Here is a 72,089-nt window from a genome sequence, read left to right as displayed (position 1 = left end):
GCGCATTTCCATTCACAGCCTGCAGAGCGCACATTTATTACCAGTGTGCATTTCCATTCACAGCCTGCAGAGTGCACATCTATTACCAGTGCGCATTTCCATTTACAGCCTGCAGAGCGCACATCTGTTACCAGTGCGCATTTCCATTCACAGCCTGCAGAGCGCACATTTATTACCAGTGTGCATTTCCATTCACAGCCTGCAGAGCGCACATCTATTACCAGTGTGCATTTCCATTCACAGCCTGCAGAGCGCACATCTGTTACCAGTGTGCATTTCCATTCACAGCTTGCAGAGCGCACATCTATTTCCAGTGTACATTTCCATTCACAGCCTGCAGAGCGCACATCTATTACCAGAGTGCATTTCCATTTACAGCCTGCAGAGCGCACATCTATTACCAGTGTGCATTTCCATTCACTGCTTGCAGAGCGCACATCTGTTACCAGTGTGCATTTCCATTCACAGCCTGCAGAGCGCACATCTGTTATCTGTGCGCGTTTCCATTCACAGCCTGCAGAGCGCACATCTGTTACCAGTGCGCGTTTCCATTCACAGCCTGCAGAGCGCACATCTGTTACCAGTGTGCATTTCCATTCACAGCCTGCAGAGCGCACATCTGTTACCAGTGTGCATTTCCATTCACAACCTGCAGAGCGCACATCTGTTACCAGTGTGCATTTCCATTCACAGCCTGCAGAGCGCACATCTATTACCAGTGTGCATTTCCATTCAAAGCCTACAGAGCGCACATCTGTTACCAGTGTGCATTTCCATTCACAGCCTGCAGAGCGCACATCTATTACCAGTGTGCATTTCCATTCACAGCCTGCAGAGCGCACATCTATTACCAGTGTGCATTTCCATTCACAGCCGGCAGAGCGCACATCTGTTACCAGTGTGCATTTCCATTCACAGCTTGCAGAGCGCACATCTATTTCCAGTGTGCATTTCCAATCACAGGCTGCAGAGCGCACATCTATTACCAGTGTGCATTTCCATTCACTGCTTACAGAGCACACATCTATTACCAGTGTGCGTTTCCATTCACAGCCTGCAGAGCGCACATCTGTTATCAGTGCGCGTTTCCATTCACAGCCTGCAGAGCGCACATCTGTTACCAGTGCGCATTTCAATTCACAGCCTGCAGAGCGCACATCTCTTACCAATGTGCATTTCCATTCACAGCCTGCAGAGCGCACATTTATTACCTGTGTGCATTTCCATTCACAGCCTGCAGAGTGCACATCTATTACCAGTGCGCATTTCCATTCACAGCCTGCAGAGCGCACATCTGTTACCAATGTGCATTTCCATTCACAGCCTGCAGAGCGCACATCTATTACCAGTGTGCATTTCCATTCACAGCCTGCAGAGAGCACATCTAATACCAGTGTGCATTTCCATTCACAACCTGCAGAGCGAACTTCTCTCACCAGTGTGCATTTCCATTCACAGCATTCAGAGCGCACATCTATTACCAGTGTGCATTTCCATTCACAGCCTGCAGAGAGCACATCTAATACCAGTGTGCATTTCCATTCACCGCCTGCAGAGCGCACATCTGTTATCAATGTGCATTTCCATTCACAGCCTACAGAGCGCACATCTGTTATCAGTGTGCATTTCCATTCACAGCCTGCAGAGCGCACATCTATCACCAGTGTGCATTTCCATTCACAGCCTGCAGAGCGCACATCTATTACCAGTGTGCATTCCCATTCACAGCCTGCAGAGCGCACATCTGTTATCAATGTGCATTTCCATTCACAGCCTGCAGAGCGCACATCTATTACCAGTGTGCGTTTCCATTCAAAGCCTACAGAGCGCACATCTGTTACCAGTGTGCATTTCCATTCACAGCCTGCAGAGCGCACATCTATTACCAGTGTGCATTTCCATTCACAGCCTGCAGAGCGCACATCTATTACCAGTGTGCATTTCCATTCACAGCCTGCAGAGCGCACATCTATTACCAGTGTGCATTTCCATTCACAGCCTGCAGAGCGCACATCTATTACCAGTGTGCATTTCCATTCACAGACTGCAGAGCGCACATCTATTACCAGTGTGCATTTCCATTCACTGCCTGCAGAGCGCACATCTGTTACCAGTGTGCATTTCCTTTCACAGCTTGCAGAGCGCACATCTATTTCCAGTGTGCATTTCCATTCACAGGCTGCAGAGCGCACATCTATTACCAGTGTGCATTTCCATTCACAGACTGCAGAGCGCACATCTATTACCAGTGTGCATTTCCATTCACAGCCTGCAGAGCGCACATCTGTTACCAGTGTGCATTTCCTTTCACAGCTTGCAGAGCGCACATCTATTTCCAGTGTGCATTTCCATTCACAGGCTGCAGAGCGCACATCTATTACCAGTGTGCATATCCATTCACTGCTTGCAGAGCACACATCTGTTACCAGTGTGCGTTTCCATTCACAGCCTGCAGAGCGCACATCTGTTATCAGTGCGCGTTTCCATTCACAGCCTGCAGAGCGCACATCTGTTACCAGTGCGCATTTCAATTCACAGCCTGCAGAGCGCACATCTTTTACCAATGTGCATTTCCATTCACAGCCTGCAGAGCGCACATTTATTACCAGTGCGCATTTCCATTCACAGCCTGCAGAGTGCACATCTATTACCAGTGCGCATTTCCATTCACAGCCTGCAGAGCGCACATCTGTTACCAATGTGCATTTCCATTCACAGCCTGCAGAGCGCACATCTATCACCAGTGTGCATTTCCATTCACAGCCTGCAGAGCGCACATCTATTACCAGTGTGCATTTCCATTCACAGCCTGCAGAACGCACATCTATTACCAGTGCGCATTTCCATTCACAGCCTGCAGAGCGCACATCTGTTATCAGTGCGCGTTTCCATTCACAGCCTGCAGAGCGCACATCTGTTACCAGTGCGCATTTCCATTCACAGCCTGCAGAGCGCACATTTATTACCAGTGTTCATTTCCATTCACAGCCTGCAGAGTGCACATCTATTACCATTGCGCATTTCCATTTACAGCCTGCAGAGCGCACATCTGTTACCAGTGCGCATTTCCATTCACAGCCTGCAGAGCGCACATTTATTACCAGTGTGCATTTCCATTCACAGCCTGCAGAGCGCACATCTATTACCAGTGTGCATTTCCATTCACAGCCTGCAGAGCGCACATCTGTTACCAGTGTGCATTTCCATTCACAGCTTGCAGAGCGCACATCTTTTTCCAGTGTACATTTCCATTCACAGCCTGCAGAGCGCACATCTATTACCAGTGTGCATTTCCATTTACAGCCTGCAGAGCGCACATCTATTACCAGTGTGCATTTCCATTCACTGCTTGCAGAGCGCACATCTGTTACCAGTGTGCATTTCCATTCACAGCCTGCAGAGCGCACATCTGTTATCTGTGCGCGTTTCCATTCACAGCCTGCAGAGCGCACATCTGTTACCAGTGCGCGTTTCCATTCACAGCCTGCAGAGCGCACATCTGTTACCAGTGTGCATTTCCATTCACAGCCTGCAGAGCGCACATCTGTTACCAGTGTGCATTTCCATTCACAACCTGCAGAGCGCACATCTGTTACCAGTGTGCATTTCCATTCACAGCCTGCAGAGCGCACATCTATTACCAGTGTGCATTTCCATTCAAAGCCTACAGAGCGCACATCTGTTACCAGTGTGCATTTCCATTCACAGCCTGCAGAGCGCACATCTATTACCAGTGTGCATTTCCATTCACAGCCTGCAGAGCGCACATCTATTACCAGTGTGCATTTCCATTCACAGCCGGCAGAGCGCACATCTGTTACCAGTGTGCATTTCCATTCACAGCTTGCAGAGCGCACATCTATTTCCAGTGTGCATTTCCAATCACAGGCTGCAGAGCGCACATCTATTACCAGTGTGCATTTCCATTCACTGCTTACAGAGCACACATCTGTTACCAGTGTGCGTTTCCATTCACAGCCTGCAGAGCGCACATCTGTTATCAGTGCGCGTTTCCATTCACAGCCTGCAGAGCGCACATCTGTTACCAGTGCGCATTTCAATTCACAGCCTGCAGAGCGCACATCTCTTACCAATGTGCATTTCCATTCACAGCCTGCAGAGCGCACATTTATTACCTGTGTGCATTTCCATTCACAGCCTGCAGAGTGCACATCTATTACCAGTGCGCATTTCCATTCACAGCCTGCAGAGCGCACATCTGTTACCAATGTGCATTTCCATTCACAGCCTGCAGAGCGCACATCTATTACCAGTGTGCATTTCCATTCACAGCCTGCAGAGAGCACATCTAATACCAGTGTGCATTTCCATTCACAACCTGCAGAGCGAACTTCTCTCACCAGTGTGCATTTCCATTCACAGCATTCAGAGCGCACATCTATTACCAGTGTGCATTTCCATTCACAGCCTGCAGAGAGCACATCTAATACCAGTGTGCATTTCCATTCACCGCCTGCAGAGCGCACATCTGTTATCAATGTGCATTTCCATTCACAGCCTACAGAGCGCACATCTGTTATCAGTGTGCATTTCCATTCACAGCCTGCAGAGCGCACATCTATCACCAGTGTGCATTTCCATTCACAGCCTGCAGAGCGCACATCTATTACCAGTGTGCATTCCCATTCACAGCCTGCAGAGCGCACATCTGTTATCAATGTGCATTTCCATTCACAGCCTGCAGAGCGCACATCTATTACCAGTGTGCGTTTCCATTCAAAGCCTACAGAGCGCACATCTGTTACCAGTGTGCATTTCCATTCACAGCCTGCAGAGCGCACATCTATTACCAGTGTGCATTTCCATTCACAGCCTGCAGAGCGCACATCTATTACCAGTGTGCATTTCCATTCACAGCCTGCAGAGCGCACATCTATTACCAGTGTGCATTTCCATTCACAGCCTGCAGAGCGCACATCTATTACCAGTGTGCATTTCCATTCACAGACTGCAGAGCGCACATCTATTACCAGTGTGCATTTCCATTCACAGCCTGCAGAGCGCACATCTGTTACCAGTGTGCATTTCCTTTCACAGCTTGCAGAGCGCACATCTATTTCCAGTGTGCATTTCCATTCACAGGCTGCAGAGCGCACATCTATTACCAGTGTGCATATCCATTCACTGCTTGCAGAGCACACATCTGTTACCAGTGTGCGTTTCCATTCACAGCCTGCAGAGCGCACATCTGTTATCAGTGCGCGTTTCCATTCACAGCCTGCAGAGCGCACATCTGTTACCAGTGCGCATTTCAATTCACAGCCTGCAGAGCGCACATCTTTTACCAATGTGCATTTCCATTCACAGCCTGCAGAGCGCACATTTATTACCAGTGCGCATTTCCATTCACAGCCTGCAGAGTGCACATCTATTACCAGTGCGCATTTCCATTCACAGCCTGCAGAGCGCACATCTGTTACCAATGTGCATTTCCATTCACAGCCTGCAGAGCGCACATCTATCACCAGTGTGCATTTCCATTCACAGCCTGCAGAGCGCACATCTATTACCAGTGTGCATTTCCATTCACAGCCTGCAGAACGCACATCTATTACCAGTGCGCATTTCCATTCACAGCCTGCAGAGCGCACATCTGTTATCAGTGCGCGTTTCCATTCACAGCCTGCAGAGCGCACATCTGTTACCAGTGCGCATTTCCATTCACAGCCTGCAGAGCGCACATTTATTACCAGTGTTCATTTCCATTCACAGCCTGCAGAGTGCACATCTATTACCATTGCGCATTTCCATTTACAGCCTGCAGAGCGCACATCTGTTACCAGTGCGCATTTCCATTCACAGCCTGCAGAGCGCACATTTATTACCAGTGTGCATTTCCATTCACAGCCTGCAGAGCGCACATCTATTACCAGTGTGCATTTCCATTCACAGCCTGCAGAGCGCACATCTGTTACCAGTGTGCATTTCCATTCACAGCTTGCAGAGCGCACATCTATTTCCAGTGTACATTTCCATTCACAGCCTGCAGAGCGCACATCTATTACCAGTGTGCATTTCCATTTACAGCCTGCAGAGCGCACATCTATTACCAGTGTGCATTTCCATTCACTGCTTGCAGAGCGCACATCTGTTACCAGTGTGCATTTCCATTCACAGCCTGCAGAGCGCACATCTGTTATCTGTGCGCGTTTCCATTCACAGCCTGCAGAGTGCACATCTGTTACCAGTGCGCGTTTCCATTCACAGCCTGCAGAGCGCACATCTGTTACCAGTGTGCATTTCCATTCACAGCCTGCAGAGCGCACATCTGTTACCAGTGTGCATTTCCATTCACAACCTGCAGAGCGCACATCTGTTACCAGTGTGCATTTCCATTCACAGCCTGCAGAGCGCACATCTGTTACCAGTGTGCATTTCCATTCACTGCCTGCAGAGCGCACATCTATCACCAGTGTGCATTTCCATTCACAGCCTGCAGAGCGCACATCTATTACCAGTGGTGCGTTCTGCAGGCTGTGAATGGAAATGCAATCTATTACCAGTGCGCATTTCCATTCACAGCCTGCAGAGCGCACATCTATTACCAGTGTGCATTTCCATTCACAGCCTGCAGAGCGCACATCTGTTACCAGTGTGCATTTCCATTCACTGCTTGCAGAGCGCACATCTGTTACCAGTGTGCATTTCCATTCACAGCCTGCAGAGCGCACATCTATCACCAGTGTGCATATCCATTCACAGCCTGCAGAGCGCACATCTATTACCAGTGGTGCGTTCTGCAGGCTGTGAATGGAAATGCAATCTATTACCAGTGCGCATTTCCATTCACAGCCTGCAGAGCGCACATCTGTTACCAGTGTGCATTTCCATTCACAACCTGCAGAGCGCACATCTGTTACCAGTGTGCATTTCCATTCAAAGCCTACAGAGCGCACATTTATTACTAGTGTGCATTTCCATTCACTGCTTGCAGAGCGCACATCTGTTACCAGTGTGCATTTCCATTCACAACCTGCAGAGCGCACATCTGTTACCAGTGTGCATTTCCATTCACAGCCTGCAGAGCGCACATCTATTACCAGTGTGCATTTCCATTCAAAGCCTACAGAGCGCACATCTGTTACCAGTGTGCATTTCCATTCACAGCCTGCAGAGCGCACATCTATTACCAGTGTGCATTTCCATTCACAGCCTGCAGAGCGCACATCTATTACCAGTGTGCATTTCCATTCACAGCCTGCAGAGCGCACATCTGTTACCAGTGTGCATTTCCATTCACAGCTTGCAGAGCGCACATCTATTTCCAGTGTGCATTTCCATTCACAGGCTGCAGAGCGCACATCTATTACCAGTGTGCATTTCCATTCACTGCTTGCAGAGCACACATCTGTTACCAGTGTGCGTTTCCATTCACAGCCTGCAGAGCGCACATCTGTTATCAGTGCGCGTTTCCATTCACAGCCTGCAGAGCGCACATCGTTACCAGTGCGCATTTCCATTCACAGCCTGCAGAGAGCACATCTAATACCAGTGTGCATTTCCATTCACCGCCTGCAGAGCGCACATCTGTTATCAATGTGCATTTCCTTTCACAGCCTACAGAGCGCACATCTGTTATCAATGTGCATTTCCATTCACAGCCTGCAGAGCGCACATCTATCACCAGTGTGCATTTCCATTCACAGCCTGCAGAGCGCACATCTATTACCAGTGTGCATTCCCATTCACAGCCTGCAGAGCGCACATCTGTTATCAATGTGCATTTCCATTCACAGCCTGCAGAGCGCACATCTATCACCAGTGTGCATTTCCATTCACAGCCTGCAGAGCGCACATCTATTACCAGTGTGCATTTCCATTCACAGCCTGCAGAACGCACATCTATTACCAGTGCGCATTTCCATTCACAGCCTGCAGAGCGCACATCTGTTATCAGTGTGCATTTCCATTCACAGCCTGCAGAGCGCACATCTATTACCAGTGTGCGTTTCCATTCAAAGCCTACAGAGCGCACATCTGTTACCAGTGTGCATTTCCATTCACAGCCTGCAGAGCGCACATCTATTACCAGTGTGCATTTCCATTCACAGCCTGCAGAGTGCACATCTATTTCCAGTGTGCATTTCCATTCACAACCTGCAGAGCGCACATCTGTTACCAATGTGCATTTCCATTCACAGCCTGCAGAGCGCACATTTATTACCAGTGTGCATTTCCATTCACAGCCTGCAGAGAGCACATCTAATACCAGTGTGCATTTCCATTCACAACCTGCAGAGCGCACATCTCTCACCAGTGTGCATTTCCATTCACAGCCTGCAGAGCGCACATCTATTACCAGTGTGCATTTCCATTCACGGCCTGCAGAGCGCACATCTATTACCAGTGTGCATTTCCATTCACAGCCTGCAGAACGCACATCTATTACCAGTGTGCATTTCCATTCACAGCCTGCAGAGCGCACATCTGTTACCAGTGTGCATTTCCATTCACAGCTTGCAGAGTGCACATCTATTTCCAGTGTGCATTTCCATTCACAGCCTGCAGAGTGCACATCTATTTCCAGTGTGCATTTCCATTCACAACCTGCAGAGCGCACATCTGTTACCAATGTGCATTTCCATTCACAGCCTGCAGAGCGCACATTTATTACCAGTGTGCATTTCCATTCACAGCCTGCAGAGAGCACATCTAATACCAGTGTGCATTTCCATTCACAACCTGCAGAGCGCACATCTCTCACCAGTGTGCATTACCATTCACAGTCTGCAGAGCGCACATCTATTACCAGCGTGCATTTCCATTCACCGCCTGCAGAGCGCACATCTGTTATCAATGTGCATTCCCATTCACAGCCTGCAGAGTGCACATCTGTTATCAATGTGCATTTCCATTCACAGCCTGCAGATCGCACATCTATTACCAGTGTGCATTTCCATTCACAGCCTGCAGAGCGCACATCTATTACCAGTGTGCATTTCCATTCACAGCCTGCAGAGCGCACATCTATTACCAGTGTGCATTTCCATTCACAGCCTGCAGAGCGCACATCTATTACCAGTGTGCATTTCCATTCACAGCCTGCAGAGCGCACATCTATTACCAGTGTGCATTTCCATTCACAGCCTGCAGAGCGCACATCTATTACCACTGTGCATTTCCATTCACAGCCTGCAGAGCGCACATCTATTACCAGTGTGCATTCCCATTCACAGCCTGCAGAGCGCACATCTCTCACCAATGTGCATTACTATTCACAGCCTGCAGAGCGCACATCTATTACCAGTGTGCATTTCCATTCACCGCCTGCAGAGCGCACATCTGTTATCAATGTGCATTCCCATTCACAGCCTGCAGAGCGCACATCTGTTATCAATGTGCATTTCCATTCACAGCCTGCAGAGCGCACATCTATCACCAGTGTGCATTTCCATTCACAGCCTGCAGAGCGCACATCTATTACCAGTGGTGCGTTCTGCAGGCTGTGAATGGAAATGCAATCTATTACCAGTGCGCATTTCCATTCACAGCCTGCAGAGCGCACATCTATTACCAGTGTGCATTTCCATTCAAAGCCTACAGAGCGCACATCTATTACCAGTGTGCATTTCCATTCACAGCCTGCAGAGCGCACATCTGTTACCAGTGTGCATTTCCATTCACTGCTTGCAGAGCGCACATCTGTTACCAGTGTGCATTTCCATTCACAGCCTGCAGAGCGCACATCTATCACCAGTGTGCATTTCCATTCACAGCCTGCAGAGCGCACATCTATTACCAGTGGTGCGTTCTGCAGGCTGTGAATGGAAATGCAATCTATTACCAGTGCGCATTTCCATTCACAGCCTGCAGAGCGCACATCTGTTACAAGTGTGCATTTCCATTCACAACCTGCAGAGCGCACATCTGTTACCAGTGTGCATTTCCATTCAAAGCCTACAGATCGCACATTTATTACTAGTGTGCATTTCCATTCACTGCTTGCAGAGCGCACATCTGTTACCAGTGTGCATTTCCATTCACAACCTGCAGAGCGCACATCTGTTACCAGTGTGCATTTCCATTCACAGCCTGCAGAGCGCACATCTATTACCAGTGTGCATTTCCATTCAAAGCCTACAGAGCGCACATCTGTTACCAGTGTGCATTTCCATTCACAGCCTGCAGAGCGCACATCTATTACCAGTGTGCATTTCCATTCACAGCCTGCAGAGCGCACATCTATTACCAGTGTGCATTTCCATTCACAGCCGGCAGAGCGCACATCTGTTACCAGTGTGCATTTCCATTCACAGCTTGCAGAGCGCACATCTATTTCCAGTGTGCATTTCCAATCACAGGCTGCAGAGCGCACATCTATTACCAGTGTGCATTTCCATTCACTGCTTACAGAGCACACATCTGTTACCAGTGTGCGTTTCCATTCACAGCCTGCAGAGCGCACATCTGTTATCAGTGCGCGTTTCCATTCACAGCCTGCAGAGCGCACATCTGTTACCAGTGCGCATTTCAATTCACAGCCTGCAGAGCGCACATCTCTTACCAATGTGCATTTCCATTCACAGCCTGCAGAGCGCACATTTATTACCTGTGTGCATTTCCATTCACAGCCTGCAGAGTGCACATCTATTACCAGTGCGCATTTCCATTCACAGCCTGCAGAGCGCACATCTGTTACCAATGTGCATTTCCATTCACAGCCTGCAGAGCGCACATCTATTACCAGTGTGCATTTCCATTCACAGCCTGCAGAGAGCACATCTAATACCAGTGTGCATTTCCATTCACAACCTGCAGAGCGAACTTCTCTCACCAGTGTGCATTTCCATTCACAGCATTCAGAGCGCACATCTATTACCAGTGTGCATTTCCATTCACAGCCTGCAGAGAGCACATCTAATACCAGTGTGCATTTCCATTCACCACCTGCAGAGCGCACATCTGTTATCAATGTGCATTTCCATTCACAGCCTACAGAGCGCACATCTGTTATCAGTGTGCATTTCCATTCACAGCCTGCAGAGCGCACATCTATCACCAGTGTGCATTTCCATTCACAGCCTGCAGAGCGCACATCTATTACCAGTGTGCATTCCCATTCACAGCCTGCAGAGCGCACATCTGTTATCAATGTGCATTTCCATTCACAGCCTGCAGAGCGCACATCTATCACCAGTGTGCATTTCCATTCACAGCCTGCAGAGCGCACATCTATTACCAGTGTGCATTTCCATTCACAGCCTGCAGAACGCACATCTATTACCAGTGCGCATTTCCATTCACAGCCTGCAGAGCGCACATCTGTTATCAGTGTGCATTTCCATTCACAGCCTGCAGAGCGCACATCTATTACCAGTGTGCATTTCCATTCACAGCCTGCAGAGCGCACATCTATTACCAGTGTGCATTTCCATTCACAGACTGCAGAGCGCACATCTATTACCAGTGTGCATTTCCATTCACAGCCTGCAGAGCGCACATCTGTTACCAGTGTGCATTTCCTTTCACAGCTTGCAGAGCGCACATCTATTTCCAGTGTGCATTTCCATTCACAGGCTGCAGAGCGCACATCTATTACCAGTGTGCATATCCATTCACTGCTTGCAGAGCACACATCTGTTACCAGTGTGCGTTTCCATTCACAGCCTGCAGAGCGCACATCTGTTATCAGTGCGCGTTTCCATTCACAGCCTGCAGAGCGCACATCTGTTACCAGTGCGCATTTCAATTCACAGCCTGCAGAGCGCACATCTTTTACCAATGTGCATTTCCATTCACAGCCTGCAGAGCGCACATTTATTACCAGTGCGCATTTCCATTCACAGCCTGCAGAGTGCACATCTATTACCAGTGCGCATTTCCATTCACAGCCTGCAGAGCGCACATCTGTTACCAATGTGCATTTCCATTCACAGCCTGCAGAGCGCACATCTATCACCAGTGTGCATTTCCATTCACAGCCTGCAGAGCGCACATCTATTACCAGTGTGCATTTCCATTCACAGCCTGCAGAACGCACATCTATTACCAGTGCGCATTTCCATTCACAGCCTGCAGAGCGCACATCTGTTATCAGTGCGCGTTTCCATTCACAGCCTGCAGAGCGCACATCTGTTACCAGTGCGCATTTCCATTCACAGCCTGCAGAGCGCACATTTATTACCAGTGTTCATTTCCATTCACAGCCTGCAGAGTGCACATCTATTACCATTGCGCATTTCCATTTACAGCCTGCAGAGCGCACATCTGTTACCAGTGCGCATTTCCATTCACAGCCTGCAGAGCGCACATTTATTACCAGTGTGCATTTCCATTCACAGCCTGCAGAGCGCACATCTATTACCAGTGTGCATTTCCATTCACAGCCTGCAGAGCGCACATCTGTTACCAGTGTGCATTTCCATTCACAGCTTGCAGAGCGCACATCTATTTCCAGTGTACATTTCCATTCACAGCCTGCAGAGCGCACATCTATTACCAGTGTGCATTTCCATTTACAGCCTGCAGAGCGCACATCTATTACCAGTGTGCATTTCCATTCACTGCTTGCAGAGCGCACATCTGTTACCAGTGTGCATTTCCATTCACAGCCTGCAGAGCGCACATCTGTTATCTGTGCGCGTTTCCATTCACAGCCTGCAGAGTGCACATCTGTTACCAGTGCGCGTTTCCATTCACAGCCTGCAGAGCGCACATCTGTTACCAGTGTGCATTTCCATTCACAGCCTGCAGAGCGCACATCTGTTACCAGTGTGCATTTCCATTCACAACCTGCAGAGCGCACATCTGTTACCAGTGTGCATTTCCATTCACAGCCTGCAGAGCGCACATCTGTTACCAGTGTGCATTTCCATTCACTGCCTGCAGAGCGCACATCTATCACCAGTGTGCATTTCCATTCACAGCCTGCAGAGCGCACATCTATTACCAGTGGTGCGTTCTGCAGGCTGTGAATGGAAATGCAATCTATTACCAGTGCGCATTTCCATTCACAGCCTGCAGAGCGCACATCTATTACCAGTGTGCATTTCCATTCACAGCCTGCAGAGCGCACATCTGTTACCAGTGTGCATTTCCATTCACTGCTTGCAGAGCGCACATCTGTTACCAGTGTGCATTTCCATTCACAGCCTGCAGAGCGCACATCTATCACCAGTGTGCATATCCATTCACAGCCTGCAGAGCGCACATCTATTACCAGTGGTGCGTTCTGCAGGCTGTGAATGGAAATGCAATCTATTACCAGTGCGCATTTCCATTCACAGCCTGCAGAGCGCACATCTGTTACCAGTGTGCATTTCCATTCACAACCTGCAGAGCGCACATCTGTTACCAGTGTGCATTTCCATTCAAAGCCTACAGAGCGCACATTTATTACTAGTGTGCATTTCCATTCACTGCTTGCAGAGCGCACATCTGTTACCAGTGTGCATTTCCATTCACAACCTGCAGAGCGCACATCTGTTACCAGTGTGCATTTCCATTCACAGCCTGCAGAGCGCACATCTATTACCAGTGTGCATTTCCATTCAAAGCCTACAGAGCGCACATCTGTTACCAGTGTGCATTTCCATTCACAGCCTGCAGAGCGCACATCTATTACCAGTGTGCATTTCCATTCACAGCCTGCAGAGCGCACATCTATTACCAGTGTGCATTTCCATTCACAGCCTGCAGAGCGCACATCTGTTACCAGTGTGCATTTCCATTCACAGCTTGCAGAGCGCACATCTATTTCCAGTGTGCATTTCCATTCACAGGCTGCAGAGCGCACATCTATTACCAGTGTGCATTTCCATTCACTGCTTGCAGAGCACACATCTGTTACCAGTGTGCGTTTCCATTCACAGCCTGCAGAGCGCACATCTGTTATCAGTGCGCGTTTCCATTCACAGCCTGCAGAGCGCACATCGTTACCAGTGCGCATTTCCATTCACAGCCTGCAGAGAGCACATCTAATACCAGTGTGCATTTCCATTCACCGCCTGCAGAGCGCACATCTGTTATCAATGTGCATTTCCTTTCACAGCCTACAGAGCGCACATCTGTTATCAATGTGCATTTCCATTCACAGCCTGCAGAGCGCACATCTATCACCAGTGTGCATTTCCATTCACAGCCTGCAGAGCGCACATCTATTACCAGTGTGCATTCCCATTCACAGCCTGCAGAGCGCACATCTGTTATCAATGTGCATTTCCATTCACAGCCTGCAGAGCGCACATCTATCACCAGTGTGCATTTCCATTCACAGCCTGCAGAGCGCACATCTATTACCAGTGTGCATTTCCATTCACAGCCTGCAGAACGCACATCTATTACCAGTGCGCATTTCCATTCACAGCCTGCAGAGCGCACATCTGTTATCAGTGTGCATTTCCATTCACAGCCTGCAGAGCGCACATCTCTCACCAGTGTGCATTTCCATTCACAGCCTGCAGAGCGCACATCTATTACCAGTGTGCATTTCCATTCACGGCCTGCAGAGCGCACATCTATTACCAGTGTGCATTTCCATTCACAGCCTGCAGAACGCACATCTATTACCAGTGTGCATTTCCATTCACAGCCTGCAGAGCGCACATCTGTTACCAGTGTGCATTTCCATTCACAGCTTGCAGAGTGCACATCTATTTCCAGTGTGCATTTCCATTCACAGCCTGCAGAGTGCACATCTATTTCCAGTGTGCATTTCCATTCACAACCTGCAGAGCGCACATCTGTTACCAATGTGCATTTCCATTCACAGCCTGCAGAGCGCACATTTATTACCAGTGTGCATTTCCATTCACAGCCTGCAGAGAGCACATCTAATACCAGTGTGCATTTCCATTCACAACCTGCAGAGCGCACATCTCTCACCAGTGTGCATTACCATTCACAGTCTGCAGAGCGCACATCTATTACCAGCGTGCATTTCCATTCACCGCCTGCAGAGCGCACATCTGTTATCAATGTGCATTCCCATTCACAGCCTGCAGAGTGCACATCTGTTATCAATGTGCATTTCCATTCACAGCCTGCAGATAGCACATCTATTACCAGTGTGCATTTCCATTCACAGCCTGCAGAGCGCACATCTATTACCAGTGTGCATTTCCATTCACAGCCTGCAGAGCGCACATCTATTACCAGTGTGCATTTCCATTCACAGCCTGCAGAGCGCACATCTATTACCAGTGTGCATTTCCATTCACAGCCTGCAGAGCGCACATCTATTACCAGTGTGCATTTCCATTCACAGCCTGCAGAGCGCACATCTATTACCACTGTGCATTTCCATTCACAGCCTGCAGAGCGCACATCTATTACCAGTGTGCATTCCCATTCACAGCCTGCAGAGCGCACATCTCTCACCAATGTGCATTACTATTCACAGCCTGCAGAGCGCACATCTATTACCAGTGTGCATTTCCATTCACCGCCTGCAGAGCGCACATCTGTTATCAATGTGCATTCCCATTCACAGCCTGCAGAGCGCACATCTGTTATCAATGTGCATTTCCATTCACAGCCTGCAGAGCGCACATCTATCACCAGTGTGCATTTCCATTCACAGCCTGCAGAGCGCACATCTATTACCAGTGGTGCGTTCTGCAGGCTGTGAATGGAAATGCAATCTATTACCAGTGCGCATTTCCATTCACAGCCTGCAGAGCGCACATCTATTACCAGTGTGCATTTCCATTCAAAGCCTACAGAGCGCACATCTATTACCAGTGTGCATTTCCATTCACAGCCTGCAGAGCGCACATCTGTTACCAGTGTGCATTTCCATTCACTGCTTGCAGAGCGCACATCTGTTACCAGTGTGCATTTCCATTCACAGCCTGCAGAGCGCACATCTATCACCAGTGTGCATTTCCATTCACAGCCTGCAGAGCGCACATCTATTACCAGTGGTGCGTTCTGCAGGCTGTGAATGGAAATGCAATCTATTACCAGTGCGCATTTCCATTCACAGCCTGCAGAGCGCACATCTGTTACAAGTGTGCATTTCCATTCACAACCTGCAGAGCGCACATCTGTTACCAGTGTGCATTTCCATTCAAAGCCTACAGAGCGCACATTTATTACTAGTGTGCATTTCCATTCACTGCTTGCAGAGCGCACATCTGTTACCAGTGTGCATTTCCATTCACAACCTGCAGAGCGCACATCTGTTACCAGTGTGCATTTCCATTCACAGCCTGCAGAGCGCACATCTATTACCAGTGTGCATTTCCATTCAAAGCCTACAGAGCGCACATCTGTTACCAGTGTGCATTTCCATTCACAGCCTGCAGAGCGCACATCTATTACCAGTGTGCATTTCCATTCACAGCCTGCAGAGCGCACATCTATTACCAGTGTGCATTTCCATTCACAGCCGGCAGAGCGCACATCTGTTACCAGTGTGCATTTCCATTCACAGCTTGCAGAGCGCACATCTATTTCCAGTGTGCATTTCCAATCACAGGCTGCAGAGCGCACATCTATTACCAGTGTGCATTTCCATTCACTGCTTACAGAGCACACATCTGTTACCAGTGTGCGTTTCCATTCACAGCCTGCAGAGCGCACATCTGTTATCAGTGCGCGTTTCCATTCACAGCCTGCAGAGCGCACATCTGTTACCAGTGCGCATTTCAATTCACAGCCTGCAGAGCGCACATCTCTTACCAATGTGCATTTCCATTCACAGCCTGCAGAGCGCACATTTATTACCTGTGTGCATTTCCATTCACAGCCTGCAGAGTGCACATCTATTACCAGTGCGCATTTCCATTCACAGCCTGCAGAGCGCACATCTGTTACCAATGTGCATTTCCATTCACAGCCTGCAGAGCGCACATCTATTACCAGTGTGCATTTCCATTCACAGCCTGCAGAGAGCACATCTAATACCAGTGTGCATTTCCATTCACAACCTGCAGAGCGAACTTCTCTCACCAGTGTGCATTTCCATTCACAGCATTCAGAGCGCACATCTATTACCAGTGTGCATTTCCATTCACAGCCTGCAGAGAGCACATCTAATACCAGTGTGCATTTCCATTCACCACCTGCAGAGCGCACATCTGTTATCAATGTGCATTTCCATTCACAGCCTACAGAGCGCACATCTGTTGTCAGTGTGCATTTCCATTCACAGCCTGCAGAGCGCACATCTATCACCAGTGTGCATTTCCATTCACAGCCTGCAGAGCGCACATCTATTACCAGTGTGCATTCCCATTCACAGCCTGCAGAGCGCACATCTGTTATCAATGTGCATTTCCATTCACAGCCTGCAGAGCGCACATCTATCACCAGTGTGCATTTCCATTCACAGCCTGCAGAGCGCACATCTATTACCAGTGTGCATTTCCATTCACAGCCTGCAGAACGCACATCTATTACCAGTGCGCATTTCCATTCACAGCCTGCAGAGCGCACATCTGTTATCAGTGTGCATTTCCATTCACAGCCTGCAGAGCGCACATCTAATACCAGTGTGCATTTCCATTCACAACCTGCAGAGCGAACTTCTCTCACCAGTGTGCATTTCCATTCACAGCATTCAGAGCGCACATCTATTACCAGTGTGCATTTCCATTCACAGCCTGCAGAGAGCACATCTAATACCAGTGTGCATTTCCATTCACCACCTGCAGAGCGCACATCTGTTATCAATGTGCATTTCCATTCACAGCCTACAGAGCGCACATCTGTTATCAGTGTGCATTTCCATTCACAGCCTGCAGAGCGCACATCTATCACCAGTGTGCATTTCCATTCACAGCCTGCAGAGCGCACATCTATTACCAGTGTGCATTCCCATTCACAGCCTGCAGAGCGCACATCTGTTATCAATGTGCATTTCCATTCACAGCCTGCAGAGCGCACATCTATCACCAGTGTGCATTTCCATTCACAGCCTGCAGAGCGCACATCTATTACCAGTGTGCATTTCCATTCACAGCCTGCAGAACGCACATCTATTACCAGTGCGCATTTCCATTCACAGCCTGCAGAGCGCACATCTGTTATCAGTGTGCATTTCCATTCACAGCCTGCAGAGCGCACATCTATTACCAGTGTGCGTTTCCATTCAAAGCCTACAGAGCGCACATCTGTTACCAGTGTGCATTTCCATTCACAGCCTGCAGAGCGCACATCTATTACCAGTGTGCATTTCCATTCACAGCCTGCAGAGCGCACATCTATTACCAGTGTGCATTTCCATTCACAGCCTGCAGAGCGCACATCTATTACCAGTGTGCATTTCCATTCACAGCCTGCAGAGCGCACATCTATTACCAGTGTGCATTTCCATTCACAGACTGCAGAGCGCACATCTATTACCAGTGTGCATTTCCATTCACAGCCTGCAGAGCGCACATCTGTTACCAGTGTGCATTTCCTTTCACAGCTTGCAGAGCGCACATCTATTTCCAGTGTGCATTTCCATTCACAGGCTGCAGAGCGCACATCTATTACCAGTGTGCATTTCCATTCACTGCTTGCAGAGCACACATCTGTTACCAGTGTGCGTTTCCATTCACAGCCTGCAGAGCGCACATCTGTTATCAGTGCGCGTTTCCATTCACAGCCTGCAGAGCGCACATCTGTTACCAGTGCGCATTTCAATTCACAGCCTGCAGAGCGCACATCTCTTACCAATGTGCATTTCCATTCACAGCCTGCAGAGCGCACATTTATTACCAGTTCGCATTTCCATTCACAGCCTGCAGAGTGCACATCTATTACCAGTGCGCATTTCCATTCACAGCCTGCAGAGCGCACATCTGTTACCAATGTGCATTTCCATTCACAGCCTGCAGAGCGCACATCTATCACCAGTGTGCATTTCCATTCACAGCCTGCAGAGCGCACATCTATTACCAGTGTGCATTTCCATTCACAGCCTGCAGAACGCACATCTATTACCAGTGCGCATTTCCATTCACAGCCTGCAGAGCGCACATCTGTTATCAGTGCGCGTTTCCATTCACAGCCTGCAGAGCGCACATCTGTTACCAGTGCGCATTTCCATTCACAGCCTGCAGAGCGCACATTTATTACCAGTGTGCATTTCCATTCACAGCCTGCAGAGTGCACATCTATTACCAGTGCGCATTTCCATTGACAGCCTGCAGAGCGCACATCTGTTACCAGTGCGCATTTCCATTCACAGCCTGCAGAGCGCACATTTATTACCAGTGTGCATTTCCATTCACAGCCTGCAGAGCGCACATCTATTACCAGTGTGCATTTCCATTCACAGCCTGCAGAGCGCACATCTGTTACCAGTGTGCATTTCCATTCACAGCTTGCAGAGCGCACATCTATTTCCAGTGTACATTTCCATTCACAGCCTGCAGAGCGCACATCTATTACCAGTGTGCATTTCCATTTACAGCCTGCAGAGCGCACATCTATTACCAGTGTGCATTTCCATTCACTGCTTGCAGAGCGCACATCTGTTACCAGTGTGCATTTCCATTCACAGCCTGCAGAGCGCACATCTGTTATCTGTGCGCGTTTCCATTCACAGCCTGCAGAGCGCACATCTGTTACCAGTGCGCGTTTCCATTCACAGCCTGCAGAGCGCACATCTGTTACCAGTGTGCATTTCCATTCACAGCCTGCAGAGCGCACATCTGTTACCAGTGTGCATTTCCATTCACAACCTGCAGAGCGCACATCTGTTACCAGTGTGCATTTCCATTCACAGCCTGCAGAGCGCACATCTATTACCAGTGTGCATTTCCATTCACTGCTTGCAGAGCGCACATCTGTTACCAGTGTGCATTTCCATTCACAGCCTGCAGAGCGCACATCTCTCACCAGTGTGCATTACTATTCACAGCCTGCAGAGCGCACATCTATTACCAGTGTGCATTTCCATTCACCGCCTGCAGAGCGCACATCTGTTATCAATGTGCATTCCCATTCACAGCCTGCAGAGCGCACATCTGTTATCAATGTGCATTTCCATTCACAGCCTGCAGAGCGCACATCTATCACCAGTGTGCATTTCCATTCACAGCCTGCAGAGCGCACATCTATTACCAGTGGTGCGTTCTGCAGGCTGTGAATGGAAATGCAATCTATTACCAGTGCGCATTTCCATTCACAGCCTGCAGAGCGCACATCTATTACCAGTGTGCATTTCCATTCACAGCCTGCAGAGCGCACATCTTTTACCAGTGTGCATTTCCATTCACTGCTTGCAGAGCGCACATCTGTTACCAGTGTGCATTTCCATTCACAGCCTGCAGAGCGCACATCTATCACCAGTGTGCATTTCCATTCACAGCCTGCAGAGCGCACATCTATTACCAGTGGTGCGTTCTGCAGGCTGTGAATGGAAATGCAATCTATTACCAGTGCGCATTTCCATTCACAGCCTGCAGAGCGCACATCTGTTACCAGTGTGCATATCCATTCACAACCTGCAGAGCGCACATCTGTTACCAGTGTGCATTTCCATTCAAAGCCTACAGAGCGCACATTTATTACTAGTGTGCATTTCCATTCACTGCTTGCAGAGCGCACATCTGTTACCAGTGTGCATTTCCATTCACAACCTGCAGAGCGCACATCTGTTACCAGTGTGCATTTCCATTCACAGCCTGCAGAGCGCACATCTATTACCAGTGTGCATTTCCATTCAAAGCCTACAGAGCGCACATCTGTTACCAGTGTGCATTCCCATTCACAGCCTGCAGAGCGCACATCTATTACCAGTGTGCATTTCCATTCACAGCCTGCAGAGCGCACATCTATTACCAGTGTGCATTTCCATTCACAGCCTGCAGAGCGCACATCTGTTACCAGTGTGCATTTCCATTAACAGCTTGCAGAGCGCACATCTATTTCCAGTGTGCATTTCCATTCACAGGCTGCAGAGCGCACATCTATTACCAGTGTGCATTTCCATTCACTGCTTGCAGAGCACACATCTGTTACCAGTGTGCGTTTCCATTCACAGCCTGCAGAGCGCACATCTGTTATCAGTGCGCGTTTCCATTCACAGCCTGCAGAGCGCACATCTGTTACCAGTGCGCATTTCAATTCACAGCCTGCAGAGCGCACATCTCTTACCAATGTGCATTTCCATTCACAGCCTGCAGAGCGCACATTTATTACCTGTGTGCATTTCCATTCACAGCCTGCAGAGTGCACATCTATTACCAGTGCGCATTTCCATTCACAGCCTGCAGAGCGCACATCTGTTACCAATGTGCATTTCCATTCACAGCCTGCAGAGCGCACATCTATTACCAGTGTGCATTTCCATTCACAGCCTGCAGAGAGCACATCTAATACCAGTGTGCATTTCCATTCACAACCTGTAGAGCGAACTTCTCTCACCAGTGTGCATTTCCATTCACAGCATTCAGAGCGCACATCTATTACCAGTGTGCATTTCCATTCACAGCCTGCAGAGAGCACATCTAATACCAGTGTGCATTTCCTTTCACAGCCTACAGAGCGCACATCTGTTATCAATGTGCATTTCCATTCACAGCCTGCAGAGCGCACATCTATCACCAGTGTGCATTTCCATTCACAGCCTGCAGAGCGCACATCTATTACCAGTGTGCATTTCCATTCACAGCCTGCAGAACGCACATCTATTACCAGTGCGCATTTCCATTCACAGCCTGCAGAGCGCACATCTGTTATCAGTGTGCATTTCCATTCACAGCCTGCAGAGCGCACATCTATTACCAGTGTGCGTTTCCATTCAAAGCCTACAGAGCGCACATCTGTTACCAGTGTGCATTTCCATTCACAGCCTGCAGAGCGCACATCTATTACCAGTGTGCATTTCCATTCACAGCCTGCAGAGCGCACATCTGTTACCAGTGTGCATTTCCATTCACAGCCTGCAGAGCGCACATCTATTACCAGTGTGCATTTCCATTCACAGCCTGCAGAGCGCACATCTATTACCAGTGTGCATTTCCATTCACAGCCTGCAGAGCGCACATCTATTACCAGTGTGCATTTCCATTCACAGCCTGCAGAGCGCACATCTATTACCAGTGTGCATTTCCATTCACAGCCTGCAGAGCGCACATCTGTTATCAGTGCGCGTTTCCATTCACAGCCTGCAGAGCGCACATCTGTTACCAGTGCGCATTTCCATTCACAGCCTGCAGAGCGCACATCTATTACCAGTGTGCATTTCCATTCACAGCCTGCAGAGTGCACATCTATTACCAGTGCGCATTTCCATTGACAGCCTGCAGAGCGCACATCTATTACCAGTGTGCATTTCCATTCACAACCTGCAGAGCGCACATCTCTCACCAGTGTGCATTACCATTCACAGCCTGCAGAGCGCACATCTATTACCAGTGTGCATTTCCATTCACAGCCTGCAGAGAGCACATCTAATACCAGTGTGCATTTCCATTCACAACCTGCAGAGCGCACATCTCTCACCAGTGTGCATTACCATTCACAGCCTGCAGAGCGCACATCTATCACCAGTGTGCATTTCCATTCACAGCCTGCAGAGCGCACATCTATTACCAGTGTGCATTTCCATTCACAGCCTGCAGAACGCACATCTATTACCAGTGCGCATTTCCATTCACAGCCTGCAGAGCGCACATCTGTTATCAGTGTGCATTTCCATTCACAGCCTGCAGAGCGCACATCTGTTACCAGTGTGCGTTTCCATTCAAAGCCTACAGAGCGCACATCTGTTACCAGTGTGCATTTCCATTCACAGCCTGCAGAGCGCACATCTATTACCAGTGTGCATTTCCATTCACAGCCTGCAGAGCGCACATCTATTACCAGTGTGCATTTCCATTCACAGCCTGCAGAGCGCACATCTATTACCAGTGTGCATTTCCATTCACAGCCTGCAGAGCGCACATCTATTACCAGTGTGCATTTCCATTCACAGACTGCAGAGCGCACATCTATTACCAGTGTGCATTTCCATTCACAGCCTGCAGAGCGCACATCTGTTACCAGTGTGCATTTCCTTTCACAGCTTGCAGAGCGCACATCTATTTCCAGTGTGCATTTCCATTCACAGGCTGCAGAGCGCACATCTATTACCAGTGTGCATTTCCATTCACTGCTTGCAGAGCACACATCTGTTACCAGTGTGCGTTTCCATTCACAGCCTGCAGAGCGCACATCTGTTATCAGTGCGCATTTCCATTCACAGCCTGCAGAGCGCACATCTGTTACCAGTGCGCATTTCAATTCACAGCCTGCAGAGCGCACATCTCTTACCAATGTGCATTTCCATTCACAGCCTGCAGAGCGCACATTTATTACCAGTGCGCATTTCCATTCACAGCCTGCAGAGTGCACATCTATTACCAGTGCGCATTTCCATTCACAGCCTGCAGAGCGCACATCTGTTACCAATGTGCATTTCCATTCACAGCCTGCAGAGCGCACATCTATCACCAGTGTGCATTTCCATTCACAGCCTGCAGAGCGCACATCTATTACCAGTGTGCATTTCCATTCACAGCCTGCAGAACGCACATCTATTACCAGTGCGCATTTCCATTCACAGCCTGCAGAGCGCACATCTGTTATCAGTGCGCGTTTCCATTCACAGCCTGCAGAGCGCACATCTGTTACCAGTGCGCATTTCCATTCACAGCCTGCAGAGCGCACATTTATTACCAGTGTGCATTTCCATTCACAGCCTGCAGAGTGCACATCTATTACCAGTGCGCATTTCCATTGACAGCCTGCAGAGCGCACATCTGTTACCAGTGCGCATTTCCATTCACAGCCTGCAGAGCGCACATTTATTACCAGTGTGCATTTCCATTCACAGCCTGCAGAGCGCACATCTATTACCAGTGTGCATTTCCATTCACAGCCTGCAGAGCGCACATCTGTTACCAGTGTGCATTTCCATTCACAGCTTGCAGAGCGCACATCTATTTCCAGTGTACATTTCCATTCACAGCCTGCAGAGCGCACATCTATTACCAGTGTGCATTTCCATTTACAGCCTGCAGAGCGCACATCTATTACCAGTGTGCATTTCCATTCACTGCTTGCAGAGCGCACATCTGTTCCCAGTGTGCATTTCCATTCACAGCCTGCAGAGCGCACATCTGTTATCTGTGCGCGTTTCCATTCACAGCCTGCAGAGCGCACATCTGTTACCAGTGCGCGTTTCCATTCACAGCCTGCAGAGCGCACATCTGTTACCAGTGTGCATTTCCATTCACAGCCTGCAGAGCGCACATCTGTTACCAGTGTGCATTTCCATTCACAACCTGCAGAGCGCACATCTGTTACCAGTGTGCATTTCCATTCACAGCCTGCAGAGCGCACATCTATTACCAGTGTGCATTTCCATTCACTGCTTGCAGAGCGCACATCTGTTACCAGTGTGCATTTCCATTCACAGCCTGCAGAGCGCACATCTCTCACCAGTGTGCATTACTATTCACAGCCTGCAGAGCGCACATCTATTCCCAGTGTGCATTTCCATTCACCGCCTGCAGAGCGCACATCTGTTATCAATGTGCATTCCCATTCACAGCCTGCAGAGCGCACATCTGTTATCAATGTGCATTTCCATTCACAGCCTGCAGAGCGCACATCTATCACCAGTGTGCATTTCCATTCACAGCCTGCAGAGCGCACATCTATTACCAGTGGTGCGTTCTGCAGGCTGTGAATGGAAATGCAATCTATTACCAGTGCGCATTTCCATTCACAGCCTGCAGAGCGCACATCTATTACCAGTGTGCATTTCCATTCACAGCCTGCAGAGCGCACATCTGTTACCAGTGTGCATTTCCATTCATTGCTTGCAGAGCGCACATCTGTTACCAGTGTGCATTTCCATTCACAGCCTGCAGAGCGCACATCTATCACCAGTGTGCATTTCCATTCACAGCCTGCAGAGCGCACATCTATTACCAGTGGTGCGTTCTGCAGGCTGTGAATGGAAATGCAATCTATTACCAGTGCGCATTTCCATTCACAGCCTGCAGAGCGCACATCTGTTACCAGTGTGCATTTCCATTCACAACCTGCAGAGCGCACATCTGTTACCAGTGTGCATTTCCATTCAAAGCCTACAGAGCGCACATTTATTACTAGTGTGCATTTCCATTCACTGCTTGCAGAGCGCACATCTGTTACCAGTGTGCATTTCCATTCACAACCTGCAGAGCACACATCTGTTACCAGTGTGCATTTCCATTCACAGCCTGCAGAGCGCACATCTATTACCAGTGTGCATTTCCATTCAAAGCCTACAGAGCGCACATCTGTTACCAGTGTGCATTTCCATTCACAGCCTGCAGAGCGCACATCTATTACCAGTGTGCATTTCCATTCACAGCCTGCAGAGCGCACATCTATTACCAGTGTGCATTTCCATTCACAGCCTGCAGAGCGCACATCTGTTACCAGTGTGCATTTCCATTCACAGCTTGCAGAGCGCACATCTATTTCCAGTGTGCATTTCCATTCACAGGCTGCAGAGCGCACATCTATTACCAGTGTGCATTTCCATTCACTGCTTGCAGAGCACACATCTGTTACCAGTGTGCGTTTCCATTCACAGCCTGCAGAGCGCACATCTGTTATCAGTGCGCGTTTCCATTCACAGCCTGCAGAGCGCACATCTGTTACCAGTGCGCATTTCAATTCACAGCCTGCAGAGCGCACATCTCTTACCAATGTGCATTTCCATTCACAGCCTGCAGAGCGCACATTTATTACCTGTGTGCATTTCCATTCACAGCCTGCAGAGTGCACATCTATTACCAGTGCGCATTTCCATTCACAGCCTGCAGAGCGCACATCTGTTACCAATGTGCATTTCCATTCACAGCCTGCAGAGCGCACATCTATTACCAGTGTGCATTTCCATTCACAGCCTGCAGAGAGCACATCTAATACCAGTGTGCATTTCCATTCACAACCTGCAGAGCGAACTTCTCTCACCAGTGTACATTTCCATTCACAGCATTCAGAGCGTACATCTATTACCAGTGTGCATTTCCATTCACAGCCTGCAGAGAGCACATCTAATACCAGTGTGCATTTCCATTCACCGCCTGCAGAGCGCACATCTGTTATCAATGTGCATTTCCTTTCACAGCTTACAGAGCGCACATCTGTTATCAATGTGCATTTCCATTCACAGCCTGCAGAGCGCACATCTATCACCAGTGTGCATTTCCATTCACAGCCTGCAGAGCGCACATCTATTACCAGTGTGCATTTCCATTCACAGCCTGCAGAACGCACATCTATTACCAGTGCGCATTTCCATTCACAGCCTGCAGAGCGCACATCTGTTATCAGTGTGCATTTCCATTCACAGCCTGCAGAGCGCACATCTATTACCAGTGTGCGTTTCCATTCAAAGCCTACAGAGCGCACATCTGTTACCAGTGTGCATTTCCATTCACAGCCTGCAGAGCGCACATCTATTACCAGTGTGCATTTCCATTCACAGCCTGCAGAGCGCACATCTGTTACCAGTGTGCATTTCCATTCACAGCCTGCAGAGCGCACATCTATTACCAGTGTGCATTTCCATTCACAGCCTGCAGAGCGCACATCTATTACCAGTGTGCATTTCCATTCACAGCCTGCAGAGCGCACATCTATTACCAGTGTGCATTTCCATTCACAGCCTGCAGAGCGCACATCTATTACCAGTGTGCATTTCCATTCACAGCCTGCAGAGCGCACATCTGTTATCAGTGCGCGTTTCCATTCACAGCCTGCAGAGCGCACATCTGTTACCAGTGCGCATTTCCATTCACAGCCTGCAGAGCGCACATTTATTACCAGTGTGCATTTCCATTCACAGCCTGCAGAGTGCACATCTATTACCAGTGCGCATTTCCATTGACAGCCTGCAGAGCGCACATCTATTACCAGTGTGCATTTCCATTCACAACCTGCAGAGCGCACATCTCTCACCAGTGTGCATTACCATTCACAGCCTGCAGAGCGCACATCTATTACCAGTGTGCATTTCCATTCACAGCCTGCAGAGAGCACATCTAATACCAGTGTGCATTTCCATTCACAACCTGCAGAGCGCACATCTCTCACCAGTGTGCATTACCATTCACAGCCTGCAGAGCGCACATCTATCACCAGTGTGCATTTCCATTCACAGCCTGCAGAGCGCACATCTATTACCAGTGTGCATTTCCATTCACAGCCTGCAGAACGCACATCTATTACCAGTGCGCATTTCCATTCACAGCCTGCAGAGCGCACATCTGTTATCAGTGTGCATTTCCATTCACAGCCTGCAGAGCGCACATCTATTACCAGTGTGCGTTTCCATTCAAAGCCTACAGAGCGCACATCTGTTACCAGTGTGCATTTCCATTCACAGCCTGCAGAGCGCACATCTATTACCAGTGTGCATTTCCATTCACAGCCTGCAGAGCGCACATCTATTACCAGTGTGCATTTCCATTCACAGCCTGCAGAGCGCACATCTATTACCAGTGTGCATTTCCATTCACAGCCTGCAGAGCGCACATCTATTACCAGTGTGCATTTCCATTCACAGACTGCAGAGCGCACATCTATTACCAGTGTGCATTTCCATTCACAGCCTGCAGAGCGCACATCTGTTACCAGTGTGCATTTCCTTTCACAGCTTGCAGAGCGCACATCTATTTCCAGTGTGCATTTCCATTCACAGGCTGCAGAGCGCACATCTATTACCAGTGTGCATTTCCATTCACTGCTTGCAGAGCACACATCTGTTACCAGTGTGCGTTTCCATTCACAGCCTGCAGAGCGCACATCTGTTATCAGTGCGCATTTCCATTCACAGCCTGCAGAGCGCACATCTGTTACCAGTGCGCATTTCAATTCACAGCCTGCAGAGCGCACATCTCTTACCAATGTGCATTTCCATTCACAGCCTGCAGAGCGCACATTTATTACCAGTGCGCATTTCCATTCACAGCCTGCAGAGTGCACATCTATTACCAGTGCGCATTTCCATTCACAGCCTGCAGAGCGCACATCTGTTACCAATGTGCATTTCCATTCACAGCCTGCAGAGCGCACATCTATCACCAGTGTGCATTTCCATTCACAGCCTGCAGAGCGCACATCTATTACCAGTGTGCATTTCCATTCACAGCCTGCAGAACGCACATCTATTACCAGTGCGCATTTCCATTCACAGCCTGCAGAGCGCACATCTGTTATCAGTGCGCGTTTCCATTCACAGCCTGCAGAGCGCACATCTGTTACCAGTGCGCATTTCCATTCACAGCCTGCAGAGCGCACATTTATTACCAGTGTGCATTTCCATTCACAGCCTGCAGAGTGCACATCTATTACCAGTGCGCATTTCCATTGACAGCCTGCAGAGCGCACATCTGTTACCAGTGCGCATTTCCATTCACAGCCTGCAGAGCGCACATTTATTACCAGTGTGCATTTCCATTCACAGCCTGCAGAGCGCACATCTATTACCAGTGTGCATTTCCATTCACAGCCTGCAGAGCGCACATCTGTTACCAGTGTGCATTTCCATTCACAGCTTGCAGAGCGCACATCTATTTCCAGTGTACATTTCCATTCACAGCCTGCAGAGCGCACATCTATTACCAGTGTGCATTTCCATTTACAGCCTGCAGAGCGCACATCTATTACCAGTGTGCATTTCCATTCACTGCTTGCAGAGCGCACATCTGTTACCAGTGTGCATTTCCATTCACAGCCTGCAGAGCGCACATCTGTTATCTGTGCGCGTTTCCATTCACAGCCTGCAGAGCGCACATCTGTTACCAGTGCTCGTTTCCATTCACAGCCTGCAGAGCGCACATCTGTTACCAGTGTGCATTTCCATTCACAGCCTGCAGAGCGCACATCTGTTACCAGTGTGCATTTCCATTCACAACCTGCAGAGCGCACATCTGTTACCAGTGTGCATTTCCATTCACAGCCTGCAGAGCGCACATCTATTACCAGTGTGCATTTCCATTCACTGCTTGCAGAGCGCACATCTGTTACCAGTGTGCATTTCCATTCACAGCCTGCAGAGCGCACATCTCTCACCAGTGTGCATTACTATTCACAGCCTGCAGAGCGCACATCTATTCCCAGTGTGCATTTCCATTCACCGCCTGCAGAGCGCACATCTGTTATCAATGTGCATTCCCATTCACAGCCTGCAGAGCGCACATCTGTTATCAATGTGCATTTCCATTCACAGCCTGCAGAGCGCACATCTATCACCAGTGTGCATTTCCATTCACAGCCTGCAGAGCGCACATCTATTACCAGTGGTGCGTTCTGCAGGCTGTGAATGGAAATGCAATCTATTACCAGTGCGCATTTCCATTCACAGCCTGCAGAGCGCACATCTATTACCAGTGTGCATTTCCATTCACAGCCTGCAGAGCGCACATCTGTTACCAGTGTGCATTTCCATTCACTGCTTGCAGAGCGCACATCTGTTACCAGTGTGCATTTCCATTCACAGCCTGCAGAGCGCACATCTATCACCAGTGTGCATTTCCATTCACAGCCTGCAGAGCGCACATCTATTACCAGTGGTGCGTTCTGCAGGCTGTGAATGGAAATGCAATCTATTACCAGTGCGCATTTCCATTCACAGCCTGCAGAGCGCACATCTGTTACCAGTGTGCATTTCCATTCACAACCTGCAGAGCGCACATCTGTTACCAGTGTGCATTTCCATTCAAAGCCTACAGAGCGCACATTTATTACTAGTGTGCATTTCCATTCACTGCTTGCAGAGCGCACATCTGTTACCAGTGTGCATTTCCATTCACAACCTGCAGAGCGCACATCTGTTACCAGTGTGCATTTCCATTCACAGCCTGCAGAGCGCACATCTATTACCAGTGTGCATTTCCATTCAAAGCCTACAGAGCGCACATCTGTTACCAGTGTGCATTTCCATTCACAGCCTGCAGAGCGCACATCTATTACCAGTGTACATTTCCATTCACAGCCTGCAGAGCGCACATCTATTACCAGTGTGCATTTCCATTCACAGCCTGCAGAGCGCACATCTGTTACCAGTGTGCATTTCCATTCACAGCTTGCAGAGCGCACATCTATTTCCAGTGTGCATTTCCATTCACAGGCTGCAGAGCGCACATCTATTACCAGTGTGCATTTCCATTCACTGCTTGCAGAGCACACATCTGTTACCAGTGTGCGTTTCCATTCACAGCCTGCAGAGCGCACATCTGTTATCAGTGCGCGTTTCCATTCACAGCCTGCAGAGCGCACATCTGTTACCAGTGCGCATTTCAATTCACAGCCTGCAGAGCGCACATCTCTTACCAATGTGCATTTCCATTCACAGCCTGCAGAGCGCACATTTATTACCTGTGTGCATTTCCATTCACAGCCTGCAGAGTGCACATCTATTACCAGTGCGCATTTCCATTCACAGCCTGCAGAGCGCACATCTGTTACCAATGTGCATTTCCATTCACAGCCTGCAGAGCGCACATCTATTACCAGTGTGCATTTCCATTCACAGCCTGCAGAGAGCACATCTAATACCAGTGTGCATTTCCATTCACAACCTGCAGAGCGAACTTCTCTCACCAGTGTACATTTCCATTCACAGCATTCAGAGCGTACATCTATTACCAGTGTGCATTTCCATTCACAGCCTGCAGAGAGCACATCTAATACCAGTGTGCATTTCCATTCACCGCCTGCAGAGCGCACATCTGTTATCAATGTGCATTTCCTTTCACAGCCTACAGAGCGCACATCTGTTATCAATGTGCATTTCCATTCACAGCCTGCAGAGCGCACATCTATCACCAGTGTGCATTTCCATTCACAGCCTGCAGAGCGCACATCTATTACCAGTGTGCATTTCCATTCACAGCCTGCAGAACGCACATCTATTACCAGTGCGCATTTCCATTCACAGCCTGCAGAGCGCACATCTGTTATCAGTGTGCATTTCCATTCACAGCCTGCAGAGCGCACATCTATTACCAGTGTGCGTTTCCATTCAAAGCCTACAGAGCGCACATCTGTTACCAGTGTGCATTTCCATTCACAGCCTGCAGAGCGCACATCTATTACCAGTGTGCATTTCCATTCACAGCCTGCAGAGCGCACATCTGTTACCAGTGTGCATTTCCATTCACAGCCTGCAGAGCGCACATCTATTACCAGTGTGCATTTCCATTCACAGCCTGCAGAGCGCACATCTATTACCAGTGTGCATTTCCATTCACAGCCTGCAGAGCGCACATCTATTACCAGTGTGCATTTCCATTCACAGCCTGCAGAGCGCACATCTATTACCAGTGTGCATTTCCATTCACAGCCTGCAGAGCGCACATCTGTTATCAGTGCGCGTTTCCATTCACAGCCTGCAGAGCGCACATCTGTTACCAGTGCGCATTTCCATTCACAGCCTGCAGAGCGCACATTTATTACCAGTGTGCATTTCCATTCACAGCCTGCAGAGTGCACATCTATTACCAGTGCGCATTTCCATTGACAGCCTGCAGAGCGCACATCTATTACCAGTGTGCATTTCCATTCACAACCTGCAGAGCGCACATCTCTCACCAGTGTGCATTACCATTCACAGCCTGCAGAGCGCACATCTATTACCAGTGTGCATTTCCATTCACAGCCTGCAGAGAGCACATCTAATACCAGTGTGCATTTCCATTCACAACCTGCAGAGCGCACATCTCTCACCAGTGTGCATTACCATTCACAGCCTGCAGAGCGCACATCTATCACCAGTGTGCATTTCCATTCACAGCCTGCAGAGCGCACATCTATTACCAGTGTGCATTTCCATTCACAGCCTGCAGAACGCACATCTATTACCAGTGCGCATTTCCATTCACAGCCTGCAGAGCGCACATCTGTTATCAGTGTGCATTTCCATTCACAGCCTGCAGAGCGCACATCTATTACCAGTGTGCGTTTCCATTCAAAGCCTACAGAGCGCACATCTGTTACCAGTGTGCATTTCCATTCACAGCCTGCAGAGCGCACATCTGTTATCAGTGTGCATTTCCATTCACAGCCTGCAGAGCGCACATCTATTACCAGTGTGCGTTTCCATTCAAAGCCTACAGAGCGCACATCTGTTACCAGTGTGCATTTCCATTCACAGCCTGCAGAGCGCACATCTATTACCAGTGTGCATTTCCATTCACAGCCTGCAGAGCGCACATCTATTACCAGTGTGCATTTCCATTCACAGCCTGCAGAGCGCACATCTATTACCAGTGTGCATTTCCATTCACAGCCTGCAGAGCGCACATCTATTACCAGTGTGCATTTCCATTCACAGACTGCAGAGCGCACATCTATTACCAGTGTGCATTTCCATTCACAGCCTGCAGAGCGCACATCTGTTACCAGTGTGCATTTCCTTTCACAGCTTGCAGAGCGCACATCTATTTCCAGTGTGCATTTCCATTCACAGGCTGCAGAGCGCACATCTATTACCAGTGTGCATTTCCATTCACTGCTTGCAGAGCACACATCTGTTACCAGTGTGCGTTTCCATTCACAGCCTGCAGAGCGCACATCTGTTATCAGTGCGCATTTCCATTCACAGCCTGCAGAGCGCACATCTGTTACCAGTGCGCATTTCAATTCACAGCCTGCAGAGCGCACATCTCTTACCAATGTGCATTTCCATTCACAGCCTGCAGAGCGCACATTTATTACCAGTGCGCATTTCCATTCACAGCCTGCAGAGTGCACATCTATTACCAGTGCGCATTTCCATTCACAGCCTGCAGAGCGCACATCTGTTACCAATGTGCATTTCCATTCACAGCCTGCAGAGCGCACATCTATCACCAGTGTGCATTTCCATTCACAGCCTGCAGAGCGCACATCTATTACCAGTGTGCATTTCCATTCACAGCCTGCAGAACGCACATCTATTACCAGTGCGCATTTCCATTCACAGCCTGCAGAGCGCACATCTGTTATCAGTGCGCGTTTCCATTCACAGCCTGCAGAGCGCACATCTGTTACCAGTGCGCATTTCCATTCACAGCCTGCAGAGCGCACATTTATTACCAGTGTGCATTTCCATTCACAGCCTGCAGAGTGCACATCTATTACCAGTGCGCATTTCCATTGACAGCCTGCAGAGCGCACATCTGTTACCAGTGCGCATTTCCATTCACAGCCTGCAGAGCGCACATTTATTACCAGTGTGCATTTCCATTCACAGCCTGCAGAGCGCACATCTATTACCAGTGTGCATTTCCATTCACAGCCTGCAGAGCGCACATCTGTTACCAGTGTGCATTTCCATTCACAGCTTGCAGAGCGCACATCTATTTCCAGTGTACATTTCCATTCACAGCCTGCAGAGCGCACATCTATTACCAGTGTGCATTTCCATTTACAGCCTGCAGAGCGCACATCTATTACCAGTGTGCATTTCCATTCACTGCTTGCAGAGCGCACATCTGTTACCAGTGTGCATTTCCATTCACAGCCTGCAGAGCGCACATCTGTTATCTGTGCGCGTTTCCATTCACAGCCTGCAGAGCGCACATCTGTTACCAGTGCTCGTTTCCATTCACAGCCTGCAGAGCGCACATCTGTTAGCAGTGTGCATTTCCATTCACAGCCTGCAGAGCGCACATCTGTTACCAGTGTGCATTTCCATTCACAGCCTGCAGAGCGCACATCTATTACCAGTGTGCATTTCCATTCACAGCCTGCAGAGCGCACATCTATTACCAGTGTGCATTTCCATTCACAGCCTGCAGAGCGCACATCTGTTATCAGTGCGCGTTTCCATTCACAGCCTGCAGAGCGCACATCTGTTACCAGTGCGCATTTCCATTCACAGCCTGCAGAGCGCACATTTATTACCAGTGTGCATTTCCATTCACAGCCTGCAGAGTGCACATCTATTACCAGTGCGCATTTCCATTGACAGCCTGCAGAGCGCACATCTATTACCAGTGTGCATTTCCATTCACAACCTGCAGAGCGCACATCTCTCACCAGTGTGCATTACCATTCACAGCCTGCAGAGCGCACATCTATTACCAGTGTGCATTTCCATTCACAGCCTGCAGAGAGCACATCTAATACCAGTGTGCATTTCCATTCACAACCTGCAGAGCGCACATCTCTCACCAGTGTGCATTACCATTCACAGCCTGCAGAGCGCACATCTATCACCAGTGTGCATTTCCATTCACAGCCTGCAGAGCGCACATCTATTACCAGTGTGCATTTCCATTCACAGCCTGCAGAACGCACATCTATTACCAGTGCGCATTTCCATTCACAGCCTGCAGAGCGCACATCTGTTATCAGTGTGCATTTCCATTCACAGCCTGCAGAGCGCACATCTATTACCAGTGTGCGTTTCCATTCAAAGCCTACAGAGCGCACATCTGTTACCAGTGTGCATTTCCATTCACAGCCTGCAGAGCGCACATCTGTTATCAGTGTGCATTTCCATTCACAGCCTGCAGAGCGCACATCTATTACCAGTGTGCGTTTCCATTCAAAGCCTACAGAGCGCACATCTGTTACCAGTGTGCATTTCCATTCACAGCCTGCAGAGCGCACATCTATTACCAGTGTGCATTTCCATTCACAGCCTGCAGAGCGCACATCTATTACCAGTGTGCATTTCCATTCACAGCCTGCAGAGCGCACATCTATTACCAGTGTGCATTTCCATTCACAGCCTGCAGAGCGCACATCTATTACCAGTGTGCATTTCCATTCACAGACTGCAGAGCGCACATCTATTACCAGTGTGCATTTCCATTCACAGCCTGCAGAGCGCACATCTGTTACCAGTGTGCATTTCCTTTCACAGCTTGCAGAGCGCACATCTATTTCCAGTGTGCATTTCCATTCACAGGCTGCAGAGCGCACATCTATTACCAGTGTGCATTTCCATTCACTGCTTGCAGAGCACACATCTGTTACCAGTGTGCGTTTCCATTCACAGCCTGCAGAGCGCACATCTGTTATCAGTGCGCATTTCCATTCACAGCCTGCAGAGCGCACATCTGTTACCAGTGCGCATTTCAATTCACAGCCTGCAGAGCGCACATCTCTTACCAATGTGCATTTCCATTCACAGCCTGCAGAGCGCACATTTATTACCAGTGCGCATTTCCATTCACAGCCTGCAGAGTGCACATCTATTACCAGTGCGCATTTCCATTCACAGCCTGCAGAGCGCACATCTGTTACCAATGTGCATTTCCATTCACAGCCTGCAGAGCGCACATCTATCACCAGTGTGCATTTCCATTCACAGCCTGCAGAGCGCACATCTATTACCAGTGTGCATTTCCATTCACAGCCTGCAGAACGCACATCTATTACCAGTGCGCATTTCCATTCACAGCCTGCAGAGCGCACATCTGTTATCAGTGCGCGTTTCCATTCACAGCCTGCAGAGCGCACATCTGTTACCAGTGCGCATTTCCATTCACAGCCTGCAGAGCGCACATTTATTACCAGTGTGCATTTCCATTCACAGCCTGCAGAGTGCACATCTATTACCAGTGCGCATTTCCATTGACAGCCTGCAGAGCGCACATCTGTTACCAGTGCGCATTTCCATTCACAGCCTGCAGAGCGCACATTTATTACCAGTGTGCATTTCCATTCACAGCCTGCAGAGCGCACATCTATTACCAGTGTGCATTTCCATTCACAGCCTGCAGAGCGCACATCTGTTACCAGTGTGCATTTCCATTCACAGCTTGCAGAGCGCACATCTATTTCCAGTGTACATTTCCATTCACAGCCTGCAGAGCGCACATCTATTACCAGTGTGCATTTCCATTTACAGCCTGCAGAGCGCACATCTATTACCAGTGTGCATTTCCATTCACTGCTTGCAGAGCGCACATCTGTTACCAGTGTGCATTTCCATTCACAGCCTGCAGAGCGCACATCTGTTATCTGTGCGCGTTTCCATTCACAGCCTGCAGAGCGCACATCTGTTACCAGTGCTCGTTTCCATTCACAGCCTGCAGAGCGCACATCTGTTACCAGTGTGCATTTCCATTCACAGCCTGCAGAGCGCACATCTGTTACCAGTGTGCATTTCCATTCACAACCTGCAGAGCGCACATCTGTTACCAGTGTGCATTTCCATTCACAGCCTGCAGAGCGCACATCTATTACCAGTGTGCATTTCCATTCACTGCTTGCAGAGCGCACATCTGTTACCAGTGTGCATTTCCATTCACAGCCTGCAGAGCGCACATCTCTCACCAGTGTGCATTACTATTCACAGCCTGCAGAGCGCACATCTATTCCCAGTGTGCATTTCCATTCACCGCCTGCAGAGCGCACATCTGTTATCAATGTGCATTCCCATTCACAGCCTGCAGAGCGCACATCTGTTATCAATGTGCATTTCCATTCACAGCCTGCAGAGCGCACATCTATCACCAGTGTGCATTTCCATTCACAGCCTGCAGAGCGCACATCTATTACCAGTGGTGCGTTCTGCAGGCTGTGAATGGAAATGCAATCTATTACCAGTGCGCATTTCCATTCACAGCCTGCAGAGCGCACATCTATTACCAGTGTGCATTTCCATTCACAGCCTGCAGAGCGCACATCTGTTACCAGTGTGCATTTCCATTCACTGCTTGCAGAGCGCACATCTGTTACCAGTGTGCATTTCCATTCACAGCCTGCAGAGCGCACATCTATCACCAGTGTGCATTTCCATTCACAGCCTGCAGAGCGCACATCTATTACCAGTGGTGCGTTCTGCAGGCTGTGAATGGAAATGCAATCTATTACCAGTGCGCATTTCCATTCACAGCCTGCAGAGCGCACATCTGTTACCAGTGTGCATTTCCATTCACAACCTGCAGAGCGCACATCTGTTACCAGTGTGCATTTCCATTCAAAGCCTACAGAGCGCACATTTATTACTAGTGTGCATTTCCATTCACTGCTTGCAGAGCGCACATCTGTTACCAGTGTGCATTTCCATTCACAACCTGCAGAGCGCACATCTGTTACCAGTGTGCATTTCCATTCACAGCCTGCAGAGCGCACATCTATTACCAGTGTGCATTTCCATTCAAAGCCTACAGAGCGCACATCTGTTACCAGTGTGCATTTCCATTCACAGCCTGCAGAGCGCACATCTATTACCAGTGTGCATTTCCATTCACAGCCTGCAGAGCGCACATCTATTACCAGTGTGCATTTCCATTCACAGCCTGCAGAGCGCACATCTGTTACCAGTGTGCATTTCCATTCACAGCTTGCAGAGCGCACATCTATTTCCAGTGTGCATTTCCATTCACAGGCTGCAGAGCGCACATCTATTACCAGTGTGCATTTCCATTCACTGCTTGCAGAGCACACATCTGTTACCAGTGTGCGTTTCCATTCACAGCCTGCAGAGCGCACATCTGTTATCAGTGCGCGTTTCCATTCACAGCCTGCAGAGCGCACATCTGTTACCAGTGCGCATTTCAATTCACAGCCTGCAGAGCGCACATCTCTTACCAATGTGCATTTCCATTCACAGCCTGCAGAGCGCACATTTATTACCTGTGTGCATTTCCATTCACAGCCTGCAGAGTGCACATCTATTACCAGTGCGCATTTCCATTCACAGCCTGCAGAGCGCACATCTGTTACCAATGTGCATTTCCATTCACAGCCTGCAGAGCGCACATCTATTACCAGTGTGCATTTCCATTCACAGCCTGCAGAGAGCACATCTAATACCAGTGTGCATTTCCATTCACAACCTGCAGAGCGAACTTCTCTCACCAGTGTACATTTCCATTCACAGCATTCAGAGCGTACATCTATTACCAGTGTGCATTTCCATTCACAGCCTGCAGAGAGCACATCTAATACCAGTGTGCATTTCCATTCACCGCCTGCAGAGCGCACATCTGTTATCAATGTGCATTTCCTTTCACAGCCTACAGAGCGCACATCTGTTATCAATGTGCATTTCCATTCACAGCCTGCAGAGCGCACATCTATCACCAGTGTGCATTTCCATTCACAGCCTGCAGAGCGCACATCTATTACCAGTGTGCATTTCCATTCACAGCCTGCAGAACGCACATCTATTACCAGTGCGCATTTCCATTCACAGCCTGCAGAGCGCACATCTGTTATCAGTGTGCATTTCCATTCACAGCCTGCAGAGCGCACATCTATTACCAGTGTGCGTTTCCATTCAAAGCCTACAGAGCGCACATCTGTTACCAGTGTGCATTTCCATTCACAGCCTGCAGAGCGCACATCTATTACCAGTGTGCATTTCCATTCACAGCCTGCAGAGCGCACATCTGTTACCAGTGTGCATTTCCATTCACAGCCTGCAGAGCGCACATCTATTACCAGTGTGCATTTCCATTCACAGCCTGCAGAGCGCACATCTATTACCAGTGTGCATTTCCATTAACAGCCTGCAGAGCGCACATCTATTACCAGTGTGCATTTCCATTCACAGCCTGCAGAGCGCACATCTATTACCAGTGTGCATTTCCATTCACAGCCTGCAGAGCGCACATCTGTTATCAGTGCGCGTTTCCATTCACAGCCTGCAGAGCGCACATCTGTTACCAGTGCGCATTTCCATTCACAGCCTGCAGAGCGCACATTTATTACCAGTGTGCATTTCCATTCACAGCCTGCAGAGTGCACATCTATTACCAGTGCGCATTTCCATTGACAGCCTGCAGAGCGCACATCTATTACCAGTGTGCATTTCCATTCACAACCTGCAGAGCGCACATCTCTCACCAGTGTGCATTACCATTCACAGCCTGCAGAGCGCACATCTATTACCAGTGTGCATTTCCATTCACAGCCTGCAGAGAGCACATCTAATACCAGTGTGCATTTCCATTCACAACCTGCAGAGCGCACATCTCTCACCAGTGTGCATTACCATTCACAGCCTGCAGAGCGCACATCTATCACCAGTGTGCATTTCCATTCACAGCCTGCAGAGCGCACATCTATTACCAGTGTGCATTTCCATTCACAGCCTGCAGAACGCACATCTATTACCAGTGCGCATTTCCATTCACAGCCTGCAGAGCGCACATCTGTTATCAGTGTGCATTTCCATTCACAGCCTGCAGAGCGCACATCTATTACCAGTGTGCGTTTCCATTCAAAGCCTACAGAGCGCACATCTGTTACCAGTGTGCATTTCCATTCACAGCCTGCAGAGCGCACATCTATTACCAGTGTGCATTTCCATTCACAGCCTGCAGAGCGCACATCTATTACCAGTGTGCATTTCCATTCACAGCCTGCAGAGCGCACATCTATTACCAGTGTGCATTTCCATTCACAGCCTGCAGAGCGCACATCTATTACCAGTGTGCATTTCCATTCACAGACTGCAGAGCGCACATCTATTACCAGTGTGCATTTCCATTCACAGCCTGCAGAGCGCACATCTGTTACCAGTGTGCATTTCCTTTCACAGCTTGCAGAGCGCACATCTATTTCCAGTGTGCATTTCCATTCACAGGCTGCAGAGCGCACATCTATTACCAGTGTGCATTTCCATTCACTGCTTGCAGAGCACACATCTGTTACCAGTGTGCGTTTCCATTCACAGCCTGCAGAGCGCACATCTGTTATCAGTGCGCATTTCCATTCACAGCCTGCAGAGCGCACATCTGTTACCAGTGCGCATTTCAATTCACAGCCTGCAGAGCGCACATCTCTTACCAATGTGCATTTCCATTCACAGCCTGCAGAGCGCACATTTATTACCAGTGCGCATTTCCATTCACAGCCTGCAGAGTGCACATCTATTACCAGTGCGCATTTCCATTCACAGCCTGCAGAGCGCACATCTGTTACCAATGTGCATTTCCATTCACAGCCTGCAGAGCGCACATCTATCACCAGTGTGCATTTCCATTCACAGCCTGCAGAGCGCACATCTATTACCAGTGTGCATTTCCATTCACAGCCTGCAGAACGCACATCTATTACCAGTGCGCATTTCCATTCACAGCCTGCAGAGCGCACATCTGTTATCAGTGCGCGTTTCCATTCACAGCCTGCAGAGCGCACATCTGTTACCAGTGCGCATTTCCATTCACAGCCTGCAGAGCGCACATTTATTACCAGTGTGCATTTCCATTCACAGCCTGCAGAGTGCACATCTATTACCAGTGCGCATTTCCATTGACAGCCTGCAGAGCGCACATCTGTTACCAGTGCGCATTTCCATTCACAGCCTGCAGAGCGCACATTTATTACCAGTGTGCATTTCCATTCACAGCCTGCAGAGCGCACATCTATTACCAGTGTGCATTTCCATTCACAGCCTGCAGAGCGCACATCTGTTACCAGTGTGCATTTCCATTCACAGCTTGCAGAGCGCACATCTATTTCCAGTGTACATTTCCATTCACAGCCTGCAGAGCGCACATCTATTACCAGTGTGCATTTCCATTTACAGCCTGCAGAGCGCACATCTATTACCAGTGTGCATTTCCATTCACTGCTTGCAGAGCGCACATCTGTTACCAGTGTGCATTTCCATTCACAGCCTGCAGAGCGCACATCTGTTATCTGTGCGCGTTTCCATTCACAGCCTGCAGAGCGCACATCTGTTACCAGTGCTCGTTTCCATTCACAGCCTGCAGAGCGCACATCTGTTACCAGTGTGCATTTCCATTCACAGCCTGCAGAGCGCACATCTGTTACCAGTGTGCATTTCCATTCACAACCTGCAGAGCGCACATCTGTTACCAGTGTGCATTTCCATTCACAGCCTGCAGAGCGCACATCTATTACCAGTGTGCATTTCCATTCACTGCTTGCAGAGCGCACATCTGTTACCAGTGTGCATTTCCATTCACAGCCTGCAGAGCGCACATCTCTCACCAGTGTGCATTACTATTCACAGCCTGCAGAGCGCACATCTATTCCCAGTGTGCATTTCCATTCACCGCCTGCAGAGCGCACATCTGTTATCAATGTGCATTCCCATTCACAGCCTGCAGAGCGCACATCTGTTATCAATGTGCATTTCCATTCACAGCCTGCAGAGCGCACATCTATCACCAGTGTGCATTTCCATTCACAGCCTGCAGAGCGCACATCTATTACCAGTGGTGCGTTCTGCAGGCTGTGAATGGAAATGCAATCTATTACCAGTGCGCATTTCCATTCACAGCCTGCAGAGCGCACATCTATTACCAGTGTGCATTTCCATTCACAGCCTGCAGAGCGCACATCTGTTACCAGTGTGCATTTCCATTCACTGCTTGCAGAGCGCACATCTGTTACCAGTGTGCATTTCCATTCACAGCCTGCAGAGCGCACATCTATCACCAGTGTGCATTTCCATTCACAGCCTGCAGAGCGCACATCTATTACCAGTGGTGCGTTCTGCAGGCTGTGAATGGAAATGCAATCTATTACCAGTGCGCATTTCCATTCACAGCCTGCAGAGCGCACATCTGTTACCAGTGTGCATTTCCATTCACAACCTGCAGAGCGCACATCTGTTACCAGTGTGCATTTCCATTCAAAGCCTACAGAGCGCACATTTATTACTAGTGTGCATTTCCATTCACTGCTTGCAGAGCGCACATCTGTTACCAGTGTGCATTTCCATTCACAACCTGCAGAGCGCACATCTGTTACCAGTGTGCATTTCCATTCACAGCCTGCAGAGCGCACATCTATTACCAGTGTGCATTTCCATTCAAAGCCTACAGAGCGCACATCTGTTACCAGTGTGCATTTCCATTCACAGCCTACAGAGCGCACATCTATTACCAGTGTGCATTTCCATTCACAGCCTGCAGAGCGCACATCTATTACCAGTGTGCATTTCCATTCACAGCCTGCAGAGCGCACATCTGTTACCAGTGTGCATTTCCATTCACAGCTTGCAGAGCGCACATCTATTTCCAGTGTGCATTTCCATTCACAGGCTGCAGAGCGCACATCTATTACCAGTGTGCATTTCCATTCACTGCTTGCAGAGCACACATCTGTTACCAGTGTGCGTTTCCATTCACAGCCTGCAGAGCGCACATCTGTTATCAGTGCGCGTTTCCATTCACAGCCTGCAGAGCGCACATCTGTTACCAGTGCGCATTTCAATTCACAGCCTGCAGAGCGCACATCTCTTACCAATGTGCATTTCCATTCACAGCCTGCAGAGCGCACATTTATTACCTGTGTGCATTTCCATTCACAGCCTGCAGAGTGCACATCTATTACCAGTGCGCATTTCCATTCACAGCCTGCAGAGCGCACATCTGTTACCAATGTGCATTTCCATTCACAGCCTGCAGAGCGCACATCTATTACCAGTGTGCATTTCCATTCACAGCCTGCAGAGAGCACATCTAATACCAGTGTGCATTTCCATTCACAACCTGCAGAGCGAACTTCTCTCACCAGTGTACATTTCCATTCACAGCATTCAGAGCGCACATCTATTACCAGTGTGCATTTCCATTCACAACCTGCAGAGAGCACATCTAATACCAGTGTGCATTTCCATTCACCGCCTGCAGAGCGCACATCTGTTATCAATGTGCATTTCCTTTCACAGCCTACAGAGCGCACATCTGTTATCAATGTGCATTTCCATTCACAGCCTGCAGAGCGCACATCTATCACCAGTGTGCATTTCCATTCACAGCCTGCAGAGCGCACATCTATTACCAGTGTGCATTTCCATTCACAGCCTGCAGAACGCACATCTATTACCAGTGCGCATTTCCATTCACAGCCTGCAGAGCGCACATCTGTTATCAGTGTGCATTTCCATTCACAGCCTGCTGAGCGCACATCTATTACCAGTGTGCGTTTCCATTCAAAGCCTACAGAGCGCACATCTGTTACCAGTGTGCATTTCCATTCACAGCCTGCAGAGCGCACATCTATTACCAGTGTGCATTTCCATTCACAGCCTGCAGAGCGCACATCTGTTACCAGTGTGCATTTCCATTCACAGCCTGCAGAGCGCACATCTATTACCTGTGTGCATTTCCATTCACAGCCTGCAGAGCGCACATCTATTACCAGTGTGCATTTCCATTCACAGCCTGCAGAGCGCACATCTATTACCAGTGTGCATTTCCATTCACAGCCTGCAGAGCGCACATCTATTACCAGTGTGCATTTCCATTCACAGCCTGCAGAGCGCACATCTGTTATCAGTGCGCGTTTCCATTCACAGCCTGCAGAGCGCACATCTGTTACCAGTGCGCATTTCCATTCACAGCCTGCAGAGCGCACATTTATTACCAGTGTGCATTTCCATTCACAGCCTGCAGAGTGCACATCTATTACCAGTGCGCATTTCCATTGACAGCCTGCAGAGCGCACATCTATTACCAGTGTGCATTTCCATTCACAACCTGCAGAGCGCACATCTCTCACCAGTGTGCATTACCATTCACAGCCTGCAGAGCGCACATCTATTACCAGTGTGCATTTCCATTCACAGCCTGCAGAGAGCACATCTAATACCAGTGTGCATTTCCATTCACAACCTGCAGAGCGCACATCTCTCACCAGTGTGCATTACCATTCACAGCCTGCAGAGCGCACATCTATTACCAGTGTGCATTTCCATTCACCGCCTGCAGAGCGCACATCTGTTATCAATGTGCATTCCCATTCACAGCCTGCAGAGCGCACATCTGTTATCAATGTGCATTTCCATTCACAGCCTGCAGAGCGCACATCTGTTACCAGTGCGCATTTCCATTCACAGCCTGCAGAGCGCACATCTATTACCAGTGTGCATTTCCATTCACAGCCTGCAGAGCGCACATCTATTACCAGTGTGCATTTCCATTCACAGCCTGCAGAGCGCACATCTGTTACCAGTGTGCATTTCCATTCACAGCTTGCATACGCACATCTATTTCCAGTGTACATTTCCATTCACAGCCTGCAGAGCGCACATCTATTACCAGTGTGCATTTCCATTCACTGCTTGCAGAGCGCACATCTGTTACCAGTGTGCATTTCCATTCACAGCCTGCAGAGCGCACATCTGTTATCTGTGCGCATTTCCATTCACAGCCTGCAGAGCGCACATCTGTTACCAGTGCGCATTTCCATTCACAGCCTGCAGAGCGCACATTTATTACCAGTGTGCATTTCCATTCACTGCTTGCAGAGCGCACATCTGTTACCAGTGTGCATTTCCATTCACAGCCTGCAGAGCGCACATCTGTTATCTGTGCGCGTTTCCATTCACAGCCTGCAGAGCGCACATCTGTTACCAGTACGCATTTCCATTCACAGCCTGCAGAGCGCACATCTGTTACCAGAGTGCATTTCCATTCACAACCTGCAGAGCGCACATCTGTTACCAGTGTGCATTTCCATTCACAGCCTGCAGAGCGCACATCTGTTATCTGTGCGCGTTTCCATTCACAGCCTGCAGAGTGCACATTTATTACCAGTGCGCATTTCCATTCACAGCCTGCAGAGCGCACATCTGTTACCAGTGTGCATTTCCATTCACAACCTGCAGAGCGCACATCTGTTACCAGTGTGCATTTCCATTCACAGCCTGCAGAGCGCACATCTATTACCAGTGTGCATTTCCATTCACTGCTTGCAGAGCGCACATCTGTTACCAGTGTGCATTTCCATTCACAGCCTGCAGAGCGCACATCTATTACCAGTGTGCATTTCCATTCACAGCCTGCAGAGCGCACATCTATTACCAGTGTGCATTTCCATTCACAGCCTGCAGAGCACACATCTGTTACCAGTGTGCATTTCCATTCACAGCCTGCAGAGCGCACATTTATTACCAGTGTGCATTTCCATTCACAGCCTGCAGAGCACACATCTATTACCAGTGTGCATTTCCATTCACAGCCTGCAGAGCGCACATCTATTACCAGTGTGCATTTCCATTCACAGCCTGCAGAGCGCACATCTATTACCAGTGTGCATTTCCATTCACAGCCTGCAGAGCGCACATCTATTACCAGTGTGCATTTCCATTCACCGCCTGCAGATCGCACATCTGTTATCAATGTGCATTCCCATTCACAGCCTGCAGAGCGCACCTCTGTTATCAATGTGCATTTCCATTCACAGCCTGCAGAGAGCACATCTAATACCAGTGTGCATTTCCATTCACAACCTGCAGAGCGAACTTCTCTCACCAGTGTGCATTTCCATTCACAGCATTCAGAGCGCACATCTATTACCAGTGTGCATTTCCATTCACAGCCTGCAGAGAGCACATCTAATACCAGTGTGCATTTCCATTCACCGCCTGCAGAGCGCACATCTGTTATCAATGTGCATTTCCTTTCACAGCCTACAGAGCGCACATCTGTTATCAATGTGCATTTCCATTCACAGCCTGCAGAGCGCACATCTATCACCAGTGTGCATTTCCATTAACAGCCTGCAGAGCGCACATCTATTACCAGTGTGCATTTCCATTCACAGCCTGCAGAACGCACATCTATTACCAGTGCGCATTTCCATTCACAGCCTGCAGAGCGCACATCTATTACCAGTGTGCGTTTCCATTCAAAGCCTACAGAGCGCACATCTGTTACCAGTGTGCATTTCCATTCACAGCCTGCAGAGCGCACATCTATTACCAGTGTGCATTTCCATTCACAGCCTGCAGAGCGCACATCTATTACCAGTGTGCATTTCCATTCACAGCCTGCAGAGCGCACATCTATTACCAGTGTGCATTTCCATTCACAGCCTGCAGAGCGCACATCTGTTATCTGTGCGCGTTTCCATTCACAGCCTGCAGAGCGCACATCTGTTACCAGTACGCATTTCCATTCACAGCCTGCAGAGCGCACATCTGTTACCAGAGTGCATTTCCATTCACAACCTGCAGAGCGCACATCTGTTACCAGTGTGCATTTCCATTCACAGCCTGCAGAGCGCACATCTGTTATCTGTGCGCGTTTCCATTCACAGCCTGCAGAGTGCACATTTATTACCAGTGCGCATTTCCATTCACAGCCTGCAGAGCGCACATCTGTTACCAGTGTGCATTTCCATTCACAACCTGCAGAGCGCACATCTGTTACCAGTGTGCATTTCCATTCACAGCCTGCAGAGCGCACATCTATTACCAGTGTGCATTTCCATTCACTGCTTGCAGAGCGCACATCTGTTACCAGTGTGCATTTCCATTCACAGCCTGCAGAGCGCACATCTATTACCAGTGTGCATTTCCATTCACAGCCTGCAGAGCGCACATCTATTACCAGTGTGCATTTCCATTCACAGCCTGCAGAGCACACATCTGTTACCATTGTGCATTTCCATTCACAGCCTGCAGAGCGCACATTTATTACCAGTGTGCATTTCCATTCACAGCCTGCAGAGCACACATCTATTACCAGTGTGCATTTCCATTCACAGCCTGCAGAGCGCACATCTATTACCAGTGTGCATTTCCATTCACAGCCTGCAGAGCGCACATCTATTACCAGTGTGCATTTCCATTCACAGCCTGCAGAGCGCACATCTATTACCAGTGTGCATTTCCATTCACCGCCTGCAGATCGCACATCTGTTATCAATGTGCATTCCCATTCACAGCCTGCAGAGCGCACCTCTGTTATCAATGTGCATTTCCATTCACAGCCTGCAGAGAGCACATCTAATACCAGTGTGCATTTCCATTCACAACCTGCAGAGCGAACTTCTCTCACCAGTGTGCATTTCCATTCACAGCATTCAGAGCGCACATCTATTACCAGTGTGCATTTCCATTCACAGCCTGCAGAGAGCACATCTAATACCAGTGTGCATTTCCATTCACCACCTGCAGAGCGCACATCTGTTATCAATGTGCATTTCCTTTCACAGCCTACAGAGCGCACATCTGTTATCAATGTGCATTTCCATTCACAGCCTGCAGAGCGCACATCTATCACCAGTGTGCATTTCCATTAACAGCCTGCAGAGCGCACATCTATTACCAGTGTGCATTTCCATTCACAGCCTGCAGAACGCACATCTATTACCAGTGCGCATTTCCATTCACAGCCTGCAGAGCGCACATCTATTACCAGTGTGCGTTTCCATTCAAAGCCTACAGAGCGCACATCTGTTACCAGTGTGCATTTCCATTCACAGCCTGCAGAGCGCACATCTATTACCAGTGTGCATTTCCATTCACAGCCTGCAGAGCGCACATCTATTACCAGTGTGCATTTCCATTCACAGCCTGCAGAGCGCACATCTATTACCAGTGTGCATTTCCATTCACAGCCTGCAGAGCGCACATCTGTTATCAGTGCGCGTTTCCATTCACAGCCTGCAGAGCGCACATCTGTTACCAGTGCGCATTTCCATTCACAGCCTGCAGAGCGCACATTTATTACCAGTGTGCATTTCCATTCACAGCCTGCAGAGTGCACATCTATTACCAGTGCGCATTTCCATTGACAGCCTGCAGAGCGCACATCTATTACCAGTGTGCATTTCCATTCACAACCTGCAGAGCGCACATCTCTCACCAGTGTGCATTACCATTCACAGCCTGCAGAGCGCACATCTATTACCAGTGTGCATTTCCATTCACAGCCTGCAGAGAGCACATCTAATACCAGTGTGCATTTCCATTCACAACCTGCAGAGCGCACATCTCTCACCAGTGTGCATTACCATTCACAGCCTGCAGAGCGCACATCTATTACCAGTGTGCATTTCCATTCACCGCCTGCAGAGCGCACATCTGTTATCAATGTGCATTCCCATTCACAGCCTGCAGAGCGCACATCTGTTATCAATGTGCATTTCCATTCACAGCCTGCAGAGCGCACATCTGTTACCAGTGCGCATTTCCATTCACAGCCTGCAGAGCGCACATCTATTACCAGTGTGCATTTCCATTCACAGCCTGCAGAGCGCACATCTATTACCAGTGTGCATTTCCATTCACAGCCTGCAGAGCGCACATCTGTTACCAGTGTGCATTTCCATTCACAGCTTGCATACGCACATCTATTTCCAGTGTACATTTCCATTCACAGCCTGCAGAGCGCACATCTATTACCAGTGTGCATTTCCATTCACTGCTTGCAGAGCGCACATCTGTTACCAGTGTGCATTTCCATTCACAGCCTGCAGAGCGCACATCTGTTATCTGTGCGCGTTTCCATTCACAGCCTGCAGAGCGCACATCTGTTACCAGTGCGCATTTCCATTCACAGCCTGCAGAGCGCACATTTATTACCAGTGTGCATTTCCATTCACTGCTTGCAGAGCGCACATCTGTTACCAGTGTGCATTTCCATTCACAGCCTGCAGAGCGCACATCTGTTATCTGTGCGCGTTTCCATTCACAGCCTGCAGAGCGCACATCTGTTACCAGTACGCATTTCCATTCACAGCCTGCAGAGCGCACATCTGTTACCAGTGTGCATTTCCATTCACAACCTGCAGAGCGCACATCTGTTACCAGTGTGCATTTCCATTCACAGCCTGCAGAGCGCACATCTGTTATCTGTGCGCGTTTCCATTCACAGCCTGCAGAGTGCACATTTATTACCAGTGCGCATTTCCATTCACAGCCTGCAGAGCGCACATCTGTTACCAGTGTGCATTTCCATTCACAACCTGCAGAGCGCACATCTGTTACCAGTGTGCATTTCCATTCACAGCCTGCAGAGCGCACATCTATTACCAGTGTGCATTTCCATTCACTGCTTGCAGAGCGCACATCTGTTACCAGTGTGCATTTCCATTCACAGCCTGCAGAGCGCACATCTATTACCAGTGTGCATTTCCATTCACAGCCTGCAGAGCGCACATCTATTACCAGTGTGCATTTCCATTCACAGCCTGCAGAGCACACATCTGTTACCAGTGTGCATTTCCATTCACAGCCTGCAGAGCGCACATTTATTACCAGTGTGTATTTCCATTCACAGCCTGCAGAGCACACATCTATTACCAGTGTGCATTTCCATTCACAGCCTGCAGAGCGCACATCTATTACCAGTGTGCATTTCCATTCACAGCCTGCAGAGCGCACATCTATTACCAGTGTGCATTTCCATTCACAGCCTGCAGAGCGCACATCTATTACCAGTGTGCATTTCCATTCACGGCCTGCAGAGCGCACATCTGTTATCAATGTGCATTCCCATTCACAGCCTGCAGAGCGCACCTCTGTTATCAATGTGCATTTCCATTCACAGCCTGCAGAGAGCACATCTAATACCAGTGTGCATTTCCATTCACAACCTGCAGAGCGAACTTCTCTCACCAGTGTGCATTTCCATTCACAGCATTCAGAGCGCACATCTATTACCAGTGTGCATTTCCATTCACAGCCTGCAGAGTGCACATCTATTACCAGTGCGCATTTCCATTGACAGCCTGCAGAGCGCACATCTATTACCAGTGTGCATTTCCATTCACAACCTGCAGAGCGCACATCTCTCACCAGTGTGCATTACCATTCACAGCCTGCAGAGCGCACATCTATTACCAGTGTGCATTTCCATTCACAGCCTGCAGAGAGCACATCTAATACCAGTGTGCATTTCCATTCACAACCTGCAGAGCGCACATCTCTCACCAGTGTGCATTACCATTCACAGCCTGCAGAGCGCACATCTATTACCAGTGTGCATTTCCATTCACCGCCTGCAGAGCGCACATCTGTTATCAATGTGCATTCCCATTCACAGCCTGCAGAGCGCACATCTGTTATCAATGTGCATTTCCATTCACAGCCTGCAGAGCGCACATCTGTTACCAGTGCGCATTTCCATTCACAGCCTGCAGAGCGCACATCTGTTATCAATGTGCATTCCCATTCACAGCCTGCAGAGCGCACCTCTGTTATCAATGTGCATTTCCATTCACAGCCTGCAGAGAGCACATCTAATACCAGTGTGCATTTCCATTCACAACCTGCAGAGCGAACTTCTCTCACCAGTGTGCATTTCCATTCACAGCATTCAGAGCGCACATCTATTACCAGTGTGCATTTCCATTCACAGCCTGCAGAGTGCACATCTATTACCAGTGCGCATTTCCATTGACAGCCTGCAGAGCGCACATCTATTACCAGTGTGCATTTCCATTCACAACCTGCAGAGCGCACATCTCTCACCAGTGTGCATTACCATTCACAGCCTGCAGAGCGCACATCTATTACCAGTGTGCATTTCCATTCACAGCCTGCAGAGAGCACATCTAATACCAGTGTGCATTTCCATTCACAACCTGCAGAGCGCACATCTCTCACCAGTGTGCATTACCATTCACAGCCTGCAGAGCGCACATCTATTACCAGTGTGCATTTCCATTCACCGCCTGCAGAGCGCACATCTGTTATCAATGTGCATTCCCATTCACAGCCTGCAGAGCGCACATCTGTTATCAATGTGCATTTCCATTCACAGCCTGCAGAGCGCACATCTGTTACCAGTGCGCATTTCCATTCACAGCCTGCAGAGCGCACATCTATTACCAGTGTGCATTTCCATTCACAGCCTGCAGAGCGCACATCTATTACCAGTGTGCATTTCCATTCACAGCCTGCAGAGCGCACATCTGTTACCAGTGTGCATTTCCATTCACAGCTTGCATACGCACATCTATTTCCAGTGTACATTTCCATTCACAGCCTGCAGAGCGCACATCTATTACCAGTGTGCATTTCCATTCACTGCTTGCAGAGCGCACATCTGTTACCAGTGTGCATTTCCATTCACAGCCTGCAGAGCGCACATCTGTTATCTGTGCGCGTTTCCATTCACAGCCTGCAGAGCGCACATCTGTTACCAGTGCGCATTTCCATTCACAGCCTGCAGAGCGCACATTTATTACCAGTGTGCATTTCCATTCACAGCCTGCAGAGCGCACATCTGTTATCTGTGCGCGTTTCCATTCACAGCCTGCAGAGCGCACATCTGTTACCAGTACGCATTTCCATTCACAGCCTGCAGAGCGCACATCTGTTACCAGTGTGCATTTCCATTCACAGCCTGCAGAGAGCACATCTAATACCAGTGTGCATTTCCATTCACAACCTGCAGAGCGAACTTCTCTCACCAGTGTGCATTTCCATTCACAGCATTCAGAGCGCACATCTATTACCAGTGTGCATTTCCATTCACAGCCTGCAGAGAGCACATCTAATACCAGTGTGCATTTCCATTCACCGCCTGCAGAGCGCACATCTGTTATCAATGTGCATTTCCTTTCACAGCCTACAGAGCGCACATCTGTTATCAATGTGCATTTCCATTCACAGCCTGCAGAGCGCACATCTATCACCAGTGTGCATTTCCATTAACAGCCTGCAGAGCGCACATCTATTACCAGTGTGCATTTCCATTCACAGCCTGCAGAACGCACATCTATTACCAGTGCGCATTTCCATTCACAGCCTGCAGAGCGCACATCTATTACCAGTGTGCGTTTCCATTCAAAGCCTACAGAGCGCACATCTGTTACCAGTGTGCATTTCCATTCACAGCCTGCAGAGCGCACATCTATTACCAGTGTGCATTTCCATTCACAGCCTGCAGAGCGCACATCTATTACCAGTGTGCATTTCCATTCACAGCCTGCAGAGCGCACATCTATTACCAGTGTGCATTTCCATTCACAGCCTGCAGAGCGCACATCTGTTATCTGTGCGCGTTTCCATTCACAGCCTGCAGAGCGCACATCTGTTACCAGAACGCATTTCCATTCACAGCCTGCAGAGCGCACATCTGTTACCAGAGTGCATTTCCATTCACAACCTGCAGAGCGCACATCTGTTACCAGTGTGCATTTCCATTCACAGCCTGCAGAGCGCACATCTGTTATCTGTGCGCGTTTCCATTCACAGCCTGCAGAGTGCACATTTATTACCAGTGCGCATTTCCATTCACAGCCTGCAGAGCGCACATCTGTTACCAGTGTGCATTTCCATTCACAACCTGCAGAGCGCACATCTGTTACCAGTGTGCATTTCCATTCACAGCCTGCAGAGCGCACATCTATTACCAGTGTGCATTTCCATTCACTGCTTGCAGAGCGCACATCTGTTACCAGTGTGCATTTCCATTCACAGCCTGCAGAGCGCACATCTATTACCAGTGTGCATTTCCATTCACAGCCTGCAGAGCGCACATCTATTACCAGTGTGCATTTCCATTCACAGCCTGCAGAGCACACATCTGTTACCATTGTGCATTTCCATTCACAGCCTGCAGAGCGCACATTTATTACCAGTGTGCATTTCCATTCACAGCCTGCAGAGCACACATCTATTACCAGTGTGCATTTCCATTCACAGCCTGCAGAGCGCACATCTATTACCAGTGTGCATTTCCATTCACAGCCTGCAGAGCGCACATCTATTACCAGTGTGCATTTCCATTCACAGCCTGCAGAGCGCACATCTATTACCAGTGTGCATTTCCATTCACCGCCTGCAGATCGCACATCTGTTATCAATGTGCATTCCCATTCACAGCCTGCAGAGCGCACCTCTGTTATCAATGTGCATTTCCATTCACAGCCTGCAGAGAGCACATCTAATACCAGTGTGCATTTCCATTCACAACCTGCAGAGCGAACTTCTCTCACCAGTGTGCATTTCCATTCACAGCATTCAGAGCGCACATCTATTACCAGTGTGCATTTCCATTCACAGCCTGCAGAGAGCACATCTAATACCAGTGTGCATTTCCATTCACCGCCTGCAGAGCGCACATCTGTTATCAATGTGCATTTCCTTTCACAGCCTACAGAGCGCACATCTGTTATCAATGTGCATTTCCATTCACAGCCTGCAGAGCGCACATCTATCACCAGTGTGCATTTCCATTAACAGCCTGCAGAGCGCACATCTATTACCAGTGTGCATTTCCATTCACAGCCTGCAGAACGCACATCTATTACCAGTGCGCATTTCCATTCACAGCCTGCAGAGCGCACATCTATTACCAGTGTGCGTTTCCATTCAAAGCCTACAGAGCGCACATCTGTTACCAGTGTGCATTTCCATTCACAGCCTGCAGAGCGCACATCTATTACCAGTGTGCATTTCCATTCACAGCCTGCAGAGCGCACATCTATTACCAGTGTGCATTTCCATTCACAGCCTGCAGAGCGCACATCTATTACCAGTGTGCATTTCCATTCACAGCCTGCAGAGCGCACATCTGTTATCAGTGCGCGTTTCCATTCACAGCCTGCAGAGCGCACATCTGTTACCAGTGCGCATTTCCATTCACAGCCTGCAGAGCGCACATTTATTACCAGTGTGCATTTCCATTCACAGCCTGCAGAGTGCACATCTATTACCAGTGCGCATTTCCATTGACAGCCTGCAGAGCGCACATCTATTACCAGTGTGCATTTCCATTCACAACCTGCAGAGCGCACATCTCTCACCAGTGTGCATTACCATTCACAGCCTGCAGAGCGCACATCTATTACCAGTGTGCATTTCCATTCACAGCCTGCAGAGAGCACATCTAATACCAGTGTGCATTTCCATTCACAACCTGCAGAGCGCACATCTCTCACCAGTGTGCATTACCATTCACAGCCTGCAGAGCGCACATCTATTACCAGTGTGCATTTCCATTCACCGCCTGCAGAGCGCACATCTGTTATCAATGTGCATTCCCATTCACAGCCTGCAGAGCGCACATCTGTTATCAATGTGCATTTCCATTCACAGCCTGCAGAGCGCACATCTGTTACCAGTGCGCATTTCCATTCACAGCCTGCAGAGCGCACATCTATTACCAGTGTGCATTTCCATTCACAGCCTGCAGAGCGCACATCTATTACCAGTGTGCATTTCCATTCACAGCCTGCAGAGCGCACATCTGTTACCAGTGTGCATTTCCATTCACAGCTTGCATACGCACATCTATTTCCAGTGTACATTTCCATTCACAGCCTGCAGAGCGCACATCTATTACCAGTGTGCATTTCCATTCACTGCTTGCAGAGCGCACATCTGTTACCAGTGTGCATTTCCATTCACAGCCTGCAGAGCGCACATCTGTTATCTGTGCGCGTTTCCATTCACAGCCTGCAGAGCGCACATCTGTTACCAGTGCGCATTTCCATTCACAGCCTGCAGAGCGCACATTTATTACCAGTGTGCATTTCCATTCACTGCTTGCAGAGCGCACATCTGTTACCAGTGTGCATTTCCATTCACAGCCTGCAGAGCGCACATCTGTTATCTGTGCGCGTTTCCATTCACAGCCTGCAGAGCGCACATCTGTTACCAGTACGCATTTCCATTCACAGCCTGCAGAGCGCACATCTGTTACCAGTGTGCATTTCCATTCACAACCTGCAGAGCGCACATCTGTTACCAGTGTGCATTTCCATTCACAGCCTGCAGAGCGCACATCTGTTATCTGTGCGCGTTTCCATTCACAGCCTGCAGAGTGCACATTTATTACCAGTGCGCATTTCCATTCACAGCCTGCAGAGCGCACATCTGTTACCAGTGTGCATTTCCATTCACAACCTGCAGAGCGCACATCTGTTACCAGTGTGCATTTCCATTCACAGCCTGCAGAGCGCACATCTATTACCAGTGTGCATTTCCATTCACTGCTTGCAGAGCGCACATCTGTTACCAGTGTGCATTTCCATTCACAGCCTGCAGAGCGCACATCTATTACCAGTGTGCATTTCCATTCACAGCCTGCAGAGCGCACATCTATTACCAGTGTGCATTTCCATTCACAGCCTGCAGAGCACACATCTGTTACCAGTGTGCATTTCCATTCACAGCCTGCAGAGCGCACATTTATTACCAGTGTGTATTTCCATTCACAGCCTGCAGAGCACACATCTATTACCAGTGTGCATTTCCATTCACAGCCTGCAGAGCGCACATCTATTACCAGTGTGCATTTCCATTCACAGCCTGCAGAGCGCACATCTATTACCAGTGTGCATTTCCATTCACAGCCTGCAGAGCGCACATCTATTACCAGTGTGCATTTCCATTCACCGCCTGCAGAGCGCACATCTGTTATCAATGTGCATTCCCATTCACAGCCTGCAGAGCGCACCTCTGTTATCAATGTGCATTTCCATTCACAGCCTGCAGAGAGCACATCTAATACCAGTGTGCATTTCCATTCACAACCTGCAGAGCGAACTTCTCTCACCAGTGTGCATTTCCATTCACAGCATTCAGAGCGCACATCTATTACCAGTGTGCATTTCCATTCACAGCCTGCAGAGTGCACATCTATTACCAGTGCGCATTTCCATTGACAGCCTGCAGAGCGCACATCTATTACCAGTGTGCATTTCCATTCACAACCTGCAGAGCGCACATCTCTCACCAGTGTGCATTACCATTCACAGCCTGCAGAGCGCACATCTATTACCAGTGTGCATTTCCATTCACAGCCTGCAGAGAGCACATCTAATACCAGTGTGCATTTCCATTCACAACCTGCAGAGCGCACATCTCTCACCAGTGTGGATTACCATTCACAGCCTGCAGAGCGCACATCTATTACCAGTGTGCATTTCCATTCACCGCCTGCAGAGCGCACATCTGTTATCAATGTGCATTCCCATTCACAGCCTGCAGAGCGCACATCTGTTATCAATGTGCATTTCCATTCACAGCCTGCAGAGCGCACATCTGTTACCAGTGCGCATTTCCATTCACAGCCTGCAGAGCGCACATCTATTACCAGTGTGCATTTCCATTCACAGCCTGCAGAGCGCACATCTATTACCAGTGTGCATTTCCATTCACAGCCTGCAGAGCGCACATCTGTTACCAGTGTGCATTTCCATTCACAGCTTGCATACGCACATCTATTTCCAGTGTACATTTCCATTCACAGCCTGCAGAGCGCACATCTATTACCAGTGTGCATTTCCATTCACTGCTTGCAGAGCGCACATCTGTTACCAGTGTGCATTTCCATTCACAGCCTGCAGAGCGCACATCTGTTATCTGTGCGCGTTTCCATTCACAGCCTGCAGAGCGCACATCTGTTACCAGTGCGCATTTCCATTCACAGCCTGCAGAGCGCACATTTATTACCAGTGTGCATTTCCATTCACTGCTTGCAGAGCGCACATCTGTTACCAGTGTGCATTTCCATTCACAGCCTGCAGAGCGCACATCTGTTATCTGTGCGCGTTTCCATTCACAGCCTGCAGAGCGCACATCTGTTACCAGTACGCATTTCCATTCACAGCCTGCAGAGCGCACATCTGTTACCAGTGTGCATTTCCATTCACAACCTGCAGAGCGCACATCTGTTACCAGTGTGCATTTCCATTCACAGCCTGCAGAGCTCACATCTGTTATCTGTGCGCGTTTCCATTCACAGCCTGCAGAGTGCACATTTATTACCAGTGCGCATTTCCATTCACAGCCTGCAGAGCGCACATCTGTTACCAGTGTGCATTTCCATTCACAACCTGCAGAGCGCACATCTGTTACCAGTGTGCATTTCCATTCACAGCCTGCAGAGCGCACATCTATTACCAGTGTGCATTTCCATTCACTGCTTGCAGAGCGCACATCTGTTACCAGTGTGCATTTCCATTCACAGCCTGCAGAGCGCACATCTATTACCAGTGTGCATTTCCATTCACAGCCTGCAGAGCGCACATCTATTACCAGTGTGCATTTCCATTCACAGCCTGCAGAGCACACATCTGTTACCAGTGTGCATTTCCATTCACAGCCTGCAGAGCGCACATTTATTACCAGTGTGCATTTCCATTCACAGCCTGCAGAGCACACATCTATTACCAGTGTGCATTTCCATTCACAGCCTGCAGAGCGCACATCTATTACCAGTGTGCATTTCCATTCACAGCCTGCAGAGCGCACATCTATTACCAGTGTGCATTTCCATTCACAGCCTGCAGAGCGCACATCTATTACCAGTGTGCATTTCCATTCACCGCCTGCAGAGCGCACATCTGTTATCAATGTGCATTCCCATTCACAGCCTGCAGAGCGCACCTCTGTTATCAATGTGCATTTCCATTCACAGCCTGCAGAGAGCACATCTAATACCAGTGTGCATTTCCATTCACAACCTGCAGAGCGAACTTCTCTCACCAGTGTGCATTTCCATTCACAGCATTCAGAGCGCACATCTATTACCAGTGTGCATTTCCATTCACAGCCTGCAGAGAGCACATCTAATACCAGTGTGCATTTCCATTCACCGCCTGCAGAGCGCACATCTGTTATCAATGTGCATTTCCTTTCACAGCCTACAGAGCGCACATCTGTTATCAATGTGCATTTCCATTCACAGCCTGCAGAGCGCACATCTATCACCAGTGTGCATTTCCATTCACAGCCTGCAGAGCGCACATCTATTACCAGTGTGCATTTCCATTCACAGCCTGCAGAACGCACATCTATTACCAGTGCGCATTTCCATTCACAGCCTGCAGAGCGCACATCTATTACCAGTGTGCGTTTCCATTCAAAGCCTACAGAGCGCACATCTGTTACCAGTGTGCATTTCCATTCACAGCCTGCAGAGCGCACATCTATTACCAGTGTGCATTTCCATTCACAGCCTGCAGAGCGCACATCTATTACCAGTGTGCATTTCCATTCACAGCCTGCAGAGCGCACATCTATTACCAGTGTGCATTTCCATTCACAGCCTGCAGAGCGCACATCTATTACCAGTGTGCATTTCCATTCACAGCCTGCAGAGCGCACATCTATTACCAGTGTGCATTTCCATTCACAGCCTGCAGAGCGCACATCTGTTACCAGTGTGCATTTCCTTTCACAGCTTGCAGAACGCACATCTATTTCCAGTGTGCATTTCCATTCACAGGCTGCAGAGCGCACATCTATTACCAGTGTGCATTTCCATTCACTGCTTGCAGTGCACACATCTGTTACCAGTGTGCGTTTCCATTCACAGCCTGCAGAGCGCACATCTGTTATCAGTGCGCGTTTCCATTCACAGCCTGCAGAGCGCACATCTGTTACCAGTGCGCATTTCAATTCACAGCCTGCAGAGCGCACATCTCTTACCAATGTGCATTTCCATTCACAGCCTGTAGAGCGCACATTTATTACCAGTGCGCATTTCCATTCACAGCCTGCAGAGTGCACATCTATTACCAGTGCGCATTTCCATTCACAGCCTGCAGAGCGCACATCTGTTACCAATGTGCATTTCCATTCACAGCCTGCAGAGCGCACATCTATCACCAGTGTGCATTTCCATTCACAGCCCGCAGAGCGCACATCTATTACCAGTGTGCATTTCCATTCACAGCCTGCAGAACGCACATCTATTACCAGTGCGCATTTCCATTCACAGCCTGCAGAGCGCACATCTGTTATCAGTGCGCGTTTCCATTCACAGCCTGCAGAGCGCACATCTGTTACCAGTGCGCATTTCCATTCACAGCCTGCAGAGCACACATTTATTACCAGTGTGCATTTCCATTCACAGCCTGCAGAGTGCACATCTATTACCAGTGCGCATTTCCATTGACAGCCTGCAGAGCGCACATCTATTACCAGTGTGCATTTCCATTCACAACCTGCAGAGCGCACATCTCTCACCAGTGTGCATTACCATTCACAGCCTGCAGAGCGCACATCTATTACCAGTGTGCATTTCCATTCACAGCCTGCAGAGAGCACATCTAATACCAGTGTGCATTTCCATTCACAACCTGCAGAGCGCACATCTCTCACCAGTGTGCATTACCATTCACAGCCTGCAGAGCGCACATCTATTACCAGTGTGCATTTCCATTCACCGCCTGCAGAGCGCACATCTGTTATCAATGTGCATTCTCATTCACAGCCTGCAGAGCGCACATCTGTTATCAATGTGCATTTCCATTCACAGCCTGCAGAGCGCACATCTGTTACCAGTGCGCATTTCCATTCACAGCCTGCAGAGCGCACATCTATTACCAGTGTGCATTTCCATTCACAGCCTGCAGAGCGCACATCTATTACCAGTGTGCATTTCCATTCACAGCCTGCAGAGCGCACATCTGTTACCAGTGTGCATTTCCATTCACAGCTTGCATACGCACATCTATTTCCAGTGTACATTTCCATTCACAGCCTGCAGAGCGCACATCTATTACCAGTGTGCATTTCCATTCACTGCTTGCAGAGCGCACATCTGTTATCTGTGCGCGTTTCCATTCACAGCCTGCAGAGCGCACATCTGTTACCAGTGCGCATTTCCATTCACAGCCTGCAGAGCGCACATTTATTACCAGTGTGCATTTCCATTCACTGCTTGCAGAGCGCACATCTGTTACCAGTGTGCATTTCCATTCACAGCCTGCAGAGCGCACATCTGTTATCTGTGCGCGTTTCCATTCACAGCCTGCAGAGCGCACATCTGTTACCAGTACGCATTTCCATTCACAGCCTGCAGAGCGCACATCTGTTACCAGTGTGCATTTCCATTCACAACCTGCAGAGCGCACATCTGTTACCAGTGTGCATTTCCATTCACAGCCTGCAGAGCGCACATCTGTTATCTGTGCGCGTTTCCATTCACAGCCTGCAGAGTGCACATTTATTACCAGTGCGCATTTCCATTCACAGCCTGCAGAGCGCACATCTGTTACCAGTGTGCATTTCCATTCACAACCTGCAGAGCGCACATCTGTTACCAGTGTGCATTTCCATTCACAGCCTGCAGAGCGCACATCTATTACCAGTGTGCATTTCCATTCACTGCTTGCAGAGCGCACATCTGTTACCAGTGTGCATTTCCATTCACAGCCTGCAGAGCGCACATCTATTACCAGTGTGCATTTCCATTCACAGCCTGCAGAGCGCACATCTATTACCAGTGTGCATTTCCATTCACAGCCTGCAGAGCACACATCTGTTACCAGTGTGCATTTCCATTCACAGCCTGCAGAGCGCACATTTATTACCAGTGTGCATTTCCATTCACAGCCTGCAGAGCACACATCTATTACCAGTGTGCATTTCCATTCACAGCCTGCAGAGCGCACATCTATTACCAGTGTGCATTTCCATTCACAGCCTGCAGAGCGCACATCTATTACCAGTGTGCATTTCCATTCACAGCCTGCAGAGCGCACATCTATTACCAGTGTGCATTTCCATTCACCGCCTGCAGAGCGCACATCTGTTACCAATGTGCATTTCCATTCACAGCCTGCAGAGCGCACCTCTGTTATCAATGTGCATTTCCATTCACAGCCTGCAGAGCGCACATCTATCACCAGTGTGCATTTCCATTCACAGCCTGCAGAGCGCACATCTATTACCAGTGTGCATTTCCATTCACAGCCTGCAGAGCGCTCATCTGTTACCAGTGTGCATTCCCATTCACAGCCTGCAGAGGGCACATCTGTTACCAGTGTGCATTCCCATTCACAGCCTGCAGAGCGCACATCTATTACCAGTGTGCATTTCCATTTACAGCCTGCAGAGCGCACATCTGTTACCAGTGTGCATTTCCATTCACAGCCTGCATTGCGCACATCTGTTACGTGTGCATTCCCATTCACAGCCTGCAGAGGGCACATCTATTACCAACGTGCATTTCCATTCACAGCCTGCAGAGCGCATATCTGTTGCCAGTGTGCATTTCCATTCACAGCCTGCAGAGCGCACATTTATTACCAGTGTGCATTTCCATTCACAGCCTGCAGAGCGCACATCTGTTACCAGTGTGCATTTCCATTCACAGCCTGCAGAGCGCACATCTGTTACCAGTGCGCATTTCCATTCACAGCCTGCAGAGCGCACATCTGTTACCAGTGCGCATTTCCATTCACAGCCTGCAGAGCGCACATCTGTTACCAATGTGCATTTCCATTCACAGCCTGCAGAGCGCACATTTATTACCAGCGTGCATTTCCATTCACAGCCTGCAGAGCGCATATCTGTTGCCAGTGTGCATTTCCATTCACAGCCTGCAGAGCGCACATTTATTACCAGTGTGCATTTCCATTCACAGCCTGCAGAGCGCACATCTGTTACCAGTGTGCATTTCCATTCACAGCCTGCAGAGCGCACATCTGTTACCAGTGCGCATTTCCATTCACAGCCTGCAGAGCGCACATCTGTTACCAGTGTGCATTTCCATTCACAACCTGCAGAGCGCACATCTGTTACCAGTGCGCATTTCCATTCACAACCTGCAGAGCGCACATCTATCACCAGTGTGCATTTCCATTCACAGCCTGCAGAGCGCACATCTGTTACCAGTGTGCATTTCCATTCACAGCCTGCAGAGCGCACATCTTTTATGCATTTCCATTCACAGCCTGTAGAGTGCACATGTGTTACCAGTGTGCATTTCCATTCACTGCCTGCAGAGCGCACATCTGTTACCAGTGTGCATTTCCATTCACAGCCTGTAGAGAGCACATATATTACCTATGTGCACTATTACTACCTGCAGAGTGTACATCCATTACCTGCGTGCATCTCCATACAGAGCGTGCATCCAATAGCTAAAGCTAGCTACACACTGTCAGATTTTTTTAATCGGGACGAGGAACGGGTGATTTTTCGTAAAAATTGCCTGCCACGATATCTGTGCTACACATTATGCAATCTCTCCATAGAAGCTAGCGATTTTTCACCTCACCACACTGAGTTTGCATTTGTCCACCCACAAGGATGATGACGTAGTAACAGGAGAACATAGGGAATATGGGCAGGTTATTGGAAGTGCGCACACATTGCTCCATATCAGGAGACTGAGGCCGAGATTTTCGTTCTTGACCGACAGATCGGATAGTGGAAGGAATGCGTCTGTGGATGTTTTCTAACTATTTTATCGGAGAAACGCTGAAACAATCGTTTCCCCACTATGTGCCAATACCAGTCTAGGTTCAAAGGCCCTAGGCTAGTTATGGATTTAGGGCAGTGACGTGCGGTGAGGTCAATGGCTGGGGAGGCACGCATGTATAAAAACAGCTTTTATATCAAAATTCTGGAGCATGACAGGGGAGGCACTCAGGACCTCATTCAGAGTCGGTCGATGCGGCCACTCGGTCATACGCCACCGATGTTCGCTAAACTGCGCATGCGTAAAATTTGCAATGCGCGTGCGCAAACTAGCTATTACGATCAGAAATTGCTCTCTCCTTGAACACAGCCAGGTCGTTAGTTTGAGTGACAGGATGAGGCGTTTGTGGGTGGTAACAGGGGAAGGTGCTTGTGAACGGGGGAGTGGAGATCCGAACGCAGGTGTGCCTGACTATGCAAACGGCGTTTTATGGGAGTGCATAATTAACTAAGTAGTGTCATGGCACATGTGACATGGGAGGTTTTTACACTGACTTGATCGTAGTGCTTAAGAGAGGGTATGGTCAACCTTAAGGTCTACGACCAGCCAGGGCCGGTTCTCCCGTTACGCATGGTACGCAGCTGCGTAAGGCGCCACATAGTGGAGGGCGCCTCAGCTGCGTACCATGCGGCGGTGCAGACTGTGTCTCTGTGACACAGCTGCACCGCATGTGTAGCGCTGACCGGACGGAGTTCGGTCAGCGCTACACAGCACAAACACACAGCCGCCGGCTCCGGCAGCTGTGTGTTTGCTTTAGCAGCTGATGAGAGTCAGACAGACTCTCATCGGCTGCTGCTCCCCACTGCCAGAGCCGGACATCTTCTGGCTCCCGCAGTGGGTAATGGGAGTGACGCGTCACTCCCATAATGCAAAGCGGCGGACGGAGGAGCTGATCTCGGCGGCAGGAGCAGGAGTGGGTGTCAGGTGTTTTTTTTTTATTTTTTTATTATGTCTCTACTGCGGGGGGAGGTTAATTACTACTGGGGGCACTACTGCGGGTGAGGTTAATTACTACTGGGGGCACTACTGCGGGGGGAGGTTGATTACTACTGGGGGCACTACAATGGGGGGGACTACTGGGAGCACTACAAGGGGGGGGACTACTGGGAGCACTACAAGGGGGAGACTACTGGGAGCACTACAAGGGGGGGGCTACTGGGAGCACTACAATTGGGGGACTACTGGGGGCACTACAAGGGGGGAATACTACTGGGGGCACTACAAGGGGGGGACTACTGGGGGCACTACAAGGGGGGAATACTACTGGGGGCACTACAAGGGGGGGAAATACTACTGGGGGAACTACAAGGGGGGGAATACTACTGGGGGCACTACAAGGGGGGCTACTACTGGGGGCACTACAAGAGGGGGGACTATTACTAGGGACACTATATAATGGGCAATGCATAGGGGGGTACCACTACTGCGGGCACTGCATGGGGGGGAGTACTACTGGGGCACTATATAAGGGGCTTTCTACTGGGGGCACAAGGGGCACTGCACTGGGGGGACCACTACCGGGGGCACTGTAAAAGGGGCACTGCATAGGGGGGAGGCGCCAAAAAAATACTCGCTTACCAAAAAATTTGGGCTAGGGCCGGCCCTGCGACCATCTCTGATGTTTCCCAATGGTTTCGATTAATCCTTATATGCCCGGAGATGACGTGTAATGGGAACGAGAAGGGGGCGTATTTTTGCACTTACGGTCGCATCCTCCCCTCGCTCGTCCAGCTAACGATCCCATCTTAACGACGCAACTTGCGAGCGCTTCATTTGCATATCCGGTCCCTTTTACCTTACGACCGAGCGGCCGCAACGACCGACTCTGAATGAATTCCTCAGTGCCGCCAAGAGCTGCGTCAGGCCCGAGTGGCAGGGGGCGTGGCCTAATCATGGGAGGCGTGTCCACGTCCCCTTAGGAAAAAAGAACCAAACAAAAAAACACTCTGAGAGGGGAAGCTGTGAGCCCCTCAGCCCAGCGCACAGCCAATGGGGGGCGCGATCAGCATGCTGCTTAGCAGCTGCGAGCAGTCTCCCACTGCAGCCCAGCACACAGTGCTGGGCTGCTGTGATGTAGAAGGGAGGGGGGTTGGTGCCGGACCCGGGCCCCTTCAGCAAGCCCGAGCCCAGGTAATTTGTACACGCTCCCCCCCTCTCGGCGCCCCTGGAGGCACTGCGGCAGCATTAGGGTACAAATCCTGGCAGCTGCGACAATTGCATTTTTTCATACTGCTGCTGTGTACAAATGTGCAGCTGCGGCTGAGGCATTAGCGTACAGCTCTGAATCAGAGGCTCTTTGCCAATGTTATCAATAGGGCAGAAACAACAGACATAGGAAAGCTTTTTATTCTTCTGCAGAATAGGGGGCATCCCTAACTGCCTATGATATTAGATGCTAGGTATACTACAACAGACTATTCTGCCATGCAGTATGTGGGCAGCATGATGATGTGATTGGTTGGTATTATCAGGGCTGGCATAGTAAAGGAGGGGCATAATGACACAATAAAGACCTCACCCACGTCACAAGTAATTAAACGCTATCCAGCAAGTTGGCTTATACTCCCAAGAATATGGGAGGGCTCCGCAAGTTCCGGGGGACTTCGGACATCCTGGGAGAGGAGGCAAATTTGTCTCTCATAAATCTCAAATTAATATCTATCTAATATCAAATTAATTGATATTAGATAGATATGGCCAGTAACAAATGATGCCGTTCCAGCACATAGGTCTGTGTATTACTTTCCCCTGCTTAGATGTTCTTTGAGCTTTCTTCTGGCAAACTCAGAGTTAATGGAATGCTAATTAATCTGAAAGACCTCTCTTTGGGGCAGATGTATCAAACCTTCTAAAGAGGACAGGTGGAGAAGTTGCCAATAGAAACTAATCAGCTTCTATCATTTTTAAGAATGTACTTGATAAATGATAGCTACAACATCATTGTTTGCTACAGGTAACTTCTCCACTTGTCTTCTTTAGAAGGTTTGATACCTCTCCACCACGAGCTGAGGTTGCCCATAAGTTGAATGGTCAAAAAGTAACCTATTGAGCGCAGGTTCTCATACGCGGTCCTCAGGACCCCAAACAGTGCATGTTTTCCAGGTCTCCTCACAGAATAATGAGTAATGAGTACAAAAAAGAGCAAGTAATACCCCTTTTACACTAGCAGCAATAACCCGGGTTACTGTGTAGTGTGAAATGGGCAGGTTAAAATAAGCCGGGTTACGAGAAGGGTTGAAGCGTTTTCAACCCTGCTCATGATGCAGTGTGAACGGGTAACCCAGGTCGATGTGACCTGGGTCCCGTTCACTACATAGGAAGAGCCGGTGCCGGTTCATCACGTGTTGCCGATGGCGTCATCGACCCGGAATTAGTACCAGGTCGGCCGCCTGTCTGTATGAGGTCTCAGCCGGGTCACACCTGGAATGAGCGCGTGAACATAATCCCGGGTGCGACTGGGCAGTCAAATGGAAAAGAGGTATAACTGCACCTGGGATAAACCATTTGCAGTACTGTACAAGGAAAGCAAATGCATTTATTTTACTGGCTGATTGTGCATGTAAGCCCACAAATGCTGGACAGCTTTATTGTTACACTGCAATTTAGTTTCAGTTTGGACACACCCCTCCCAAATCTAAAGCCGCATATCCTCTTGCCGATTGAACGATTACGACATCGTAATCGTGCAATCGCTCATTAATCGTGTATAAATCGGGCAGTATAATGTCGGAAACGACCAGCGATGCGCGCTCCTGCTGGTCAATTCTGACATCTATCATCGCCTGAACATGACGGTCAATCTGCCGATAACGACAGATTGGCCATGTTCGGGGATGAGGGAGGGTGCCTGTACTGAGCGACATATTGTACTACAGGGGATGAGGAACGACTGTACGATTACAATGCTGTAATCGTACTATCGTTACCCCATCGATAAGTAGATACGCACCTTTACTCTCTCTGCACATTTTAACTCTACCCCACCCGCAGTGCAGCATGGTTTTACCAAGGTGCACAGTTACTTATACCCCTTTTCCACCTAAATTCCGGGTCTGACCCGGAGTTGGAACAAAGGCCCTCATTCAGACCCGGACGCAAATGACCGTTCGTACGTTGGGCGAACGTAAAAAATTATTTAAATTCAGGCACATGCTCGTATTTTCGTTCGCATCAAAACATCCTCCCCAAACTCAGGCGACCCCTCCTCTAACTAACGAGCGTGCCAAATAGCGAGCGTACATCTCCGAAGTGGTTTGAAGGGAACGCACGCACTAGTACTACCCGGAAGTTGGACTGTCACATTTCGATTAACTACTCGTTTATTCTGCCTACCTCCCTCAATCGTAACATGCCAATCAATATATCAATTAGCTTAATTGTTTTTTTGTTTTTTTTTACACAATGCAATAAACTTTATTTATGTCCGTGTTTTTGTTTACCCGCAGAATACGTACGGCTTAAACATTCGCTTCTAATTGTCAAAATACATGTTAGCCCCTATTAAATAATTGTTCGATTAGTTTTTATACCCGCATATTTCCTGGAGTTCATTTCTTTATGTAAATTTGCTTACGCATGTCACTGCATCAAGCCTATCATAAGTCTCCACAGATTTCTGGCCCTGTCGAACACATGACTCATACACTAACCAATAGAATTGCTCCTGTTAATTTCCTAAATACATTAGCCAATCATAACATTTTTGAGCACTTTATCAAAAATGTTTTTTGGAAAAACTCCATTGCCATCATGAGAGCCTCCGCATTCACCAGGCGCGAGCTGCTGGTGCTTACGGAGGTGATGGATAGGCGGATCACCAGCCAGCCGCCACCCATCACCAACCGCGAGAAGCGATCCGCATATGCGGAGGTTCGGGCCCGCCTGCGCTCCTTCGGCTCACGCCGCCATATCGGGCAGCTGGAGCGCAGGTGGTCGGACCTGCAACGGCGGACGCCCCGCTTGCTGGCATGCTTTCGCATGCAGATCGCAGAAAGTAAGTTTTATGGATTGTGTTTTTCATGTTTGTCTTTGTGGCCCTAACTGCATGGCCATGTTTTCCCTGTATTTCATATTTATTAATTCTCCTCATATCTGCATGGCCATGTTTTCCCTGTATTTCAGATTTATTCATTCTCCTCATATCTGCATGGCCATGTTTTCCCTGTATTTCATATTTATTCATTCTCCTCATATCTGCATGGCCATGTTTTCCCTGTATTTCATATTTATTAATTCTCATATCTGCATGGCCATGTTTTCTCTGTATTTCATATTTATTCATTCTCCTCATTTTGTTGTTTTTTTTTTTTTGGGGGTGCATTTGAAATGGTTTTCTTGCGCGGTTTTTTGTGGGAACTAACCCCAATTTGTTTCCCATCTTTAAGGGGCCCAGCGAAGACTACGCCGTCAGCGTCCGGCCAGACGTCGATCCCGGCCACTCTCCCCAACCCCCAGCCAACACTCCAACTCAACTCCTTCCCCTATTCCCCACTCCTCCCCAGCCTTCCTACACCCTCAGCCAGATTTTTCTGGCCTCCTTCCCCTCCGTCCCAATTCCCCCTCTCCTCCAACCACCCCTCTTAGAATGACCCCCTCCCCGGAGTCGGTCATTACCCCGCCCCGATCTTTGGGGAATGGACCCACCTCCGAGGAGGACGATGGAGGGCCTTCTGTAGCTGGCGTTGGGTCTTCCGGTATGTTTTTTTTGGTGTTTATTTATCGTCACAAACTGCTTGTATGTAATCATGGTTTTTGTTTGTGTTTTTTTTTTGTTTTTCGTAAAATTTTTGGTTTTGGCCGATTGCCGTAACCTGTTACTGCTGTTTTCACCATACACATAGCACACCTGTCGGAATTTGGACATAGGCCTTGTATTTTTGCCCTACACCATTTTATTTTGATGAGTTTTAATGCAGTTTTTGATAATTGATTTTTGTGGAGTTTTTTATTAAAATATTTTGTAATGTGGTTTAACTATTGTTGTATTAATCCCCACACTTTTCTCACCCACAGAGGAACAGAGGCTTTGGGCCAATTTATCCGCCTGTGTGGCCCAGATGCACTCCAATATCATCGGGGTGCTGGTGGTCCTTGACCGTATGTCGGTCCTCCTTAAGGAGTAGTTTTTTATTTTGTGGCCATTCTGTAAATAAATTGTTTTTTTTGAAGTTACGTTCTGGCTCATTCGTTTTTTCAAAACCACATATTGTTTACCCTGACATAAGTAGAGTGTTCCTGCAATGATTTTTAATTTTGGACAATAAGAGTGTGTGTTGTATTTTTAGGTCAAACAGCCACAAGAAACACCTAACAGTACCAATCTGATTTCCCTTTTTTGGTGTAGTCACAATTAGATATTTCTACATTTTACAGGTTCCTAGTTGGTTTGCAAGCAGCTTAGGGCAATATTACGAAGCAAAAGGATTGTACAGGCTTCCTTTTGGTGTTGGTTTGGACCCTGAATAAAGAAAACATATTTTCTCAAATGGCGTCAGTACTGGATTACCCCTTAGTCAAATGTGACGTGTGTGAACATTCCCAAAAAGGGATAACATTTCACTCTCAAAACATTTATTATCAACTGAAAATTCAAAGTGGTCACTCACAAACAAAACACACAGTGATAATCTCAAATACAACACATAACAAAAAAACCACATCACATCCAAAAAATCAAGAACTGGTTAACAAAGGACCATGCCAACATGATTCCACATATATGGCGTTGCAATAAGGGTTCCAGAATATATTCCCAAAATATCCACATACAGGTTTTGTAAGGGTAGCAGGAAGCAGTCATCGTTGGAGTGCCAAAGATTATGTAAAAAAACAAGATGGAGCAAAAAATTAGCCAAAAATTAGATGTTCTCAAACAAACCCAACCACATTAGGTATCAACACTGTTTTTTTTCAAATCATTACCTAAAAAATCTGGCCACAACATCATCGCGTATGACCCCCCCACATACTGACCTCCGACCAACCTCGGGGGGGCCATCCTCAGGTAAGGCATCCTCTGGCTGCATTGTGACCCCACTCCTTATGGCGATGTTGTGAAATATCCCACACAGGACCACAATTTTCAAAACCATATCTGGCAAATACATGAGTTCGCCACCAGAGCGGTGGAGGCATCTGAATCGGCCTTTTAAAAGGCCGATACAGTGCTCCACCACTTGCCTGGTGGCTGTAAGTGCGGAATTATACTCACTTTGTGGCCCTGGTGTGGGAGCCAAATAAGGAGTGAGCAGCCAGGGCGTGCAAGGGTAGCCACTGTCTCCTGTGAAAACGAAAAGTCAACATCAGGCTCACTCTGTATGAAGCTTAACATTGTTATGTACTAAAGGTCTCCACTTACCCAGAAGCCACGCATCACCAGCTTGTAGGTTGTTTAATTTGTGCCATATCCCTGATTGCCGGATGACGAAGGAGTCATGTGCACTTCCTGGTAATTTTGCATTCAGGGACAGGATCTGGAGGGAGGCATCACATACCACCATTACATTGAGGGAGTGATAGTGTTTACGGTTTCTAAATATTGCCTCCAGCCGTGCTGGAGGCTGAAGTGGTATGTGAGTACCATCCACAACCCCTATGATGTGTGGGAAGCCAGCTATTTGGTAAAAATTGGCCTTGGCCACACTAAGGGCACCCATATCCAAAGGCATTTGAATAAAATGATGGAGGTGCTTGAAAAGTGCCTCCATCACTGCCCTCAGGATCCGGGAAAAGGAGGATTGTGAGATGCCCGCCACTATTCCCACCATTGTTTGGAACGATCCTGAGGCACAGAAATGTAACACCGCCATAAATTGCGTAAGTGGTGGAATTGCTGTAGGACTGTCAATTTGCCGCTCAAGATCACTCTCTATTAATGAGAGAGTGTCTATGATGATTTTTGGTATCGTCTTAAAACCTCATCATCTGGCATTCCAAAAAGGGTGACACATGTTCGAAATATCTGGGGCCTTGCACGCCTACGATGCCTACGCCTGGGACGAGATTGAGGTTGGTCGGCTTCCGGGAGCAGGGCCAGAACAATCCGACCCATATCAACCTAAAATGACAACATTGGAATGTCAGCCTTTTTACACCACCCATTAAAAATACCTGTAACTTTGCTTGAAAATACCATCCATTGATGCTTACATGCCGGGGTATTGTCATGATATGTTGTCACTGCAAATAATAACATCAAAAATATACATCATTTTATGCTGGCCATGTCATTATCACAAATTTAAGCAAGACAAAACACACACATTTGGGCAAAGAGCAAAAACGACGTTGCGCACACTACGTCAAATTGAGGCCAAATGTAAGCAACCAATGCTCCAGCAAAAAAAAATAATTTTTAAGGGATGAATACACATTTCACAAAGCGCTAATTAGTTCGCAAATACATGGCACAATAGGAAGTAGTAAAAATGCGCTAATTAGTTCGCAAATACATGGCACAATAGGAAGTAGTAAAAATGCGCTAATTAGTTCGCAAATACATGGCACAATAACGCCAAAAAAATAATGAAAAAAAAACACAGAGTTCTAATTTGCTAAAAACAACGTAACATGTGGAAGGCCAACCAAAGTTGCGTACAGACAAACAAGAACTTTCCTAAACAGTTTAACAAATTAACTTACCAAGAGATAATATATAAGAAACCGAACCAAAATGTCTTTGGGGCAGAGCCAAACTAAAACCTAAGAGAGATGAAATGACGGGAAAAACTTATTAGAAAAATCGACACCAGAATGAGAGACAAATTGACCCAAAGTTAGACTTCCACAAACTTACCAAAATTGGAAACGACCAAAAAATCCAAAATGGAACAAAAACTAACGGAAAACAAAGAAAAAACAAATACAATAAAAAAAAAACACAATAAACGCAATCTCCGACATCAGCCAACAATCAACTCCAACCAACGTAACCTCCAACATTCAATAAACGCCACCTCGAGTCGAGACGCCCCAAGCCATAAATAGTGTTTCGTTTCCCGCACAAATTAAGGAAGGATCAGAGGAACGCACAATCAATGATGCGGCCGCAAAATAAGGACGCATGTATAAATACGTCACGAGACAAAAACACAATTCTGGTGTATTTCTAGTTTGAACATCACACATGGCTACAGACCAGGGAAACAATGGACAACAGTCAGGCGGTAAGTATTTCATGCATTTTGACTCAATGATTAATTATAAACATAATATTGTGCAAGTTGTGAAGTTGAGAATTCTGCAAATTTGCACAAATAGGTGAGGAGTATGACATGGAAGAGGCTGCCGGGCCCAGTATTCCGGGCAAAGCTGCCAAAAAGAAAAGGCAGCCACAATTCACAAGAAAGGAGATGGAGGTTTTGATTCAGAAGTGTGTGGACATCCTGCCACAGGCAGACAGGAATATGAGTGCAAGCCAGAAGTGGAGAATGTGGGAAGAGGTAGCCGTGGATGTCAATAGGGTGGGTGATTATGTCCGTCTAGCCCGGGATGTCAAACGGCGGTAAGTAAACACTTGACCACCCTAAAACCAAAAATAAAATAAAAAATAATGGTTCCAATTTCATCCCACAGATGGGGCGACTTCAAATATCGCCTGAAGCAAAAAATGGCGGACAGGGCTAGGCATGCAAGGGGGACAGGTGGGGGTCCCACCCCTGTGTCATTGGAGTTGACTGATTTAGAAGAGCTGGCACAGGGGTGTGTGCAGCCTGTGGAGGTGTTTGGCGTGTCCAACATGGATACGGACATGCCAGACTTTGCGGCTCCTCATGTTGTCCCAGGTAAATGTTGTGATGTAACCAACTCTGAAATGTTATTGTGCCAATATGTAGATTCTAATGTGAGTCTTTTCTCATTTTTCAAACAGAGACACAGGCGGATGAGTCTGCTCCAGAGGGGAGCCTTGGCCGCAGAATTTCTGCTGGCTCTGCAGGGGAGGAACCAGTACATCCGGCTGAGGACCCTGCAGAAGCCAGTCCAGGGCAATCCTCCTCGCAGGCAGTGTCCCTCCTCACAGAACTCAATTTTAAATCGGATTTCCATACGGAGATTCTGCAGAGGATGGACGCCAGTCTGGTACAGGTGGTTGAGGCCCTGGAGCAAAATGCTGCGGCCAACGTGACCATTGGTCAGGCCCTGGTGGAAAATACCAGGGCCAACATCCGCATCGCCACTGCCCTGGAGCAGCTCGTTCGCCAGCACATGGTGGAGCCGACCTCCCTTCCTGCCAGAACATCAGGATCCTCCACCTCTGGCACAACATCAGCCAAGCCTCCAAATGTGCCTAGCCCTGTGCCTAGTCCAGAGGCC

This window comes from Taudactylus pleione, unplaced genomic scaffold, assembly GCF_031769625.1.
Source record: "Taudactylus pleione unplaced genomic scaffold, aTauple2 ptg000302l, whole genome shotgun sequence".
Classification (NCBI taxonomy): Eukaryota; Metazoa; Chordata; class Amphibia; order Anura; family Myobatrachidae; genus Taudactylus; species Taudactylus pleione.
Note: the sequence above shows the minus strand (reverse complement) of the source record.